General features: G+C 40.8%; 6 protein-coding genes across 7 annotated transcripts; 2 read left to right on the forward strand and 4 right to left on the reverse strand.

The window, feature by feature from the left end:
• Positions 1-424: 424 nt before the first annotated feature.
• Positions 425-8,892, reverse strand: ggnbp2 (gametogenetin binding protein 2). Its single transcript, XM_041951864.1, has 14 exons — positions 8,801-8,892; positions 7,856-7,981; positions 6,965-7,045; positions 6,556-6,809; positions 6,008-6,106; positions 5,003-5,116; positions 4,709-4,918; positions 4,390-4,564; positions 2,901-3,089; positions 2,669-2,798; positions 2,058-2,183; positions 1,793-1,941; positions 1,499-1,708; positions 425-1,158 (listed from the first exon to the last, which is right to left on the reverse strand). The coding sequence occupies exons 2-14, from the start codon at positions 7,946-7,948 to the stop codon at positions 946-948; spliced, it is 2,043 nt and encodes a 680-aa protein (XP_041807798.1). The 5' UTR covers positions 7,949-7,981; positions 8,801-8,892; the 3' UTR covers positions 425-945.
• A 108-nt stretch (positions 8,893-9,000) lies between these two features.
• pigw (phosphatidylinositol glycan anchor biosynthesis, class W) lies at positions 9,001-11,822 on the reverse strand. Of its 2 annotated transcripts, none has more exons than XM_041952663.1 (2): positions 11,688-11,822; positions 9,001-11,273 (listed from the first exon to the last, which is right to left on the reverse strand). In XM_041952663.1, exons 1-2 carry the CDS (start codon positions 11,688-11,690, stop codon positions 9,792-9,794), a joined length of 1,485 nt encoding a protein of 494 aa, XP_041808597.1. In that variant the 5' UTR covers positions 11,691-11,822; the 3' UTR covers positions 9,001-9,791. The 2 variants fall into 2 exon arrangements, with proteins under 2 accessions (XP_041808597.1, XP_041808598.1); XM_041952664.1 differs by lacking the exon at positions 11,688-11,822 and adding an exon at positions 11,602-11,678.
• A 442-nt stretch (positions 11,823-12,264) lies between these two features.
• LOC121617440 (unconventional myosin-XIX) lies at positions 12,265-25,490 on the forward strand. The gene is made up of 24 exons (XM_041952623.1): positions 12,265-12,482; positions 14,134-14,281; positions 14,981-15,129; positions 15,919-16,032; positions 17,077-17,209; positions 17,297-17,366; positions 17,464-17,566; positions 17,679-17,775; positions 17,880-17,956; positions 18,173-18,260; positions 18,552-18,717; positions 18,948-19,021; positions 19,121-19,242; positions 19,362-19,475; positions 19,911-20,087; positions 20,172-20,309; positions 20,409-20,516; positions 20,631-20,701; positions 20,821-20,900; positions 22,195-22,358; positions 22,573-22,702; positions 23,033-23,118; positions 23,636-23,959; positions 24,044-25,490. The coding sequence occupies exons 1-24, from the start codon at positions 12,423-12,425 to the stop codon at positions 24,155-24,157; spliced, it is 2,907 nt and encodes a 968-aa protein (XP_041808557.1). The 5' UTR covers positions 12,265-12,422; the 3' UTR covers positions 24,158-25,490.
• On the reverse strand, positions 24,557-27,598 carry znhit3 (zinc finger, HIT-type containing 3). Its single transcript, XM_041952624.1, has 5 exons — positions 27,458-27,598; positions 26,789-26,820; positions 26,599-26,664; positions 26,047-26,124; positions 24,557-25,875 (listed from the first exon to the last, which is right to left on the reverse strand). Exons 1-5 carry the CDS (start codon positions 27,523-27,525, stop codon positions 25,673-25,675), a joined length of 447 nt encoding a protein of 148 aa, XP_041808558.1. The 5' UTR covers positions 27,526-27,598; the 3' UTR covers positions 24,557-25,672.
• A 2,628-nt stretch (positions 27,599-30,226) lies between these two features.
• vkorc1l1 (vitamin K epoxide reductase complex, subunit 1-like 1) lies at positions 30,227-37,434 on the forward strand. The gene is made up of 3 exons (XM_041952250.1): positions 30,227-30,450; positions 33,698-33,807; positions 36,091-37,434. Exons 1-3 carry the CDS (start codon positions 30,227-30,229, stop codon positions 36,315-36,317), a joined length of 561 nt encoding a protein of 186 aa, XP_041808184.1. The 3' UTR covers positions 36,318-37,434.
• Positions 37,435-42,188: 4,754 nt separating this feature from the next.
• On the reverse strand, positions 42,189-50,690 carry gusb (glucuronidase, beta). Its single transcript, XM_041952270.1, has 12 exons — positions 50,446-50,690; positions 49,754-49,939; positions 49,409-49,590; positions 48,653-48,795; positions 48,354-48,541; positions 47,682-47,834; positions 47,287-47,465; positions 45,945-46,091; positions 45,373-45,457; positions 44,248-44,424; positions 43,976-44,111; positions 42,189-42,908 (listed from the first exon to the last, which is right to left on the reverse strand). The coding sequence occupies exons 1-12, from the start codon at positions 50,668-50,670 to the stop codon at positions 42,757-42,759; spliced, it is 1,953 nt and encodes a 650-aa protein (XP_041808204.1). The 5' UTR covers positions 50,671-50,690; the 3' UTR covers positions 42,189-42,756.
• Positions 50,691-57,627: the final 6,937 nt, after the last annotated feature.

Below are 57,627 nucleotides of genomic sequence, written 5' to 3' on the forward strand. Positions count from 1 at the left end.
CAGAAACATACACCAATGACATTTATACATATTATAAAGTCAGAACATTTCAGTCAGTATATCATTGATTTCACTATATCAGAGAGTTTTAGAAATAGCTTATCAAGATTTAACACCAACCCAGTTGTTTAATTAATTTAACTGAGAATTGTGATATTTCCAATAGAACTTTAAGGTAGCAATCCTGAAACTGTAGCCTCTTCTATTGCATCAATGTAAGGCTGCACTTAGTTTCAGGCACTGTGGAGCAAATTTTTTCTACATTATATACGGATATACACAATACCTGATTAGTAGTCAGTTCAGTTCAATATCTTTCAAGGTCTAAAACTCCAGACTATTTACTCCCTCTAATGTTTATCTACTATACAAGAGCTCTCATAAGGTCAAGAAAAAACCCAACAAATGTATAATGCATATTAATAAATATTCTTTATTTAGTAAATTTTGCACATTGCGCTCTTAACATCACACCCAAACCCTTATTACAAATGGATGTTTATTCTCTGTAAAATCTTTATATTTAGAATTTCTGTACACATTTGATGGTACAACCATTACCACTACATTGAAGTGTCACCAAAGAGAAACAAAATAGAAAAAAAAGAATACATAAAATAAGACTCCTAAAATGTATCCCTAATGTCACAGCTTTCAAAGCTTGATTACTGATTCCACTGTGCTCTTACCCAATGACCCTACAGAAGACCAACAACAAATAGCTAGACTTGGTCAAAGAGAACAATTACAGGTGAGAAAGTGGCCAAGAAATGAGGTGGAAAAGTGTTGGTGTACGAGTGCAAAAGAGAGACAGAGCAACAGAAAGTAAGAATCACATTTACTTTAAAGGAGAAATGGCTGAACAGGACACCAAATGTACTTCAGAATGATCTTTTCTAAAGATGTTGCAGCAGTGGTCACGAGTGTTTCTCCCAGAAGATGTTACTAGTGCAGCGAGTTGACACTTGTGGTGGCAAACCGCTTTCCACAGACTGGCTTACTCTGCTCAGTGGCACGGCAGTAGTTGGTGAATTTCTCTTTCAGGAGCTGTCGGTACTGGTCGCGGTTGTTGTAGAAAGACTGGTTTCTTTCTAAAAATGCCTGGATTTCATCTTGTGTCAGACAATTCTCTTCATCTGAAGTCACTTCTGAATCATCCTGTATTGAGAACACGACCAGGAGGTTACATTGCAGTCAGTCCAGTGCAGTCATTCGTTCTTATTTTTAAAAAGTGAAATGTAGATAAATACAAAGATTGCAAGATACTTATTTACTTTTAAAGCAGAAACTATAAATATTTCATACAGCAGACATCTTTACTTAGGTGTGCCAGTTCTACATAATGGCTCACTAGCATGGCTTATTGGCAAAGCTGAATACAAGACGGTGAACATCAATGTTATTAGTTATGACAGCGCTTGTCCTACTATAACAAGTAAAAGTGTCTCCTGTGAAAAAGGTCTATTTTTGAGCATTTTATTCTACATTTGTCACTAACCAGAAGTTCCACCAGACTGATGTTTGCCTCTGGAGGACGCACATGAAGGCTGAGGTTCGTTTGATGTACTGTCCATGGTAACCGTAGTGCAATGCTGGCAAATGTATCGCCACATAAGGAGAACATTTCTTTGGTTCGGCAAGTGTGTGATGATGATGGACCGCGGCCCGTTGTGTTCCCATCTGGCATACATCCTTCACCTTTTTGTCCCTGTGGGAATGTGCATACTTTATTAGATACACAGCCTCAAGTATTCTGCATACAGCGTGTGGATTCTACAGTCTGTCCTCTCACCTGACTGTTGCATAAGCCCTTGCCCTTCCTTTTCTTCTTTTTACTCTTGCATTGAGTGTTTTCCTCAGGGCGTGGCCAACAGTCCACACAACTGTCTGTCCCATCCTCCTCCTTGTCTTCAGCACAGTGATGGGGATTTGAGTGATCTCCTGCAGAAGGTAAAGAAACACATGGTCAGAAAAAAGACTGAAGACACTGTAGTGTATGTTTACAAGACCCTGAAATGGTTCCAGTCATCAGCATCTTAGAGCTGCTCAAACCAGACCTGCTTCATCATGGTTGCATATGCCCTCAGAGCAGGCGACATCAGAACCTTCTCGGGATCCTGTCTCACTGCCCTCCATGCTTGAGGAGTAGCCGAGGTCACTACCATTGCCGAGGGGGGACAAATCTGGAGAAACACATGGAAAATACATTTTTTCATTATTTGTCCTTACAATAGTTTGTCTTGCTAAAGCAGTAAACTCTAAAGACATAAAGGTCAGTGTGTGATGATGTCTGTGTTACGGCTGTCACTTTTCATTTGAAATTTGAACTTTTATTATCAAATGTGGGAAAAAATTAAATATTTGAACTGTAACGACCTGTTTGGATTCAAAGTAAACAGTGTTTGAGCACAACAGATCATTTGAAGTAGCTTCCCTTGTGGTCCAGCAGAGGACAATCTTAAAATTCACCATCAGCTTGACCTATTCCAGGCCCTATTAACCTTTGAGTAAGCTAAGCTAATAAATAAAAAGGGAGGAGGACACTTGCAGAGCTGTGTTGATCTGATTATCACAGACAACGAAGCATCTAAGAAGCAGTGTGTGGAAGTGCTTTGTAACTTGTAACTTGGCTGTTTGAAAAAGAGATAACTTTAGTCTGTATTTTTACCCTGTTTGGTGTTTGGGCAGCTACAGGAAGTGCTATTGGCAGCAACGCTCTCATCACATCCAGCCTCCTCCTCCTCCTCGTCATGGCTACCACAGACCTTGCAAGAGCCGTCAACAGACTCAAGACAGCCCTGCAACATACAAAATGGGCCAGACGTAAATAAAGACAAACACGTGCAGCTGCAGATGGACACAAACGTCTTAAAAAATGTGAACTGTTGGCGGAGGATTACCTCATCTAGAGTTTTCTCCTTGTCCTCTGCCTCCTGCTCAGACATGTCAAAGCCACACTTGTTTTTGCGTCGATTTTTCCGTTTTTGCCTCTTCTTCTCCTGCTTCAGCTCTTTGGCCCTCTCCTCCTCAGACAGCTCCTCGACAAACTGCTCTAAGCGACTGATCCCTTGCATCTTCTCCACCGCCATCTAGGGGCATGGTAAAAGATGCATTATCACACAGCCATAATGCATTTATCATCTGATAAATCTGTTTGAAATTATTACACAGACCAGTAGTGGATTATAATGGAGTACATTAATCGAGTACTGTACCTAAAGGATAACTTTCGTTTTTTACAACCTGGACCTTATTTCTAGCATTAAATACGACCATTTTTACTCACCCAGACAACTTTGGTGACATTTGGAGTCGTTTTGAAGAAATTAGCCCCAGAGGAGCGGCGCGTATATCCGTATAATGCGAGTACATGTAATCATGTTAGCATGTTATCAACATCCGGCATCTCTAGGCAACTACCTCTGAGGTGGATGATGTCATTACCGAACGCCGGGTGCTGCGAGCAGCCAGCCACAACACGGCTGACTCTGCAGCGGTCGGCTACGAATACGCAATAACGAACCATAGCTGTGCCAAACTACAGCTAAACTAGCCGACTGCCGGCTCAGAGGGGAATAGCACCAGCATATCATAACAAAATATTGGAATATGAACGAGTTTCACTGCAGATTATGCGTTATATAGAGGCTGTGCTTGGATGCCCCGAGTACTCGCATTATACGGATATACGCGCCGCTCCTCTGGGGCTAATTTCTTCAAAACGACTCCAAATGCCACCAAAGTTGTCTGGGTGAGTAAATGGTCGTATTTAATGCTACAAATAAGGTCCAGGTTGTAAAAAACGAAAGTTATCCTTTAAGTACAAATCTGAGATCCTTATTCTTTACTTCAGTATTTCTATTTTATGCTACTTTGTTCTTCTACTCCGCTACAACTCAGAGGCAAAAAATTGCACTTTTTACTCCTTTTTACTCAATTTTTCATGCCTTTCCTGTCCAGTGAAAACCATGTAGCGTATCTCCTCATTTGGTGATTCTAAATGTGTACGTTTGTGATAAACTGAAGGATGAAGTGTTCCTTTATGGGTTGAGAAAATTCACCTACTTCTTAATCTACATAAACCATTTAAAAACCCTGTTGGATTATCTGAAACATGTATCATCACAAAGGTGAAGACAGTGCTGTTTTTCTGAGCTCATGAAAAGTAAACTGTTTAGAGATACGTGGTTCTCACAGAACAGTGATGCTGCAAACATATGATGATCTTATATGATTCATTGCTCTAGAAATACTTACATACTTTTACTTCAGGTTTTGAATGAAGGACTTTTACTTGAAGTGGAGTGTTATCAGTTCTTTTACTTTGCTAAAGGATCTAAATTCCTCTTCCACCACTACCATACAGACACTAGCTTAGAAGTTGTGTACCTCAAAACCTTTGCGTAGTGCATCAATTCCCAAATGGAACAATATCTGCCAGGTCTGCTCCTCTGCTCGTAGTTTCTGCCAGATCCTGTGCAGGCGCTCGTAGAGGTGAATACCCAGACAGGTCAGGACTTCTTCTTGTGCAATGTCAATGGTCTTGGCATGTCTCTCTCTGCGTCTTAAAAACACAACAAAAAACACCATCATCATCTAAATGTATAAATACATGAAGGGAACATGGCATGATGGTAAATCACTCTGAAACAGACTTCATAGTGGTTAAAGTGGGCTCTTTGTATTCACTGTTTAAATTGTTACTCACTCATAACCTCCTGCAAACTCAGGCTCCGCTCGGCCAAGGAGGTGAGCGATGAAGTCAGTCTCACAACACACATGGATGTGGCGTTCGTGGGGGCAGCAGCATAGTCCCTCATACAAGGTGGCGCAATACCCCTTCTCTTTGCTGCAGTCCAGCTCCCCCACCAGGATGTTGTATGCCCTCAGCACTTTATTCTTACAGTCAGTGCAAAACCTGTGGACAAAAAAGTAATCCATAGTTAATCTGGTGATAAATAAAATCACTTTGGAAATAAAGGCTACGATAGCCACACATTACCTGTGTTTACGCAAGTATGTCTCCAGAGTCTCTAAAAGACAAGCACTATCAATGAGGACTACCTCATCCCTGCACTCCTGAGACATCAGCTCCCACACATCCATCCAGCTTCCCCTGTAAGCAAACATACAACTATTACAGCTGTACCATCACAATGCACAGTTGTCATCTCTTAAACCTGCAAGAATGGATTTTTTTTAGTCACTGTGGGGTTGCTAATATGGTGAAACTCATAGCAGACACTTGCCTATTTATACAGCCAGCAAATATAAATATACATCAGCATTCATTAGTGTTTCTGGGTACCTAAACAATCTAAATCCAATATTCACTCTCCTTTCAGCTCTGATGATGGTCTCCACCTACTCCTGAGGAAAATATCTTGTTCATGAGCTGTTAAATGCTTCACTGCGTTCACTACACTTGATCTATGCTAGCATGTATGACTGAAGTTGTTTGATAACAACTTGGATCCACTGCCAATGTCCTCACTCTGGCTTAAAAGCTAACAGAAAAAAGTATCCAGATATTACAGCAGAAGTCGCAAGAGAGGGATATGTGTGTGTATAATGCCTTAGTTTAAATGGGTGTGTAATTATCAGTTTTAGAAGGATTAACATGACTTGGTCTGTTTTGGTTCCCAAACAGACATGAACACAAACAAAACCATCATCCACTGAGAGGTCATCAATATCAATAAAAAAAACACAAGCTAAGTGACTGGGATCTTTGCCTGTTTTAATACAGAGCGCGCAAAGTAGTACATCTAAGTAGCAATACATTCTATTCAGGTACACATATGCTAAAATATATGATAAACATGTCGTCCAGTTTAAGCTCCCTTCACTATGGCTTGATAAAAAACAATTTAAAAACACACCTGTCCTAGCTGCTGTCACTATTCCACTTCTCAAACACAGCATCTTAACATTAACACGTTGTTGAATGTTGTTTAGGGGAAAAGATTTGATTTGATGAGGAAAACAGATGAAAGGCGTTACTTACCCCAAAGGTTTAGGCTTGTGTGTGTCCAAGGAGTGTAACTGACAGCGCTTGTTCTTTTTACTTTTTGGAATGGCATCAATCATGTCATTCAACCTTGAGCTGTAAAAAAACAGAAAAAAAAACAAAAAACATTTTTTAAATCCCAGTACTGTTTTTAATCATTAATAAAGTTATCAATTTACTTCATCTGACACTAAAGACGACACTGTGTGCCAGTATTACACTCTGAGTACATGCACAGTTTGCAGTTCTTTCATTTAAACCACACTGTCACATCCATGTCCATAAAGATGAGAGTGGTGGGTCTATTACTGAATAGAAGAGAGCAGCTATAAAAGCTTGTTATAGGACTATTATTATATAGTATTCCAACATACCCAGAGAGCATTTCTTGTTGAGGCCACATATTGAGGTTCTCTATGTTTTACTAGCTGACTAAAAGTAGTAAGTAGTAGTAGTTCATATTAAATTAAAACTGTTTGTTTGGGCTGCTCTCTTTTGATACATGGAATTAGGAAATAAAAGAAAGACATTTCTCTTTATCTTACCCATGGACGTAGAAGAGGGTGTAAAGCTTCTTTACGTCTGCTAAACAGGCTTTGGTGACAGAAAGCATGCCTGTGGGTTTCACTGTGAGGGGCTCCAGGGCCGGGTTCCCTGATTCCACTAAATGTGAGAAGAGGCGCTCCACACTTCGTCTGCAGCCAACGCATGGCACCAGCTGAGATAATGCGCTGTAGACCTCTCTGGATGTCACCATCAGGGCGATATTCAAGTCCTGTTGCTTCAACTTGGAGTAATACTAAAGGCCAACAAATCATACATCTGTTATCACTTTGCTGACATGTCACACAAAGAAAAATCACACACTTGTGTATGTACACAGACGTAGGCAAAGAGGAAAAAATCACATGTACATTTTAACAAGGACCACTATGCAAAACCAAAACTACTTACCTCAGAAAACTGTTTCCAATGAGACATGTTTATTTCGTTGCTGTCAACATCCATGACACTATCAGAAAATTCCATCACCATCTGACAACATAATATATAATACACAACAGTTAATGTACAGTATAGACATTTTCAGAGACTCATTTCAGCCATGCTGATAATTGTCACAAGGCATATCCATTTCTCAGAGAATGTCTTTTTTCACTGTTTACATTATTAATGTATGACTTTTAAGGCATATGGTGTCACACCCCCATAAAGATAAAGGTCGTCTTCTCAGTTGCTAAAGTTTATACTATTTCCAAAAAAATTCTTGACAGCGATTGGTTGGCAGGTGTCAATTATTTAACATATAATATAAGCTAGCACCTTTAACTCATGCTTTTACTATTCTAAATGAATCTGTCAGTTTTACTGTGACTGTATAATGCTATAACAACAGTACTAAGGCCTCAGTGCCAATCGGTGGGACATTAACCTTCGAGATGTGCATTGAGGTGTACAACTGTAATATGTCATGAAAAAAGGAATTTTAATATTGCATCTACATCCCCACAATAAAGTCAAACTGGATGAATATTTTTTTAACAACAGTGTATAAAGTGTGTCATCTCTAGCCCCCTACAAGGCCACAAAAATGCACTTATTTGTCTAAGCCTTATGGTTTCTTAATTGGGTGTCAAATAGATTGTACAACAAGGTTAGCAAACTGAATGTTTGACCCTCAAACAGGGACTTGGCAACAACCAAGCCTTTACCTCTGGACACTAAATCATGATGTGGAGTACTAACGCATGACCCAAAGAGGCTTATGATTGAGTTAGCCACATAGCACCTGCGATCCTCACAGACACTCTCCTTGTGGTCCTATATATGGGGAAGTATACTTGCCGTGAGTGTATCGTCGATATACAGGGGAATCTGTCTGGCGAGAAATGGGTAGTCCTCTTCCCCTTCCCTGCAAATTGCTACGAGACGTGCCATGATTTCTTCCAGTTTGGCTGTGGTGCAGATCGCCTGCAGGTGACACACAAAAGACCAACAGACCACATTTGACATCAGCAAAGGCTACACCAAGCTAATGCTAATCTATTGCAGGTCATAGCGGGCTAACTACATCACCTTGTCAGTACAACAAAAGCAATATTACAGACTACCTGACACTAAAACACTGCAACAAAAGGCTAATTATCGCCTTACGTTGAAATCGTCTGAAGTAACGTTACTAACACTGTTGCAGTACAAACAGATGTCTTGACCCAGATTTAACCGGCTAAGTTAGCAAACCAACCTAGGAAACGACAGCTTGGAGGGGGAAATGGTATGACGTTTTAGTTTGTAAAATATGTTTAAAGCGGTTTACGCAAAAAAATGACATTGTGAAAACAAGTAACGTCTCTGAGCTGGGCAGGATAAAGCAATAACCCGGCGGCTAACCGCCGTTAGCCTGCTAGCTACTTTCAATTGCCAGTATGACTATAGAATTTAAGGAAGCCGGTCAGTGTGCACTGTGCGAAATATTCTCAAAATACACATATACAAGGAAGTTTATAATAGCTTTACAATGAATAAATATGCTGCAGTGCTGTTGATGCAGTTTTTCTACGCCCTGTCAATGCCAGCAAACTTAGCTAACTTACTAGTTAGCATCGCCGCCCCATAAGGCTAAAGTTAGCAAGCTTGAACACGGCTCTTGAACACGGCTAATATAAAGTTCAACTGGGTGACTGGCTACTTAGCGACTGTCACTTTCATCCGCTCCTTTAACGATTGACCATACTCTCTCACCTTGACAAATAAAGGGACATCTGAATAAAACCAAATAGTTTTACTAACCCGCTTGTGAAATTTCCCCTGACAAATAACCAAGTGCGACAGTGAGCGAGGCTGCTACGGTGGCGGAATCTTCGTTACTGCCGTGACCTTTGCCCTCCGCACGTAGTAGCTTACGTTGCACGCGTATGGCCTCCAGGGGGGGCGCGCTCTAGATTTTGAGAGGAGAAAATGCCCATTCATACAAGTAAAGGTGTTATAAATCCAGTTTATTTGAAACGCATAACTGAGCCCTAAGGTTTTCCACTTCTTAATTTTTATTTGCTTAGTTTGACATGCATATGTTGCTGTATTAGATATTAATCTAAGTTTGAGGGTTTGGTGCACAGACTGCAACGGTAGTGAATAAAAAATTAAAGTGATGAAAGTATAGATGTTGAAGTCACTGAGATTTGAACAGGATGTTGTTGGGATGGGAAACTAAAACCTTTCAAAATCAAGAAATAGTAAATAAGAGATTAAGAAGAGACAGCGGGTGTGTACATGGATATACAGAAAAACAACAGCTCTATAGCTGATGTTACAAACTATGCTTGATTGCTGAACTGTTTTAAATACTGTTTTCCCTTTTTTAAAAAAAGCTCAGATTCAAGTCTGAGGTCTTAAAATCCTAGTAAACCAAAGACATTTCTAAAGTAAACCAATACAGTTTAAACAGAATGCATTATTTAGCAGTAATGACTACACTTTCTTTCTTTTTAAAAAACAAAAACATTAACAAATGCAAATAATTGAAGCACACTTAACATGTCCGGTTTGACAGTATATTGTAGTCCAAGTCCTTACCTATTCTGACAAACCATTTTATCAATACATGTATTTGCATATATATAAACATCATGTACAATCTTAACTTCAGTATTACAGTATATATCATATCTTCTTATGACATTAACTCCTCCCAGTGTTTATATTGTCCTGAATTGTCACGCCAACCTCACAAAAACCTTCAAAATACACAAATGAACCTTATAGTACAGTTACAAATGTAGTTTTACCAGAATTTTACTGTGATTCCACAAATATGTAAAACATATATTACAAAGCAATTCGTGAACATGTATGATAGCAAAACACACACTGAAAATATACTGCTGGAGGTAAGTGTGTCCACTATGGAGTTGGTCAATCCTGTCATGACATTTGCAAGCAAGAAAAATAATAACTGATTCCTGCTGACAGCTTGAACAAGGCAGTGTCGTTCTATTTCACCTGTCTTTCTGTCAGAGTCTGATTGTTTTTTACACAAATTCCATGATGAGGGTACAAAGTGGAAGCCTGATATTCTTTTGGAAAACAGTAAAACCATGTCAGCTACACCAAGACAGGACATAAAAAACAAGGACTGAGCAACACTCCAAATGCAGAAAGGTAAATTAGCTAAGCGGCGAGACACTGGCTCCATCAGTGTCTGACAGATGTACAAAGCAGCATACAGGGCAAAACCTCCCAACAAGATGTTAAAAAGGGCTTTGAGCCACTGTCTAACCTGGGATCTTGGTTGCATCACATAGAGTCCCACCTGAACTCCTGCCATGTAGATGGCTACATAACCCACGACAGAGAATATGCCCTCCTTGTTAGCATGCAGAAAATCCTTTTCTCTGTCATTGTTGTGGATGATGAAGGTTTTCAGCCCAGATGTCTCCAGAGTGAACTGATAAAATCCACTAATCAGAAGGGCAAAAACCCACGACTGATTGGCTGGTAAAACTGCCAAAACCATAGAAGCCACAACTCTGACGACAGCTAGTGTGAAGAAGAAATTCCAGTGGACGCCATATTCTGTCACATGCTCCTGGTAGCCGGTCATTTTGACGCTCACCAGTCTTCCCATACCAAGAACAACCAGGGGCCAGACGGACTGGAGCTGCTTTTTGATATGATTCATCCTGGATCCTGAGATGTTCTTCCTCCGTGCCTCTGGACAGACGAGGGCATTTGCAAAGACGTACGCACCGACCCCAAAGTCCATAACCCCTGTCCCATAGGTTTCTGTTTTAGCATAACGCCTTGGGAAGACACTGAAGTCAACGGCAAGAATGCTGATGGCAGTTTTCACATTTACAAACACTCTGAAGATTGTCACAAAGGGAACCTGGTTGAATTGAATGTGACTCTGAAGGAAGGTGCTGACAGTGTTCTCTGGGTGCTGACTGCTGCTGGTATAATAGATATAGCAAAACACACAAGCTGAAATCAAAGCTAGACTTGTGATGACCAGGTGAAGAGTGCTACTCAGAAGTGTGCAGGACAGGATGAGGGGGAGAACAAGCACAGCGAAGTCTAGAAGCAGGTGAGAAATCAGGGGAAGTGGTAGCGGTAGAATCCCTTTGGCCTGATGGTACAGGATCAGAATCAGTCCTCTGTTGATGAGGCATAGTGGGGTGAGAAATGAGCCCAGTGTCACCTCCCACAGACTGGTCCCATTGAGATTACTGACAAATGCTTCCTTCAGTTCCCTCTGAGACATCGCCTGCAAACATTAGAATTCATTTTTTACTGCATGACAGAATCATGGTTGTACTTAGGGACATAGAAATATGAATATGCTCAATAGACACTGGCAAATGGAACAACATTAAGGCACTATGGCAAAAGCCACAGTGAATTTCCAGGGATGTGGGAACTCACTGGTGCATAAGTATAAAAGTGTCACCTAAATGCAACTCTTTACGTAACGAACTGATTTTCAGCTGAAACAGCCGTCGTTTGCTTGCGTTGGTTTTAATGTACAAAAGAGCAGTGTAAACTGCTCTTCACGATACATTTTCACGTTCCCAGAGTATTTCACGATCACTCACCATAAGCGGAGTCTTCTTAGTTCTCTAGTCAACACGACAACGTTAAATTACAGTACGTCATGTGTGTCTTAGTTATCTATACTTACCATGGCTTTGTCTTTGCGTCGAAAGCAGATTCATAAAATACCTGTTTTACAGCATACCTATTTACAGTTGCCTCAGGTTTACACCCTCATGCTGCACCAATTTGAAAGATTCTACTCTTACTTCCGTAATCCGCACCGTGCCGCATTCAGAGCAGCTCGGATTTCTGACACTTACAACATAATCGCAAATTCATTTTATCTAGCATTAGCATCTAGTATTAGTGATAACCTTAGCATCAATACATCATGCATATGACTGTCAAAAAGCTCTGGTTTCAGTTTCTATTGCAGGCAATTGATTAATGCAGGATTACAATTGATGCTAGAGCCTCTACTTTTGGATATTCAAGAGGAAAACTAGGAATAAATTGATAAATATAAAGTCCCAGTTTTACGTCTAGTTCAATTTAATTTAAAAGAGGGCTAGAGCTAGAAGGTTCTAACGTAAGGGTAATTTTATGGTAAACCTTACTGATCAACTAGTGGTAGTCAGATGTCCCATGAATCATCGGGAAGAGGGCGGGAATAAGTGTGTGATTGGGAGTGCACGAGGCAGTCGGACAAGCAGCAGGCAGGAGCCACGGGAAGTTGTCCTTGAGGAATGTCTGACAGTAATGGAAACTGCTGAGGTGCAGGACTGCAGAGTGGACTAACCTTAAGAAGAATTTAGGCGAAGTTCCTCTGACATTGTTTTGTCTGAGTTGTAAGGCAGACGCGAAATTAACGGTAAAATAAATGAGTTCTGCGGACAAGCAAAGTAAAGTTGGAGCAGGATACAGAAATGGAGGGGCGACGGTAAGTTAGGAGACGGGGAACACCCGTCCACAATCCTCGACCGGCGGTTTAGATGGCTTCCTTTTTGGTTTATGGAATGTAAAACTTAAAGCTAACTTGAGCTTGACCTGGATTAACTTTATTGATCTGTAGTCACCGGTTCTCAGGTTTGATTGGTTGGTTCGTATTCAAACGCTTTGTGAATGATTCTGTGAACGCAAACCTGACCGAATGACAATACCGTAAACTAGAGTTTCATGTGCCGCATGAAAATCGTTCCTACAATACGTGTAGTAAATTACGTCTAAACGGTAACGTATTCCTCCCCCGCTCTTAGCAAAGGGTACACATAAACAATGTCTGAGGAACTTTGACTGAAGACTGTCAGACGTTTTCTGTCTACCAGTGCCTCCAAATATTGAGATAGCGCCTTAGCTTAGAGCAGTTGCCAGTTTGCAACATTCACTAAATTGCCAGATTTTTGACTAGAGTTTGGAATAAGAAGAGCACACAAGGACCAGGGCTACTCAAACACAGAACTTAAGAAATCACTTTGTTAATGTGCTGGTCGTTATCTACATATGTATTATTTTTGTACTTACAGTATTTTATTCTCCAGTCACCTACTGCTTTCTAAAATCACATCATAACATACTACAATAACATGAGACTTTATGTGTGTTAAATGTGGTAGCTATATGTCAGTTGAATATATTGTGGACTTTATTCTTGGAGCATCAGGTATGAAATTCATGACATTAAGTCTGTTTACATGGTTTAAAATGGCCTCACAGTATGATTGGATGTAGGCTACCTGTCATTGGATTAATTCTGTCTGCACAAATTTGGTCCCTCAGACTGTTGACAGATGTCAGGCAGGCTGCAGGTCCAAACCATGTGATCTTGGCAGGATAAAGCAGACCTCTATTTGTCAGCCTGGGATGATTGTGAGTGAATGAATTACACATGGTACCAAGGTGGTTCTGCACAAACACATGTAGGAACTGCCCATGCAAGACTACTTTTAGGCTTGTGAAATAAATCATGGTGTCAGTGAGGTAAGAATTAGTACTTGATTTACATACAGTGTTAATTGGTGTAATGTTTGACCGCTCTCTCAGAGCTGAGAAGAAACATGTGAACATTTGATCGCATAGAGACAAAATGTTTTAAGACACTTCATAAGTAAGGAAAATTAACCAGGTCATATTGACCTACCAAAGGTTTAACAATTTTATCCATACTGAACTGTTATGAGTATGAAGTTTGGAAATCTGCCCTCTTTTTTTAAAATACTACCTTGACCTTGAATGAAACCTGCTTAATCAAGCTGCTGGAAATTGCCATGTTCAGACTTAAAAACCATGATGACATCAGAGCTTTGGGCACAGCTGTCTAGTGTCTGACTTCTGGAGAACAGTGTTTGTGTTTTAAATGTGTGCTCTACATTGTTGGAATAACAAATACAATGTGCCTAAAAGCTTAATCATCCTCTCACACTTTTCTATCCTGCATGTTCAAAAATGCTTCTTTTTTCCAAAGTTTCTTCTTTTTTGCTATTGTTTCTACCCAAAGGTATTTACTTGGCATGAAATAAAATATGACAATTCATATTTTAAACATAGCATCCCTTCTATGTTTTTGTTCACCTCACATTTTGCTTTTCACATAGGTGAGAGGATTCATCCAGAAAGTGCATTCTCCTCACCCATCCCTAAATGATTCACTGGAGGGAGAAATTCAGGCCTTCCTCACTGATGAAGACCAACTCCACACTTACGACGACCTCACCAAAGTCAACCCTGTGACCCCAACAACAGGTAACACACAGGGCTAGCATGTCGGGGGAGAGGGCTTCTGGAGTCTCTAAATCACTTGATGATGTAAATATGATGCATGGGGCTTGGTGTTGGTAGTACCTGTTGTTTCAGCCAAGTTGTATTTTAGTCATTTCATCTAGTACCCCCTCCACTTAATATGGATGCATAAAAATCTCTACTGTGTTTGTGTGTTGTACAAACTTTGTCTTTATTTCCAAATGTACAGCCAGTGTGACACAGTGTTTTCCAGCTCATGTCACCTTGGATTGCAGCATTTGCTGTGTATTATTTAAGCACGTCAAGATAAAATCTGCAGGGGTGATAAATGAATGATTGCTGTGCTACACGTGCCTTCCGAGAAACAACGATTCTTGTATTCCTTCTGCATTTCTAATATGGTAGTTCTGGTAAACGTGAAGCATCATATTTTATTTTAAGTGTTTATGTGCAGCAGTTTTTATCATTGTCAAACCAATGTTTGTCTTGGGATAACAATGCATTGATGATTTTTGAAGATTTTAGTTTATATAGTCAAAGAATTTTATTCTAAAGAAAGATATTTTGGCCATTTTCATGCTGCTGTCTTCTCTTGTGTTCTCTTGTTCCTGCCTCTGGTGGTTATCATCAGTAAAATACTGGCTTGCCTGTTTTTTTTCCTGTTAATGCCTAGAGATGATGTTAAATGTTTTTCTCTGCTAGTGCTGAAATGTCTTCAGGCCAGGTACAGTGTGAAGGTGTTTTACACCCACGCTGGCTGCACCCTAGTGGCTCTCAACCCCTTCCAGCCAATCCCAGACCTTTACTCTCTGGATGTGATGAAGGAATATCACTGCGCTCCTCAGCCCCAGGTATTTCAAAGCAGAGTTGCCGGTCTACGTGTCCTTGAAGATTTTAGTGTCCCAGACAAACGGAAGAAGTTCTGTACGAATATTATCTGTGTTTATGGACCCACTGATATTTTAGTGTGGAAGTGACTAATGGGGACAACAAGTTTTTGCAGTATTTAGTGACACACTGCAGCTGGCATGGCCCTTGTACAACCACTAAAAGTGTTTGTTTTTGCCGCTGACAGGCTCAGATTGCTATAATCAGTGTCTGACAACATTTTGGAAAGGATCCATACAAGATACCTTTCTGTTAAAGTGTAAGCTCCATTTTGTTTAACCAGAAACAGCTGTTATATTGCTCCCGCCAAAGCCGCCAGACTCCTTTTACAGAAACAGTAATTTTATGAGAGAGAGGGCAGTCATCATAGAGGCAGTGGGGGAAAACAGCGTGTAGAGATGTGTGTTGGGCAAAGATGGATGGTGAGGGCGAATTGGGAGCATGCGGTGGGTGCATTGTAAGAGTTTGTCGTTTTCAGAGGGCCAGGACTTTCAGGATTAAATCATGCACTAAAGCAGACCTTCAAAAATAACTGGTAACTGTAGTGTGTCAACAGCAATCAATATTTCATCAGCATGTTTTCCAACTCCAACATCAGCCATGCAGTTTTGTGGTCACTTCAAACATAAACTCTCTGGTTTCTCGTCTGCCTCTTTATGTCAAGAACAGCTTCAAAGTCAAACTCATGAAACTCTGGAACCCCTTGAAGGCACGAGAAGCATCTTAACGAGTCTGTGTATCTTTGTCAACAGGAGTTCAAACCACATATCTTTATTGTGGCAGAAGAAGCCTACAGGAATATTCAGGGCCAGCTGGAGCCAGTGAACCAATCCTTGGTGGTCAGTGGTGAGAGCGGTGCAGGAAAGGTAAACCAGCACATAGTGTGTTCATCTTAAAAAAAATAACATAACCCTCTACATCGACCAGGGGTTTAAACTATCAGTTGCTTGTATTACTTCCAGTGCCATACATTCAACTGTGCAGGCTGGCGATTGGCCAATTTATTGTTTATGGACTAAGCTGATTAGGCATTTGTAAGCTGGTTTGTTTTAAGCTGTGTGATTCATTCGCTGAATATTATTAATGCATATTTGTCAGTATTCAATAATCCCATTTGCTGTTCAGCACAAGATTAGAAAGGCAGTTTGGATGTGTTTATCTTTTGGCACTTCAATGTCAAACCAGTTAATTTGCTGCTCTAAATGCACAAAAAACTCCTCTGGCCAAGAAGAAGTTATGTGTATTTTTCCATGTTCAGCAGCACCAGAGGTTTGTTTTGAATAAACAAAACTTTACTGGTTTCAGTTTCTGAAAGCTGACAGTGTTTTTCTTTTCTCTTATATCCCAGTTTTTTATTAACTAACTGTGTAGGGTTTTTGTTGCTTATACCAAATAAGAAATTTGAAGAAGTAATTTAACACCTGATGGCAATCTCATTATTTTTTTCCCATTTCATAGACTTATAATGAAGAGCGTTGGCTTGAACAGTGATCATCAAAATGGTGACTGGCCACACAATTTCAAAATCCGAAGAAAAGATGTGCTCTCGTCACGGTGTTGATAGAAAGCTGGTCTCTGGAAAAAAAGCCCTCTGAAATGAGGGAAAAAAAAGAATAATGCTAGAGCTGAAATTATAGTATTAAGAAGTATATCACTCGATTAGAAGATTGACAGTTATTTACCTGCTTCTCAAAATGTGAGGATTTGCTGCATTGAATGTGGAATAATAAGATTATCTTCATTTTTCTGACATTTTTATACTTAACATCCAATCATAAAAATAGTCTTGAGATTGATCAGTAAGGAGAATAATTATAAGTTACAGCCTTAAAGACGGGTGATCTCAGTAAACTGGAGCACAGGATTAGCAGAAACAATGTTTAGTGGAACAATAATTTGTTTCCTCACAGACATGGACATCACGTTGCCTGATGAAATACTACGCCACAGTGGCGGCCTCCTCCTCAGTGCTGAAGAGTCAGGACACAGTGGAGAGGATAGAGAGGAGGGTGCTGGACTCCAACCCCATCATGGAAGCTTTCGGTGAGTGAACTGATTGCAGGTGTGGTGGTATTGTGAAAATCGCCGGTGTAGACTATCACTCAGTTAAAGCATTCCTCCTCCATGTAGGCAATGCCTGCACGCTACGGAACAACAACAGCAGTCGCTTTGGAAAGTACATTCAGCTCCAGCTAGACAGGTACTTACAACTAACTGAGCTGCAGCACTTTATGTATGTACTCTAATACAGCTCGTAGGTCAGCTTAATCTGTTTAACATGTTATTTTTACATGAAGGTGTCAGCTGTTGGTGGGGGCGTCTGTGCAGACATATTTGCTAGAGAAGACCAGGGTGGCCTACCAACCAGCTAATGAGAGGAACTTCCACATCTTTTATCAGGTGAGTTAACAGGGCTGCACTAAACCCCACATGCTAATTGGGTACTTTGGTTTAATATGAACACATTCACATGTCATTCAGATGTAAATACTGAGAGCATGTTGTTTTTCAGATGATGAAAGGGGCCACAGGTGAGCAGAGAAAGGAGTGGAAGATGCAGGATGGCCAACGTTTTGTGTGGCTGCCAAATTCTGAAAAAACAGTTGAGGGTTGGTCTTTATTTTTTATTTGTATTTATGCACATTTTTTGTATTTTATTCTTTACATTTGTGGGATTCTCACTTGTAACTTTTGCTCATTTAACGTTTTAAAGAATATTCTATTGATGAGACTGTCGAGGCAATGGTTCATCTGGGCATTAATGCAGAGAGGCAGAGACAGATATTCAGGGTAAGGTATTCATCATTGGTAGAAGCTGTTAACAAATACTTATATCTGCTTACAACTACATCTATACTATATCGTGTTGTAAACTGTTCATTACATGTTTAAATATTGCTTACAAATGTTGTATAAAGGGGGGTTGAAGTGTTACCTAAACATCAACTTTCAGTCTAGTTTTGTGTTAATATTTTATCTTTTTTTCTCTGTTGTAATGCATTACAGATATTAGCAGGGATTCTGCAGTTGGGGAATGTGCATTTCTCTTCTTCAGATGAATCACAACCTTGCAACCTAGATGAGCAGTCCAAAGGTATTGGATATGATTTTGTTTAATATATTTAATCAGCTCTTAGCAGTCACTTCCAGTTACTGATTGCTCGAAAGCTCCATTGTTTAACAGTGTAAGACTAATCGAAAAACAAACGGTATAGCGCTCAAGGGATTTATTTTGAAGGATCTCAGACAGGTTATACTTTCATATAGTCCAGCCATGCTGCTGGACTGAAGAACTAGTTCCATGACACCACCCGACTTCCTGACAATGACTATCAACAAACCTGAAATATGTAGTTAACAGCCTCCGCTCTTGCCTGTGTTTTAGACTTCTTGCAGAGGGCTGCTGAGCTGCTGTGCGTCCCTGCTGAGGAGCTTCAGACGTGTTTAAGAGTGAGGACGCTGAAAGCGGGAAAGCAGAGTGTGCTCAAGCCCTGTTCCAAGGCAGAGTGCAGCATGCGGAGAGACTGCATGGCCAAGGTCACCTACGCCCAGTAAGAATGATGATCTGATCATCAAACAACACTGCAATTTGTCACAATGTGTTAACGTTATGTGGAAAGCGTTGGTCATGCAAGAGCTTGTTTTTCTCTTGTGACCCAGACTCAGCCGACATCAAACACGTAAAAGTGAAACCATCATGCCTTTTTGTTTACAATAAACAGCAAGGATGATATGTCTGTTAACTCTCTTTTGGAGTAACAGTGTCACTTTTTCCCAACAGATTGTTTGAGTGGCTGGTTACATTCATTAACAACAGCATATGTGCGGACAAATCCACATGGTGCAACTTCATAGGTACAAGCATTGTTGTCTTTCACATCATTGGATGTTTTCATTTTTGCCCCAGTTTCTCTTCATAAACTGACACAGTCCTGTCCTGTCTGTGACCTCCAGGAGTTCTAGATGTGTACGGGTTTGAATGTTTCCACATGAATAACCTGGAGCAGCTGTGCATCAACTACGCCAATGAGAAACTGCAGCAGCACTTTGTGGCACATTATCTCCGAGCTCAACAGGTATCAGTTTTACCTTCCATGCAGAGATCTCCTGGGACATGGGAACTACTACATACCTCGTTTTAATTGAGATATGGATTATGTACCAAAATATTTATGTTTATCTCTGCTTCTCCCAGGAGGAATATGTGTCAGAGGGGTTGGAGTGGTCCTTTGTCAAATACCAAGACAACCAGAGCTGTCTGGATCTAATAGAGGGGAGCCCTGTCAGTGTGTTTTCTCTTCTTAATGAGGTATGCTGCTCATTTGCTTGTGCTTTTTTATTATTATCATAGTTTTTCTAAATGATAACAAAGACAATATGGAACTTTTATTACTTACATAAACTGCACACAGAAAAGCAAGCAAGCAAGCAAGCATACACACACACACAGTGAAAAATGTTCAACAGTATTTGCTTGCATGTATATGTGTGTGTATATGTATATATACATACACATACACACATATATGTGTACATATATATATGTACAGTACGAGTGCAGATTTATCTTTTTTTTTTGTTGAGGCCTGTTGTAATTGTGTGTAGGACGGCATACAAGCAATTATTCTGTGCTTCTTTTAACCCCTTCCATGCACAGAAGGTTAATACATACACTGAGTTATTATGAAATACATGTATCTAGAGTAAGGGGATGCTTCTAACTTTTTACATACCTGTCCTATAGGAGAGTCGTCTTAATCGAGCCTCTGATGCAAAGACGTTCAGGCTTCGTTTGGAGAAAGAGCTCTGTGACAACGCCAACATCAGCTGGGACAAGTTCAGCAAGGAGCCACACTTCACTGTGGCCCATTACGCTGGCAGAGTCAACTACCAGATACAGGGGATGGTGGAGAAGAACAAGGTGTGTTGGGAAAGATTTAGAATTGTGTTCAGAAAGTTGACCACAGATCCCTCCACTCATCTCCTGCTGGATCTTGTGTTTTAGGACCCGGTGCCACCAGAGCTCATCAACTTGCTTCAGAAGTCTGACAACCCCCTGCTTCACCAGATCTTCACTGACAAGGAAACTGAGAACCCAGCCCCTAAGGGGCTCAGTAAAGTCACTGTGGTCTCCAAGTTCAAGGTGGGAGCCAACTAAAGCCTATATTAGCTTGTCCAGGCCTGTAGAGTTCCTCCTGGGAGGGTTGAGTCGTAGCACTGAGATATCGATGTTTGGTTGTAGAACTCTCTGGAGAGCCTGATGAGGATCCTCCACACCACAACACCTCACTACACTCGCTGCATCAAACCAAACCCAGACTGCAAGCCACTGACCTTCAAAAAGGAGGAGGTAGATGTTCTACATACATGTTTAGTAACACTGTACCACAATGACAGCAATGAGAGGCGACAGTCTCTGTTTACGATGTGAAAGTTTTAATGGATATTTCCTGTGTGCGCTCAGGTTATCATGCAGTTGGAGGCCTGTGGGATTGTGGAGACTATTCATATTAGTGCTGCTGGCTTTCCAATCAGGTGAAATATTACATTGAATCTTAACAAAAACACAATACATTACAAAACAGTCTGTTAAATCCTAATGTATTGTTTTCTTTCTCTTGGGTTTTGGTTGATTTGTCATTTCTGTTTTCCAGAATTCCTTTCAAAGGCTTCATGCAACGTTATGGACTGATTTCAAAATATTCACAATTCAAATCAGGAAGTCACTGTGTTGGTAAGTACAGTTTTTTGTGGGATCCATTTAAAGTCAATTTTGGCATGTTTACTGTGGACAAAGAATGATTTTATTTCCTCTCTTTAGGTTTGCTGGTTTACTCTCCTTTTCCTACATAAGCCTTAGTAAATGTGGTCCTCAGTTCTCTACTCTACTTGGGACAATTCCATTTGGTGTAGAAAAACAGAACTTTCTAACAAAATTTCCAACTTCTTATGAACTTTCCAGGTAAAAGCATGCACCTCTGACTATCAGACCCTGCTTTGCATGTTGCCTCATTTTTCTCTTCACATTCCTTATCATTTCATGCTTGAACGTATGTCTTATAACCTACTGTTCAGCTGCTTTTTAGCTATTCTAGCAGCTCTGTGGATGACAGTGTCTGTGTTTCTATCCGTCACTTTGGTCCAGACTGGAATATGTCAACAATTATTGGGTGGATTGCAGTGAAATTTTGTATAGACATTCGTGGTTCACAGAGGATGAAACCTACTTACTTTGGTGATCCCATTACTTATCCTGCAGCACCACCATGATGGTGACATTTTAGGGGTTTGTGAAATCGAAGGATTGCCATGACATTTGGTGCACACATTCATGGGCCCCGAGGATAAATATTTATCACTTTGGTGATGAAGGCTGCCATGCATAAGCCTCTGTTTGCTGAATTTTCAGATCAGAATTTGAAAATTGTAGAAACTGAAGCAAAATCATTAACATCCACATTTCCTGTCGCACCACTCTGAGGTTAAAATTGTAACATGTCACACTTTGATTTATAACCAAATACCTGCCAAACTAATGACATTTCCATCAGCTCCATCTATACTGTGTGTTGGTGCTAATTAAAATGGCAGCGTTCTAACATGCTTGACTAAGATGGTGAACATTGTTAGTGTGAGGATGTTAGCATGCCGGCATTGGCATTTGGCCCAAAGCTTCACTGTGTGCAACTACAGCCTCACTGACCTGCTAGCATAGCTGTACACTCAGTCTTGTTGTGTGAATGTTTAAGGATTCTGCTCACTAATCCTGAATGCTGCCTGTCTTACCGGGTTTGAAAGCTGCATTGAATTCACAGTAATCATGTCAATGTCTGTCTGCTGTGCTGTTGATTCTGATGGATTTCTCTGTGCTTTCATGCTTACCCACTGAACAGGTTTTCCCTCACTGACTGACGTACTGTCAAACAAATACTTTATGGTGAAACTTAATCTCTACACAGTTTGAGTGCTGATCTGCCAGTACTTGAATTATGTCTCTAGTGTCTCACATTAATTCCTCTCCTCCTTAGACGCGGAGGCTGACGGCAACGACATTCTGCGGCAAGAGGTGGAGAAGCTCCTCCGTGTCGTGTTGCGACATGAGGCTTTAGACCCCTTGCACAACATTGACAGTGAAAAATACAATTCATGGGTGCACTGTGGAAGGACGAAAGTTTTTCTCACCCAGTTGATGGTCAGTTATTTATATTCACAGGCATCCTCACGCATAGTTTAAACTGTGGCTATAACTAGGTAGTAGTTACTGATTTACTACATAAAGCCAAGAATTTCCTTTTCAGTCTGGTCATATTTACTAACTTGGTGTTTAAGTTACTTTTCTGGCATATAAAGTAAATAAAGGCTCCAGTCATTGTGGAGTACTGACCTGCTTGGCTGTTGTCTCGCAGCTGGATTTGCTGGAGGATCAGAGGAAGAAGATCCGGTCTCGATGTGCCTTCTCCATTCAATGCTGCTGGCTGCGGTACCGGCGTCGCAGACGCCGCGCCCGCCAGCAGTCTGCTGCTCTGATCCAAGCAGGTAACTCTTAATACCCTGGCCAGGTATCACTGAGTGAAGTCAGTAGAGCTCTGTGCCCTCGCTCCCACTGTGAGTGTGCTGGCTTTGACCTTACTGTCTGGCCAACAGGAATCAACTGGCAGAGTCTGTACAAAATGTTTGCAGGCTGACTTTGTTAATCCCTTCAGAAGCTGCCTAACACTGAAGCTCATCTGATTAACGTTGATGACAGAAGTTGTTTTGATGCTTCCTTCTGAATGGGAGTACATAAACATGTCTCAGCACACTGCTCAGATTAACCTTGCAGAAGGAATGGCTTGGTTAGATGTTGAAGTCTTTTGTGTCCTGCAGCGGTGCGGTCCTGGCTGGTCAGGAGGCGGCTCCAGAGATGGAACAGAGCAGCTGCAGTCATCCAGAGCACCTGGAAGAAGTGGAGGGTGAGATTTGGAAAGAACACATATCATATCTTATGCTCATGCTTCTTCATGTGTCTGTTAAAGCTGCACAACAATAGAACTCTATAACACCATATTAGAGAGCTGGAAACAAACTGTTTATTTAAAGATAATTAGCAGACATCTTTGTCAGCACTAAAAATCAATTTCTCCTCACTGTCTGCTGTCATCTGTCACCTATCTTGCTATAGCGAGTTAGTCATGATGTAGATAAGATATGATACTTTATTAATCCCCAGCTGGAGAAATTTGGTTGTTTCAAGCAGCAGGTAATGGCAGTTGCAAAAAAATAGCAATAGAAATAGAGAAATACAAGATACAAAATCAAAAGACCATAAATATGTACAATTATACAAAGGGCTGATGTCCACCTGCCTGAAGCTGTGACGCAGCTGTTGCCTGTTGAGTTTTATTGTGGGTAATGTAGGACAGGTTAAATAAGCAAATAAACGTGGAGTTATGGATGATATGTAAATTAAATGTGTTGTTTTTGTGGCAGGCACTATTGAAATCATTAGCTGAGGCCGAACTGGACGATGCGAAGGACCTTGTGGAGAATGATGTGCCAGCATTGAACCCTGTTATCAGGGAGCGAGGTTCAGTGCAGCTCTCCAACATCCAGGAGCCTGTCACGGTGCGAGGGTGGCCCATGGGCCTGGCTCTGGCCTCGGCCCCGTCCATCACCGTCTCTCTGACAGCCACGGGCTTCCAGAAGATGATGTCTGTGATGGCCTCCCTCAACCTGCCCTCCAGGAGAGGGAAGTATAAGGTGGAGACCAACCAGTACACACAGGGGCTCGCCTCCATACGGGCTCAACCCAAGGTGAGGGCACATTCACACAAGCTCTGTTGAATGTCCAAGAAAGGTTTGATCATATTTATGATTTGTCATTTGATCTCTTCTCAGGGATCTGTTAAGCTGCACTATCAGCGGTCTCCACTTCTCTATGCTGACAGGCAACCAGACATGAAGAGTGACGTGACAGGGTTCAATGAGATCCTGCTAGAGAAAACGTTGTAAGAGTTCACTAAAAGCTGGTTTCATGGACACAGATGAGGGACAATCTGGTACAGAGGTGATTTCCTCCTCCATAGTCTGAAACAGAGCAGACAAACCTGGTGTTTTAATCTGTCTTTTTGCTAAATTTATTTGTGTTTAAAGTGATCTTTTACAGCTCCAATTAGCTTTTTTTTAACAATACCAAAGTCTATCTCACTCTATATTATACAGGGGTGCAAAATCTGCACCCTTGCATAATATTTTAATCTCACAGGTCAGGTAAGATAATGCAGTGTACAATGCAACAGAATCATCTGTTGTGGCCTTTATGTCCAAGGGACTAAAAAAGTTACCTGTAATTTGAAATCTAATTCCAAAAATTGAAACTCCAAAACAGCAGCAAAAATATTTAACAGCATTTATATCAATTTTGGAAGATTATCATTGCATCTTTGGAACATCTGATCGTTGATCAAAGTATTGGGCCTTTGACAAGTGCCTCTCTTGGAATCTACATGCAAATCATAAATGGGCTGTTCGTATATGTATGTATTTAAGGGTGACTATTTTGTGATTTGATAGATTTATTGTGGGGGTAAAAACTTAGTGTTGATTCAGATACACATATGGCTGCATATGTTAGCACAATGTCCAGCATTCACTTAGAGTGTGATTTATGCAGGAGAAAAAAGTCAGCAAATTTTGCACATGTTAAGCACATATTGCACATTGAAACCACACAACTGCTCACATACAGCAACAGACTGACAAAAAGTCATGAACAAGCATTTATTAAGCATCACTTCAGTGAATCAGGGAATGGATGAACCCATGTTCAAATTCCTGCTCTTTGTTTAAGAAAGAGTCTACATATTATGCACATCTGCTAAATGTTTCACTAAATCACTTGTGGATTTTAATCTGCTGCAGTCCAAAGTATCAATACAAGTACTGTATAGCATAACCAAAGTCTTTTTACACTAATGTTTTGTGTGGGAGAACAAACATGTTATAGCCATACAGTTTTATTATGTTTGTAATTTTAATGTTCAAAACATATTTTTGCTATGAATGTTACAAAATGTCATTAATGTAACTTAACACTGATGTGTATCCTCCTAGCTTCTGAGGCAACACATTAGCTAGAGGGACAGCATACCTTCCTTTGCTTGCTAAACAGTTTCTATTCTTAAAATCTTATCCAGCGATAGATTCACTGAAATGTGTCTGTATGACATGAGTTTATAATTTGAAATCTGCATACTTGTTTTTGTCAGTGATACCAAGGGATCAATGTACAACTTGAATTATGTTACTATTTAAATGACTGTTTTGTTGAAATAAATATCAGTGTTAAAAAATTTGGAATATAGATGTTTTCCTTTCAAGTAAGTTTAGTTAACAGCTCAAGGCACAGGACAGGAAGTTAGATCACGAAAAATGACAATAGCGTGTGGCACGCATTTTATTTGTTTAAAAAAAGGGACCCCCCCCAAAAAAAAAAAAAATCAGAAAGTGACTGGATGTAAAAATGATTTACAAATCATCAGCTTCATTTGATGTTAATGATTTTGCTTCATTTTCTACAATTTTCAAACACTGATCTGAAAATTCAACAAACAGAGGCTCCTGCATGGCAGCCTTCATCGCATCGTATTTGCTGTCTGCACCATCAACGGAGTATAATAACTGTCTCAGATGGGGGTTGCAAAGAAGATCTCGCAGCTCTTTTGACTGACCTGTAGAGGAAATAAGTAAACTATTAACTATTATTCACATCTGACTTTGATGAAAACTTAAATTGTGTGGCCACTGGTAAATACACATGACATGTGATTCTACTGCCAACAGTGTTAAAAAAATAAAAATAAATAACCTGAAGCAGACAAAAGGTAATGGTGGATTTATACCTAACAGCTGGAGCCTCTGCAGAGGCACTTTGTCAGTGATGTCCTCTTCATGCAGGAGATCCTCAACAGTCCACGGCTCTGCAAAGACAGTAATGTTTAAAGAACAAAAAAAAGCTTTTCAAACAGAGCATCAGAAAACTGAACTGACAATTAAAAGGCAAAACTGACAACTTTAAGTCACAAATATTTCCAGCCACGTCTCAAGTTCAGTTTGTCCTGCTCATTCTCAATCTTAGTTAGATTGAATAGTGAAATGTACAGTTTGGTGACTTTAAGCATTATAATTATCACAGAAGTATATTGTTTATTATCTTTTAATATACAGTGATTGTTCACAATTCTAATGAGAAAAATGAAAAAGAAATCTTAAACAGCATGAGATGACAAGCACTCTTTTATTTGTATGTTTTTGTTTTTTTTTTGTTGCACTAACTTCTTCCATGTCGCCCACCCCCACCTATTATAATGAAATAGGTTTTTGCTCTTGCTGGCTCATTTGGACACACTACACAAAGAACCAGAATCACAGGGCTGACGAGAGAAATAACATACCAGTATTGAAGGCATTATTAGCTGCAGGATCAATGGGTGCAGGCTGCTCAAAAGGAACACAAGTATCTATGGATAAAAACGAAAATTAGGGGGTGCATCAGCAGATGATGAGAAGCGGGAATATATGATCACAGCTTGTCTAAATATCACATAACTACATCACTAAAATACTGAGAACGAGCTCATTTACCTTTATGCCTCTTGTAACAGCCAAGTGAACAACTGTCGGAAAAAAAAAACAGTAATTTAACTGGCAGATCAAAAATGACATCTGTGCAATTCTGAATAAATATAATACGCGGTGACATCAGTACAGTTCTTTTCCAGACCCCACCTATTGAATGAACGATTAAACCATCAATCAAAACAATGTATAGTGTGTAGTGAGAACAGTCAAATCGCGAGTTTTGACCCCCGTGGCTTGCCGTCCCATGTGGTGTTTATGTCCAAAACTGTTTTTATGTGTGACTACTTGGATTTTACTTTAAGTTAATAACATGTTCTGTCGATTTGCTTATGTTTATCTCTATTTTGAAATTTTGTAACATGCGTTCTCTTGCGTTCTGGGAACTAAGGTCATGTTATTCATACAATGCTATGTTTACAGCACTGTTACGTTAACGTAATTTAGCTTTCGCTCTTGGTGGAAAGGGTGAATATATATTTGGTATTCTTTTTAAGTTAGGTCCAACAAACAAACAAGAGAAAACAATCTTTCACAAGAATGGCTAGTTGTCTCTGTTCTCAAATAACTGTGAAGTCTGACTAACGTTACCAGCTAACGAACCTAGCCAAACAAATCGTAAGCTAACTAGAGGTTAGCAAGCTACCTTGCAGACAGTCCTTTAAAGTGACTTACTATCTTATTTTGCAGGCTGGACATCTGTATTTAGGTGTCTGCTCGCTGCATACACTGCATATCTGCATCTTGCCGGGTATAAAAATAAAGAACGAACACGCTGGTCACTTTGCTAAGAGCTCACATATGTCGTGAAGACCAGGAAGGAAACGAAATCAATTCCGGTTGAGTAATCCTTCAAAATAAAAGCCAGCAGTTTGGACAAAGTCAGTTTGTCAGATTGGGAAAAGTCCAAACGCAGGTAAGCATTTCTGAGACTCTAGTTCAACTAATATACACATTACTTTTATATTCATCATTTATCCATGTCATGTAACCACTGCAGTGCACTTTATATTACCTGCAAATGTCAGTACTTTGAATTGTCACTGCTTAGTCCTCATCATCCAGTTCCATCCAGCTGTGCCACTGTGATTTGCATTTAGTTTATATGATTAAGTCAAGTGAAACCCCAAATAGTCTGTCTGTAGACGTCAGTGCCTCATTCGCCCTGAGAAAACACTGGACACAGACAAGGGGGAGACTCAGAGAGCAGGAAGATGGTCAGGTCCAGTGATCAAGTGAGGCAGATGGAAGGATAATTTCTGCTTATATATACAAACTATAAAAACACAGAACAGTGACAAATCTGTAATGCAGCCCGCTTAACAGAACTAAACCAGCTGTGTCACATCAACTGGAAACTGCTTTTGGAATCAGTTATGAGAAATAGAAATAAAACAATCCAAGGTGGTTTACAATATTTAACATAAATTTTTATTGAATAAAAATACAGTTTAATATCTTATGCACCCACAGAATGAGTATATATGTTTATCAAGCACACACGACTGACCTATATAGCTCAACACAAACTATTCTTGCACAGCTGTAACTTGAGTCACAGATCTTGTTACAGGGTAGAGTATGGAATGGAGAGCTGTTTCATGACTGATTAAAGGACATATTCCCGGTGTCAGTGCACTCCAGTCACTGGGTCAGGGAAGGCAGAGACACTTGGCCACGGTCAAAATCAGAAATCCAACTTGTGTCCAGATCTGTGTGGAAATCAGAATGAATTTGTCATCACAAATCATATCTTGCAGCCTAACCTTTAGGTTATTTTATTATCTATCATCACCTGCAAATTATTTTCCCAATCAATCATTTGGTCTATAAAATGTCATAAAATAATGAAATGTGTCCATCACTATTTTCCAAAGCACATATTGACATATTCCTCTAGATATTCAAATGACAATGACACACATCAGCAAAAACAGAAAATCATCACATTTGAGAACAACCAGTGAACACATAGCCTTAAAATGACTTAAATTATGAATAAATAGTCATTCATGTTCTGTCAGCTGACTTGTTTACACCTTTTTTTTCTCTGTGCTGGCCTGAGTTATGCTGACAGCTGCTGCAATTTAATGGGATCCAAATATCCTAGCAGTCATTCTGCCTGTGCATGGAGCACGGTTCCATGTTATTGTGCTACAAACAGAATAGGTGGCACAAAAACATCACAAAAGGAAACACTTGATCCATGTGGCTCCACCTATCAGAGCGACCTAATAGGCCCAGAAAATCAAACTTGAATTTTCATGCATAGACTTCGATGATCCTGACTGTGATCACAAAAGCAGGGGTTGTTCACCTCATATTTATGTTGGTTTACTGCTTGACTAATCTCCAGGATCACGTTGGTTATGTAAATATGAGCCGGAGGTAGTGTTTGCGACCACAAAAGGTCGATTATTGAAGAAGTACGTTTTTCCAGCCATGTACAATCACTATCTTTGGACTACAAAGGCTCATTGTTACCTGTAAACGTCGAGAAAAGCCATCAAGACGACGAGCTCTTGGTTCTCCTGCGTTTCATTTGGCTGTTGTGAAATTTTTCTGCAATCTTCCTCTCGTGTCCTGCGGGGCAATGGCGGTTTGTGTTCAGCTCGATTTCTCTCTTGGTTCTCCCTTTGCCACAAGCATGGCACGAGTATTCAAGCAGATTGTAATAGTCATATTGATCGTAGTATGCTTCCTCAAAGGAAACAAATCTTTCCATATCTGTCGCCATTAGGACACGGAGTGCAGTTCTTCACAGCAGACTAGCCTCAGCGCGAGTAAACACATGATGTCACCCTGTGTTTATATACAGCGCCGAGTCACGTGATCATGGTGTGTCACTTGCTAGCTGTTACTGAGGAAATGTTGAATATGCTTTACTGAGTATGAGGTGCTGGAAAAAATGTTATGCATGCTTTATTATATGCTACTTCACTCTGTATGTATTTTTGTCGTCGCATGTTTATGTCCCATTTTGTTTTTTAGTTGAAAAATTAAATAGCTCATATCAAATCAATGTTGGAACATACGATAGCTGTAATAATAGGTAAAGTAATAACGTTGCTAACATATTTTTGGAAAGCAAAAAAAAAAGTGCTTGTGATATAAATATCCAATGAAGTTAGGGTAATCATGGTGGCTGTGGCTCACACCGCTCACACCCTGAGGTTACTCTCACTGGCTTGTTGTGCGTATTCGTTGATGCGCAAACCACAGTGGAAATTACATTCAACCGCTGCTGCACACATGTGCAGTGTTATAAAGCAGGTTGTTTATTTGCTGACAGACTCGATGGCTGAAGCGTGTCCACACACACAGCCATGTTCCGTGTTGTTGTAGGGTTTTTGTTCCTCGGCGCAGCGGCCCGCCCCTCACAGTGTGGCACGTCCTGACGCTTTTCCACGTCGCAGCTCTGTCTCACAGGCGAGCTCGCTGCGTATGTATGCGTGTCTCCAGCTAGGCCAGAGAGTGATGGCGGCGCCCGTCCTGAGAGTGTCCACCCCTCGGTGGGAAAGAATAGCTAGGCTTCTTGTTTGCCTGTTGGGCATCCTGTTGTCTCTATATGCCTTTCACGTCGAGAGGGAAAAGGCTCGGGATCCGAGTTATAAGGCTATGTGCGACGTCAGCAGCTCCATCAGCTGTTCAAAAGTGTTCAGCTCAAGGTAATTTGAATTCAGCAAAGAGCGCTCAATGAAGCTGGCTGCTATTGTGGCAATCTGGGAAGGGCTGCGCGGTTTAAACTGTCAGATGCACTCGGCTAACATTTGCCGGCTGCCCTCTACCGCTTAGGCTAACTACAAACTGGGACTGCTGGCATGCTGCGAGCCGGCTGATAGTCCAATAACCTGCCTGAAATAAGTTAACTTTTATCTTATCATTCAATAAGCACATCAATAGCTATCTAGCTGGATGAAGCTAACTTCGCTAACAGCTAGCTAACGCAACCTATTTGTTAACGTTACACTTATTAGCCAGTTAGCTATCAGAGAGCCGCCAGCGTTGTCAGATTCTCAACTGATAAGTTGCTGAATACTGATGGTACCTGATCACACAGGGTGTTCCATGTATGTAAGGGTAACACCAACTTTAGCACAAAAGTTGACGATAGCCTGCTCAGTCTAACGTTATCGTTGTATGTGTGTTGTCGCTGCATGAAGTCATTCATTCCGCCGACCAGAATCAGGATTTGGGGTGGTTAGCTGGCTCAGTGTTGATAATATTGGGTAACTTTTAAATCTAGTAGCTAGCGCTCACGTTAGCTGTCACGCTGCTGTCATTAGCTGTCGTGCTAATGTCACCGGGCAGCTATCGGTCAGTCCAAGGGGTTAAACCCTACACCCTACCTGCCTAAAGGGACAGTATACAGAACCGCCTCAGAGGTCAGTGGAGAGGACTGGAACAATGTTAGCTACCTGAAAGTTTCAGTGCTGCCACAGTCTCACAGATAAAGTGCCAAAGCTCCACAGATGAAGCTGCTGCCAGACTCGTACTTTAGCATTTCGTCCTTCAGAAATATACCAGAGTTGGTTTGCTTGAGTTTGCAAGCGATCGGTCACTTAACAGAACACGCCTTTTATAGTCTTACGATCACATTTCTTGCATAAAACCAATTCTGTAAAGTGGCCATTCCAGCATTACTGTGAGCATGCAACTATTAATGAAAGTTAACCCCTGCTATTGAATCTCACTGAATTAAAGTTTTTGCAGAGCCTGAGCTCAGTGTACCTGGAATGCAACCTGTTTAGGAGTTATCACATATTTCTAAGATGAGTCAGTGACTTGTCTGTCTGAGTACTATGGACAGTGTCGCCTTCTTCCAGTTGTGACTGAATGTCTTTACAAGCAGTTAACGAATGTAGAGCTGCAACAATTAGTCAGTTAACTGAATAGTTAGTGCAAAGGAAATTCATCTGCAACTATTTTGATGACTGAGTAACCGTTTCAGTCATTTTCAAACACAAATGGCAAACAATTGTTGGTTCCAGCTGCTTAAATGTAAGGATTTGCTGCTTTTTTCTCATTTATGATAGTAAATGAGGAGTCTTTGGGCTTTGGACAGTTGGTTGGACATAAGAAGCAATTTCATGTCACATTTGGGAAATTGTGATGAGCAATCAAATCGATTATTTCTGAAGAAAATCGTCAGATAATCAATTCGTTACCGCCCTAAAGTAATGACTGAATGTAAGACTAAACAGTGCCATCAAGGGCTGAAGATAAAGTGAATATCCTGTCTTTGGTGATGCAACTTACTGTATGCACGTATGTTGAATTGGCTGTTTTGTGCATGCCTTCCCAAATGCTTAGCAATTTAAAGATAAAGTCTTGAAGCAGTAGCCAGGATATCTGCTGCTGTGAAAGTAATGGAAAGCATGAGTGTCTGCAATGTGGGAAGCCATCATTTATTATAGACCCGGAGAACAAGCTCCCACAAAAATGTAGCTGAAATGAGATTGCTAAACATATTGCACAAATAGAGATGACTGTCACATGCTTTTTTTAAACATTTAAAATGGTAGCACACTTGCACAGGGGCTTTTAAACTTATATAATTTCCAACTCCTTCATCATTCTTCCCAAATATTTAGTAGCATGGTGTTCAGAAGTCAACTGTGGTTGAGTTAGTCTGAGGCACCACCGGGCATGTGGTTGTGGTAAATGAGAAGAAATAAAACAAAGGTCTGGTGTCCATGCTGCTGCTGTATAGTCTCAAATCAGCAGTGAAAAACATTCACACTGAATAAATTCTGATGTTTGCTAAAACAGAATAAGATGATAAGAAATAATAAGAAACTTTGCTCATGTTATGATGTGTTACGCAAGAAATTAACTGCACACCCAAAATGCTTGCAGCACTAGTAGAGAGGGTGTTTCAGGCTACATGGAGAAGAGTAATATGTTAACTGAACATGTTGAACAAGTTGTGCATTCCCACTGAGTGAAACTCATACTGTTTTTTAATGAAGCAACATGAATGCACGTCTATCTTGTCTTTTATTGTGCTGGATGTTGTCGTTTTCTTTGAAAGGAATCTATTAGCACATAAAAATGATGTTGACATTTGCCAACGGTAGAATCTCAACAAACTTAAGACGAACAGCTTCACAGCAGGGTAAAAGCTGCAGTTTTCTAGGGCACTTACTGGAATGAGACCTCGTGTAGCAAAGGTTTAAAGATAGTGCTGAACAGCAGGCTGGTATTAACACGCAGGCAGCACCACTGGTTGTGCCACAGAAGTTCAGGCAAATTAAGTGTCGTCCTCTTGAGACAGACCTTAAAGAGTTCTTTAAATCAGACGAACTCAATACAGGGGCTGTCTTTTACGTGCACTCATCTGTCACGTGCACTCAGGTCATGTCAGTTTGGTTGTCCATTGCAGTAAAGTCATTCTTTCTGTTTTACAGCGTTTGTTTTCTCCTAAAAAGTCCAGATGGTTTAGTCAATGAATTTATTAGTTGATCAACAGAAAAATGATTTGTCAACTATCATTTTGGACTGTTGGTTGGACATTAGAGATATCACCCCAGACGTTTTTTTTTACTCTTTGTGACATTTTGTGGGGAAGACAATTTAATTGAGAGAATAATCTGCAGATGAGTTGAGAATAAAAGAATCATTTGATGCAGCTGTAGTCCACTGTACACCAAAATACCTCTCTGTGAAGTATAATTAGTCTTGCCTGTAACACAGTTTATCTGAAAACAAAACCTCACCCAGCTGGTTCTTGAAAAACACATCGAGAAGACCTGGGTCTGAGTGTTGTATACATTTTTTCATCTTCAGTGGGACCCACTGGGTTTTGATGGTCCTCAGCTGTGATCCAGTCTGTTTGGTTTGCCGCAGTTTTCTTCTGTGCTCCTGAAATGAAGTTGCACCTGCCTTCTTTGCTGATGTCTTTGTGTGGTCTAGGTGGGGTCGAGGATTTGGACTCTTGGGCTCAATTTTTGGAAATGACAGCGCACTGAACCAACCCAACAGTGTCTATGGGATTGTCTTTTATGCCTTTCAGCTTTTACTAGGTAAGATGTCATTTTTTTTCTGAGTAATCTGCTCATATTTCTAATTCATGTGACAATTTTTTCTAGCTATTGTACTAGCAACCAGTGCTAACTCAACATCTACATCATGTTTAATGGCCAAATATAAATATTGTTTATGTTCTAATAATATAATCATACTGTTTGAAACTCATCTATATTTTGTGTTTTTTGAACGTAATACTAATTAATTTCTACTACGTCAGCAGTGATAACATATCGGTGTCGTAAGAGTAAGACTAAGCAAGGTGGTCAGAATGCTTTGATTGCTGCTCTACAGATAGTGGCTCCATTCTTTTAACTTTGACTCTTATTAGTGCTGTGTTTGTCCCGGTCAGATTTTGCCAGTGACAGATCAGAGAGATCATAAAGTGACTTGTTTTTAAGTGCCCCCCGCCCCCTTTGGTTACATCTGATTGCAGTCACATTCTCCTCCCCTCAGTACATTGATGGTGTTGCTGACTCAGTCATGCTGGTTTGACATGTTTGCCTGCCGAGTGGGCTGCAGGCTTCCCTGGCCACCTGGCACTGGCACAGAACAAGAGGTCCTTTTAGACACAGCAGTTACCACTCATTTGACTAACACAATAGAAGCCCAGTTACGGCAAACCGTCACAGCGGCTCAAGATTTCCATATTAAAAGCTAGACCGCTCAGTTTCAGAACTTTCATTATTCTCGTGGCCTTGGACTGTCCAATATTTGTCTGTCAGCAGGCATGAGTCCAGAATCTGCATAACCAAGGATTTAACCTCTGACTAATGCCAGTGTACAGCATGGGACTGCTGTCAAAAAGGACTTTGCTGTAGAAATTAATGCAATATTTTGGCTTTTCCTCATTATATTTGATCTTTATTGTAAATTAGTGTTAAGATGAGGATAGGGGTGGCAATATAGATAAAATGATAAGATAAAATCATGCTATGTGTCATTTTGTATCACAGTATGGAAAACTATCACGCTATAGTAAATCAATTTAGGGTGGGTGCTTCATGTGGATAAGTACTTCATCACATGAATGCAAAAATCATGGAAATAAAAATACAATATGTCCATTAAGCAGTCCTGTTTATTGATTTGCGACATTATCCATAAATGGCCTCATACACCCAGTGATATTAATAGTCACAGGGCATAAACGTCACAGCAAAATCTTTGGCTACTGACAAATGCATGTCACCTCATGGTGTATATCATCATATCATCCACCCCTAGAAGAGGATGTATTGTCAGAACGTGTTCCGGTTATCTCGCCTTCTAAAAGAGCTCTCCTGTACTACGACACCTTTATATATATATATATATATATGTCTGGTAGTGATTGATGACACCACCCATATGGCCCCCCAGTGGTGGAATACAGGTGGTAACATCAACAATACCACAGTGCAGACACACTGTTCCAAGTAAAAGTCCTGCTGTCAAAGTTTTGCTTTATTAAAATTAAAAAAGGTATTGGCATCAAAATATGCTTAAAGTACCATCACGTAAAGCATTAATGTGTATGTTGCTTTAATGTTGCAGCTGATAAAGGTGGGATTACCTACTTTATATACAGTCGGGTAGTCAATGTGATGTCGCCTCAGATTTATCCAGAACAATACTCGAGTAAATGCACTTATTACTTTCCACCACAGGGCCCCACTGCATCACATGCATGCCAGAACGTCATTTTGATCATCATTGAAACTGATGATGTGTAAAACATTAATTCAGACTGAAACATATTAAATCAAGCACCCCCACTGACACCTCCGAGGTTCACAGTGAGCCGTCGCAGCCCTCAGATATGCACTTTATTCATGCCTTACAGTTAAACAGCATTAGAGCTGTCAGTCTGTGGGACTCGACGCACCAGAAACTGTACGGCTGGGTGTTCAGTAAGAGAAACCAGGACTGGAACAAGACAGTGTTTAAGGAAAAATGGCTAAATCCAAGGTTCATATCAAATACACTGTAGGTCACATTGAGAGGGGAAAACTGCCTAACGATGAGGTACATGAAATAATTTGATCATCTCTTGTTTAGCTGTAATTGTTACAGACCTTGTGAAATATTACCAGCACAGTGGAGAAACTTAGCACTATGACTACACCTCATGTGACAACAGAGTAATATGACCAGTCTATTCAGCGTGTGTCATCACGAGGATGCTGCTAACATAAACAGAGAAGTGTCTGAGGCTGAAAGCTCAGCAGACTCATCAGGTTACTGTGTCTTTTTGTATGGCTATTTGTCTAAGCTTTAGTTTGTGTTTCTTGCCGTAGGAATGACTGTCAGTGCAATGGCCGCCCTTATTCTCATGACGACATCCATCTTGTCGGTGGTGGGTTCACTCTACCTGGGCTACATCCTCTACTTTGTCCTAAAGGACTTCTGTATCATCTGCATCACCACATACGCGCTGAACTTCATTCTCTTTATTCTCAACTACAAGCGACTGGTTTACTTGAATGAGGCCTGGAAGCAGCAGCTTCAGGCCAAGCAGGACTAAGCTGTCGAGAACGGCAAGAAAAATATGATAAACAAACAACGACAAAAAAAAAAAGAAATGTGACCTCTGAACATTTGACTTGCCACCAGGAGACCTTGCTTCCAAACAATGTTTATTCTGCTGTGTGTTAAAAAAAAAATGAAGAAATTTAACTTAAATGTTGGGCCTGACATCTCAATGTTGCAAACACGGAAGGATCTGTAAGTGAAAGATGATTTTTTTTCTTTTAATTTCTTTTTCCTTGTTTAACATTGTACTCACTTAAGGAAGGGGCTGGCTGTGTGTGCGTGTGCGTGTGCGCGCGTGGGCAAACACATCAACCCGAGCAAGCAGAGGCAGAACGCCACAATACAGAACGATGGAGGACAGCTCTCCTTTGAACAAAAAGGAACGCAGAATGGAAGAAAAAACAGGACATTAAAGGGGTTTACTTGAAATTGTTAGAAAGGTCCTATTACTGCACAGCGGATCTGCACTAAAACCCGGAGCCGAATAAAGGGCCCCAAAATTAGAAAGAAAACACTCATTGGGTTATCGTTCAGTTTGCAGATAAGGTTCCACGGCAGGGTGGGGATGGGGGCAGAACGATTAACATTTATACAGAATAGTTTTTTTTGTCATGTTTACACTTTGTAGTATGTTCCTTTTTGAAGAGGACCACTAAAAACAAACACAGGACAATGTGAGATGTTGTGTGTAGATCAGTCAGATTGTTTGTTTTTGCAATTCTGTAAATAGCTGCTGAGCAATATTCCAGGCTAGATTGTGATTTAGTGTTGACACAAACCTTTAAGGAAAACAAAACAAAAAAACATCAGTAAATCTGGAACAAAACGTGATCAAGGTCACAGCTAGGTGGGGGAGTCTGAAGATGTGCCCGGGACATCTTCCGTCCTGTAATCCTGGTCAGGCATGCAGTTCAGAGTTGTGTGGATTTCTTTGTATGTGGTGATTGTTTCATCAGAAGCCACAGACACAAGTCTTTGAAACAGTATAGAACTATAGGTTCTTTTCACCAAGTTCCCATAGAGGCACCCTCACTCTTTTTCTTTGGTTATTCTGTGAAAAGCATTCCTGACCACCACTCAAGTGGGATCCATAAAGACTTATGTGCCTAAAGGAGTGTTAAGGTGAATTACCTTTTCTTTTCCTTTTTTTTTTTTTTTTTTTGAACTGTTTTGGGTCGGTGGGTGGGTGGGTGTAATGTCATGTTAACACCAGTTTTGCTCGTTGTTTTATTGTCACAAGTCCAAGGCTTTATTTTTATGATCACAGTTTTGTAAATGAAGATACCAGTGAAGTGTTTCTCCCTCCCTAATAGAGTCTCATGAGGTAGCAAAGGCTGCTACACTGTGATTGTCTGCTCATGGGTAGAGTGGCCTGGTGGCAGAAGCATCTCTTATCTCGCTGTTTCACTCGTGTTAATGTTCATCGAGCTTTTGTTCACTGTCCAGCCTGCATACATTTGATGTCAATCGAACGGTAACGGTGATCTTGCCAAGCTGAGTTACAGTTCATCAGCAGGATGTGAACAAAGCTCGGAGGATGTCGTGCTTTGTTGACATGAGGTGGGAGATTCTGAGAGGAAACAGTATGTTAAGCCATATGTGGAGTTTGTGGGATGTTTGCGCCAGTAGAAAAGACATCCAGGTTGCTGATGGTTTTCTGTCTGAAGCTTGTCATTAAGTGGCTGGTCTAACATAGCAAGGTTTGTACAGAGACAGATCCCAGTATGGGGGAAGCAGCCACAGCTTGTAGTGGCTTTCCTAGAAATCCACAGTATTGTCAGTTCAGTTCAGTTCAGTGTGACAGAGAAGGACTGTTGTCTGTTTTCCATCCAGAATCCACCGATGAAAGCATCCCACTTGTCAGACGCATGGTACACTATCTCCTGGCTTTAAGCATATTTTGGCAGACAATCGTACACACACGGTCAAAGACGTAAACCAGTGGTAGAATAACTAACAATGTGATTCATCTGTGATGTTAAACCAGCTTGTTAATAGTTTCCATCACAGCTAGTCTCCATGCCCCATCCCATTTAGAATTTCTCCTTGAAATTTTTTTTTTTTTTTTCCTGGGGTGAGGGTTGTCAACTGTCAGGAAAGTCATTTCAGTGACACACTTCCTGTGATGACATATGAAGTCAACGGTTGTGTATGAAAATGGAAATTGAAGTGGTAGTTGTTTTTTTTTCCCCAGGATATTGTCAAAGTGAAACTGTTCATGCATGTTGAAACCATTTACTTACCATATATAGTGTTACATCACTGTTACCCATTTTCCAAAGCATGTGTCGTATATTGGAAATCGTTTTCCCTACATTCATTTCACTATGAGATGATATAAATTTTAAGAGATGCTTCCATCACTTAATCCGTCACTGTGAAGATCATATATCCTGTTCACGATGTCCATACTGATCCTTTGGGTTGGAGTAATAACAGTAGTTTGGCGACCTGTTAGCCAAATTTGGACTTCAGCTACACTCCGATGGATAACCTTAAAAGAATATTCCAGATTTAGCATCAGACTCCCATAACATCAAAATCAATGCAGCAGAACCAGAGATAGTGTCGTATTTTATTTCATGCATTCTTCTCTCTTGTCAAAACCTGTCGCCTGCATTGCTCACTATGCAACTCGACCACTGACAGTTCGGAGATTCGGGTGTGTCACGCTAGTAGTGGCTAATGTAGCCCTGAGCAGCTAGCCTCAAGCAGAGATGTGGAGGGGGCTACAGAGGTCTGGTAAGCTCGCTTCTTTCTAACGCCACACCCCCAGACTTTTTTATTTTCAAACTTATAGTCTTCAACCCCAACCAATGCTGACTCAAGTGACATCACTCGAGGACATTTAGACACAGGCTTTATACAACTTCTGTCACATATGGAGTTGTTCTCCACAAGACTGAAAAGACTTTGATGTGTAAAGTTGGTGAAGTTTCCCTTTAAGCATTTTTCAAATCTTTGCAAGCTGATTTTCATGCCATACACAAGAATGGCAACCAATGGCTGCTTGGAAGACAAAGTCATTAAATACTATGGTTTGCTTTGGAAAATGGTCGGCAGTTATGTTACAGTGACATGACTGGTGGTAAACTGGCAAAGACATGCGAGCACCAGTCCAGTCCTTTTAACAAAGTGTATGGTCCTCCATAGAATGTTCTAAATGTTTGCATCCTTTCTGAGCAAGTCCTCTTAAAGATCTTCCTCACGTAGTGTTGCCGTGTCACGCTCACATCAGGTACTTGTTCTCAACTCAGAATAAGATTAGCAACCACACTGTGTTGTCTTTGTCTTTTTACTGGGAAAGCCTGTGCATTCACATATAAGACAAGTCTCCAATGGATTCACTCGCACAAGTTTTTATTTAAAGAAGTCCGACTGGCATAACTTGCTAGTTTTTGTGGAAACAACTAAGGGTCCTGTGAGCGTCAACCTCAGAACTGACAAGTGTACAGTAGGCAGCCGATTACTATGTTCATGATCAAGGTCATATGCAAGCCTATTACACTAGATGTGTGCAGTTACTTTAAAGAAATGGGTCAGGAATTTGGATTTTGGGTCAAAAGTGTGATGATTTTAGTGTCAAAAAGGTCAAAATGATTGATACTGCATTCTCATTAATATTCATTTAGGCCCTGATGTATAACTGCCATGTTAGTTGCATCACCAATGCCAACAAAAGTGCCTTCTGTTTGATCACTAGGCCTTGAGCCAAAGACGAGCAACAGTAATAGCCTTGTAAAATGAAGAATGGTAACTGTAACAGGCACTTCTGCTTGCCTTCCTTAAAATGTAATCTGATAAATTGGTAATTCCCAAAGATTTGATATCCAGTCTCGGTGCAAATATCCATTCAGAAATGACCAGACAAAATGCCCTGTCAAATCAATGGCTGTTCCTTTTTTCCTTCATGAACTCCACTATATAATTGTCATCTTTACTTTGTCTAGCTAGGACATGTTTGTTAGCTAAGAATACACTCTGTTCAAACTACATGATTGTAATGTTCTTTTTCATCATTACTTACGCCCTTTAGCTGTATAGACTGTTAACATTCTGGGTTATTTTAGTTTAAAACAAAAAGTTGAGGGGTTGGAGGGCTAGGAATCCATGTGTCAGCATAAAATGTTTCTTACATTTCATTGTGGAGGAAAACTTACTGGGTTTGCTTCTGTATTGCCAAATATGTTTTAAAATGCTGTATTTTCTTACATGGAAAAGTGTTACATGAATGGTAGGAGGGTGCAGAAAAAATAATCTGTTTGAATCCAGCTTACTTTAAGGGAAAACTGTGGAAAAAGGTTGACATGAGAACATTTTTAATTGTGTCATTGTCATGTGGAAATGATCTACCATTAAAACATTCCCTCTAAAACTACCTGTCACGTTTAAGTTATTCAAATGAGAGGAACTGCTGTTAGAGACACAGTAAGAGTGTGACTCCAGGAAAACTAACTGCTAAACATAATCACTGTGTTTGTCCCTTCCTGATTGCTTCCACTGAGGGGGAACTAAATCCACAGTCCTCTCTCTGTGTTAAATATGTTCTAAGGTTAGCGTTTTAATTACTCAATTTTGCTCTTTGTGCTACTGTTTAATGAGCATACACTGCTGAGGCCTCAGATTAACTTCAGGTAAGCTTTGGAATATATTTTGTTAGTAAGGGATCTTTTAATGGCAAGTATGGAAAAGAGGAATGATAACAGCACACAAAAATCATTTCAGAGTTCATAAGGACACATGAGTATTATTTTACGACAGACTTGGGAAAAACTGTGAACCCGATCTTTAAGACTGATGTTCAATAGCGGTTATTGGTCTGATTCCAAGTTGTTCATATAACCATTTGTTAAAGGGGTACACAAGGTTTTAATCGTTGCACTTCCATAAAGTTGGGTACTACTCCAACCCCCCATGACATCATCAAGGTTATGTTTTAAACTTTGCAAAGCTCCTTCAAAGCAACAGAAATGACCACACCGCCGTTTTCACAGGCTTCGGAGCACACTCGTGGCGAGTAGAGTGAAAAAACAGAGTGCCCCTTTGAGCTCATTCTATTTCATCTGATACCAAATCTTTTATCTTCTCCTTTTTATTAGCAAAGAATAATGCCAATTAATGCACTTGTGTAGTAATTTAGCTCATTTCCCTAAATGTGGCAATGGTTGGGGTTAAATAGTTTGAATATCATTAAGTTATCCCTACCTTAGGGATTAAAGGAATTTGAAGAATCAGATTCCATGGCTGAAGTAATTCTGGATGCAGATGCAATAAAATGCTATCAAACTGCAACCTTATGTGACGGGACATTAAACGCCAGATGTGAACATATAGAGGATCTCTCCTGTTGCTGAGTGAACCTTGTTGTAACCGTGACTAAAAGGAGTGACTGTGGCTCAGTCCTCTCTGGCAAACACTCAGTCTGTTTAATAAGGTCAATTACAGCAGGACCAAATCCAAAAAGGGCTGTTTTTATTGCTTTTCACTCATGTTTGTTATGATAAGTGTTCATAAAATGTCTTGTAACAGTTACTGACATCTATTAAGTAAATGTACTGCTCCTGTAGCTCCTGTATGTTTGAAATTAGTCTAAAGTTGATCTAATATTCGTCATTTGTCCAGCTGTAACACAAAGGTCATTCGTGTGATGAGTGTATGAGCAGAGTCACTGAAAACAGTTTGAAGTCACGCCACCATCAACGAACAACACATCACTTCAGCCTTTAGGGTTTTTGGAAACGTTCAGCCACAGTGACTCGTGGAAACAGCACAAAGACTGCAGAGTGCATCTCAATGTGCTTTACATAACTGCAAAAGTAATGTTGAAAATACCGACAATGGTTTGAAAAAACTTGTGTCTTCATTACGTGTTTCACCTTTTCTTTTTATTGATTTTCACATAGAAAAATAAAGACCCTTTGTGGTTCGATTCAGCATTGTAATTCTCATTCAACACAGTCAGGCTGGTTGCACTAATCACTAATGAACGATTCTGATCTGTTCAACAGTTTCATGAAAGCAAAGAAAACCTGTATCCGTGCAGAATATCCTGTAACAGCTAAATACACGGCAACACACTCACTCGCGTGTGTCCAAAGGAAAATATATCACATTCCTAGTTATTATTAGAAAATGTTTATTGCACCATTGATCAGGCACCTGAATCAAAATATCAAAAACTGCTTTTATGTTCAGAGACTTATAACACAAACTGATTAGTGTTAGATGTTTATATTACGGATCACAGGAATAGCATTGCTAAATTGTGTTTCATGGTGGTTAGACCTCATGTATACAAATGGACATTATTTCAAAGGACATGTTGTATTTGTGCTTCAGCAAACTGCCTCAAGAAACGGACTGATCTTTACCAGCCATTTCCATACGACGGTGTTCACGGGCTCGAGCCTGCGTGTCCCAGCTGGCGGGTGTCACAGTGGGCATGGGTACTTGGTCCAAGGAGGCAGTCTGCCTGTTTGATTTGCCAGTCTCCAGTACCTCTCCTTCAGGATGAATGCTGCTGCTTTGGGCTGCCTTTGCCTGCTGAAAATGCCCTTCTTGTTCCCCACCACACGGGTGATCCCTGCAGACACGAGAAGGACCAACAAGAACCTTGTTAACACGCTTCCTGGAGAGTCGAACAATGCAAAAATGATCCAGCACCGACTGAATCTTCCCAAGTTGATTGACCATTTCTACAGCCGGGACATGTCCACTGGCTCCTCTGGGGGACTGATCTTTTCATTATGATAAATAATATTTGAACATTTTATTATTTCAAATGTAACTTCATTCAACTTCTGGTCAGTCCCTGTTACAACGTATCCTGGTGTATGAGACTTTGACTTAGAACTGAATATTTACTGTAATCTTCTATTTTTGTCTAATTTACAGCGCACACTGTAAAAGCAAGCATTCACATTCATGAAGCAAATTAAATATTTTGCAGTTGAACAGCTCTGCATTGAGAAAATAAAACCTGCTGGTGTCCTGTTATGTTTCGTATGGTGTCTGATAGTGTTTTCTTCAATAGCCACAGAGATGTCAGTGTGATCTGTTGCAGAAGGTCTGGACAGGATCGAGTCAGACTCTCTTCACCCCCAGCACTCACAAAACAGCAGAGTGGTCCTTTTGCATCTAATTCAGGGGTATTTTGCAGCAGAAACACATCTCTAAACTTCAGTATTTTGTTAATGCTGAGACAGAAAGGAGTGTTTCACTCCTGTCAAGACTGCAAACTTCTCCTTTGTTAAACCTCCAGATTTACTGCTTACAACATGACTCGACTTGATGCATACCTGTGCACATAATCTATTGTGAATCTTCCTGGTGGAGGCGTGGAATTATTCTGAAATGAAATAACAGGCTACATGATTCCGACACAGCGGTGTGAGGAAACGAGTGTCCCTCTACAGGGTCTGCCTGTGACAGACTTTTATAAGAAGATTAACCGTGTGAAGTTCAGTACAAACCATGTGGTGCCTCTCCAGCTGGTGGCGCCCTGGTTGACCATCTAGCTGGCCTATGCCTAAAAACGGGTTGTCTATCGCAAATAACAGAACCCTGAATAAACTGTATTCATGGAGGGAAATTAGCTGGAATGACAGCAGTGGTGATGGTACGGGTAGTTTGGGTCTGCAGCTGTGGTACCTTGTGCAGTCATAAAGTCGGCAAAGTTCCAGATGAGTTCGCCAATGACATACTGCTTCCTCTTCTGGTCGAACACTTTGTGGTAGCTCTGCAGGACGACATTCTGGTACTCCTCAGTAAACATTATGGGTGGGTCCTGGAGAGTGAAAAACAGCTTCTTACCCTCTGTATTAACATGTCTTAACTGGGGCGACTGAAATTTAACAAAATGTGAAACAACTGCTTGTGCACTGCAGTCGGGTCACTGCATGTGTATGTGCATGAATCCTCACACTGTGGAGCCCTGACACTGCATCTGCTCCATATTCAGTCTGGATGATGGGTTTCTGGTACTTTCCATACCAGTTCTCAAACTGAGTGTTGAGCTGGATGGGAATGACCTCCAGGTGGCCTGAATCATGGTACCAGGATAAGTAACTGTTTACACAGATTACATCCACAAAGGGAGCCTACGGACAAGATAAAAGACAAAACATGACTTCTAGAGGTGCAATTCAGACTTTTCAATATCAAGAACGATGGGGTGGCAGTTTGAAAACTGAATTAAGAGGTACTGTATTTACTGTATGTATGTAGCCAGAGACCTTCACAAATTAGTGACTGCAAACTAATCAGTACCTTCAAGCTACTAACTACACCCTGAAAGATGTTCCTCACAGCACAGGAATGTGAACAATTCTGAGACATGTCAACAACTTAGTTTGACATTGGGTCAAGAAGAGCTTTGGAATTTGAACAGATGAAGCTCTGAAGCTCAGCAGGACTCCTTGACAGTTTGACTTGTACTCCCATATTTCCCATCAGGCACTTTATCTGATTCACTTATGGTTGCTTTAATCTTGGTAATATCAATCAATCAATATCAGTACACCTAAATAGTCTGTAGAACTTGTACAATATGTATGATTTCTGAATGATGAGGTCCTACATGAACAGACTGTGTTCTGCTAAAGTTGTAACAGCTGTGGTTATTTCATATGTTGTTTTCTCTGTGTTCTTCTCACAGGTGACATCACTAACTTCTGCACCAATCAGGATTTAGCAACATTTGAATGACAGTCTGACAGTGTGTTTTCCTGCCAACACAGTGCAGATTATTGAAGTCAGAGTGTTCAACACCTAATTAAGAACAACAAATAATGTTTCATTTTGAATGTTGCTTATTCAGTCACATGTTTTTGTGTGTGTGTGTGCATATATACACATACATACCTACATATATACATATTTATATATTTATACATCTACATATACTTACACATACATACACAATACTTGTATTACTTAACAAAATAAATACCACCAATGAGTCAATCAATAAACTTGCCAAATAATCAATGTGCTGTGCAGGTTTTCACAAAGGAACACTGATATTGAAGTGAAGTGTAGAAACTCACCCCTTTGTCCCTGGCATAGTTACTGTCTGTGATATAAGTGACGGGCCGTGTAGGGTCCAGGTCTTTGGTATGTTTTATCAAGGTCCTGTGGGGAAAAACAAAAAGCACCTTCAGATGATGACATTGCACGTTTTTAATGATTACAATATTATATATTCACAACAATGTCACTGTTATATTTTTGTTGTGTGTTAGAGCTGAGACAAAGCACGAGTCTGTGCCCAAGAATCATGTGTCCACTTTGTTCAGGACAGCTTTGCACTTACAGTATGGATACAGAGTAAATGGATAGATGGACTAGTATTTCTGTTAGAGAAACATTTACAGTTTAAAGCTGTCAGGAACATCCTGGAAGCCCAGTTCTCGTCTCTCTCAAATAAAGCTAAAAATGCCCCCCCATTCAACTTTAGAACTTGAAGGCATGGATAAGTGGCACACTGGGGGTAGAAGAAAGTGGACAATCTCGCATCCAGAAGGGGCAGATGAGTCAACAGTCAGTTTGTGTATGAACAAATATTCGAAGCATGAGTCCATTTAGTTCTTCACATCCAAACAAAATGACCGGTACTCACTTGAAGTAGAATTCAGCAGGAGGCATCTCTGAGGCCGGCTCATTGGCTACCGACCACATGACCACAGAGGGATGGTTCTTGTCCCGACGTACAAGCTCGTCCATGACATCCAGATGATGGGCGAGGGAGGCGTTTCCAAAACTGAGACTACATCGGCAAGGCACATAAAACCCAACACGCCACACCCACCACGTTATTTCAGGTTATCTCTTCTCAAACCAGGCAAGAGCAGTGAGAACTGTTCTGCTAATCAGTCGCAGATTTAGAACAAGTCGTCTTCTGCTTCTGTGTCTTGCATTAAACTATTTCACAACGACAATGTTTTAGTGTATTCACGTCTCTTTCGGTTCTCAATGCTGAGCCTAACAGGATAGGTGCCCGCCTTAAAACTATACCCACTTCTCAAAATGTACATTGAAAGGAGATCTCTTCCTAACACACATCTAATGGAAGAGATGGGGACTAAATTCATAGTCCTCGTTTGTGCAATAATGCATGATGAAGATCAGTTGACGCTAATATGAGACTTCAGCAGCCTGAGTTTCTCATATTAAGTGAGTATCATCTTTTCAGGGACTAAATTGAGTATTTATTGTGCAGTATGGTGTAGTGTTGACGTAGACTTGAAAACTATCCAAAATTGTCTCTAAAATGTCTGTTTTTCTATGTATCTATGGTACAGGTATTTTGACACAAGTTAATGACAAAGCTTAAAGTCTACAGCCATGCAGGCAGCTCTGTGAGGCTGGCTTTGAGCTGAATGCTAACATGTCCTACAAACAGTGAGAGTTACAGGGATGCTGCGAAGTGGGGAAGCTTTCTGTATGTTTCCTCCTGCAATGCCGAACTGTCATTGATAAAATCTTACTGAAGTGAACTGCATGTGAGCGTTCACAATTCATTGAAACTAGCTTTTTAACTCAATCTAACTCTCAGTTATTAGGACATTCTTTCAATATGCTGTTGAGGATATGCATCTTTTATTCTGATGTATTTTCTGAATGAAAGTTCAGTTTCGGCACTTTGTTTGCAGACTGTGTGCATACATTCATATTCAGTGAGATAATGAAGGATTGTTATTATAATCTTATCTAAGTGCATGTGTCCGTCTGCCACTTTGATCTTTCAATGTGACTTGTGTTAGGCAGGCGTAACTTAAACAGCGTGATGCATCTCACACATTTATTTTGTCCCTCTAATTTAATAACAGCCAGGAGGTTTGTAAGAGCACCACATGTAAGCCTGTCCTCTATCTTCATACAGTATGATGTTCACTGTGTTGACCACTCTGAACCCTCACCCAGCACCCAAAGGTCGCAGACATGCGAGCTGTGACACTTACATGTCTTTGATGCCCACCCCCGGGCACTCATCAATCACCACGATGCCATAGCGGTCACACATCTGCAGGATCTCCTCAGCATAGGGGTAGTGGCTAGTGCGGAACGAGTTAGCCCCCAACCACTTCAATAAGTTAAAGTCCTTGACAATCAGAGGCAAGTCGAAGCCTTTACCTCGAATCTATAACACAAGGAAGGGAAGGAAGGGAAGGGGGGGTTGGATTATTGGACTGGATCCACTTTTTCTACTGAATCCCTGTTTGTTATTAGAAAACAAAATGTCACTGAGCCACAGGAAAGAGAATCTGTAGATGTTAGCTCTGTTGTAACAGAGTTGTCGCTTCAAACCTAAATGAGTCTTTTGGTCACGGTTTTGCTTCCCTCTGGTGGTACTCACATCAGAGTCCTCGTGTTTGTTCACTCCATGAAAATAGAAAGGCTTGTTGTTGATGAGGAACTGGGTGCTGGTAACGTTGACTGTGCGGATGCCAACAGGTAGAGTATACACATCCTCGTATGGCGAGCTCTTATCAGATGCTATTAAGCGAACCTATATGATAAAGTAAAATATCAGAAACATTTTTTTCCATACATCTGTTTCAGCAGACATTGCAAAGAGAAGAGTGCAGGAGTCCAGTGAACACAGTGTTACAACAGGTATGAGAAAGAGAAAGACCAGTTTGATGTTTAAGAGTGAATAAAAACAATGAGTTTATTTGTCTGCTCACTGTTAAAGTAATCCCTGGTAATTTGATTTGAGTGAATTTACAGAATAACTATGATGGCAGGATTGTGTACTTTTACCCTATTGTATTATTATATACATCAGCTTCTCCTAACCTAAGCTTGAACACAAGCTGAAGGATGTAGTCTTGTGATTTTCCTCAAGGTAAATATGTTGTCAAGTGCATTAAACATTGCTCAGTGTTATAATGACCGACTATTATTAATAAAACATTAATACAACAGTCTTATTCCTCTCACACATGCAGTGGCAAAACTCCTGTCGACTGCACCTGAAATGTGCGCAGAAAGTCACTTTGACATGTGTGCAAACATGCGGCCTTACCTCCATGGAGTAAAGGTAACCTGGATTCTCATGCATCAGGTACGGCCACCACAGCTTGACATCTACCACTTTGAGCACTCCAGATGGCTCGCTGGAGGAGGCCACGCTGCGGCCATCTTTGTCTATCAAAGACACCTTCAGTGTGGCCGTGGCAGCACCTTGGACTGATACCTTGTATTTGACTACACCTGAAACACAGATCAAACCCTCACTCTGCACAATGTCACAAAAAAGCACAGGAACAACAGAAACCCAGCTCTTGTGATTTTTGTTAACTTTATTCAGGTGGATTCATTTACCGGTGTTATCCGAGAAGTCGGTCACCACAGTGATGTCATCCACGTAAGCCTTAGGAGTCGTATACAGCACCACAGGCCGATGTAGGCCAGCATAGTTGAAGAAATCAAAGTAGATGTTTTGCACAAAGAAGCCATCAGGATACCTGTTGAGTGATGACATTTTCCTTACTGTTGTTGCCAAAATACAACATCAAACTAGAAAAGGCTGGAATCACCAGAAAACTGGAAAAACATCTGTCCCTCAATACACTGGAAATGAAGATTGTTGTTTTAAATGTATTTGTATGGCAGAAAGAGTTGACGTTCAAGCACCTAAAAGGAGTTGAAGTGTCAGTTGAGGTGGTAGTAAAGACAGGGGGTGAGTTTAGCTAAAATTAGATGAAATATACAGCATGTAAGTGGTGAGAGGAGCTGAAATGTCATTTGAATAAAAACAGGTGAAGTGTCAGCATCAATACAACGGGTTGTATTTTCTTACAATTCATCAGTAAAACTGATGAAAGCAGTTGAAGGGTCAGTTTCGGAATAACGGGGTCCATTTCTCACAATTAGATGACAAAAACTGAAAAGATGTTTTAAAAAGTGTTTTGATCGGTTTCAAGAAAAAAAAGAATATTTCAAAAACTATAAATGATTTTAAACAAGCGAATCGAAGCAAATCAAAGTTAGTTTGCTTCAGTGAAGCAGGCACATAAACGAATTTAAGCTTCCCTGTCAAGTCAGTGTGTTAATGAAAGCTAAAAACAACGAGGTTACTTGGTACGGTCGTCCATGTGCTGGATGCTTCCTGGAGGAAGCGTATGCGGAGTCAGAGTGTTGTTCACAGCGATGGTGATCCTGCACGGCGCAGTTGGGTCCTTGCGGATTAAACTGCCTATCTCAGCCTCAAAAGGAAGATGGCCTCCTTCATGTTCTGCCACTTTCACCCCGTTCACCCACTGCAAAAGGTAAAGACAGTGAATCCCAGTTAGCTTCATCATTACATATCTGGTGAGTACAAAGGGATGAGTGTCATGTTTCAAAATTGCAATAATTGCTGCAGATTACTTTTATTTCTCCACCCTGTCTGGAGAGGTTTGGAAAGGTACACATGGTACTCACCACGATGGAAAAATAGTGAGCACTTGCCACTCTGAGAACCACTCTTATGTCTTCATCAGCGGCCCAGCGGGCAGGCACCACCACCTCTCGCTCATACCACACCCAGCCTATGAAGTTTCTCAACGCAGGGTCCTGTGTGATGTCATTGTAGCTGGCAGGAACTGGCATGTCAATCACTGGGCCCGTCTACGGAGAATAAAACTCACTGAAAGGACAACATTTCATTTCTAACAGTGGATCTGCTGTACTCTAGTGAGTCTGTAGTTGGTGATAATAGCCAACACCAACAACAACAATTAATAATGGAGTTAATAAGGACTTGGTCTTTATTTTGCTCCTGTGACAATGGGTGGATGCCAAACTGGGGGTCAAGACCCCACAGGATAAATCTGAGGGATCACAAGATGACTGAAGGAATAATGATAAAAATATCTTTCTGTTACACACAGTTTTCTGTGTCTGTATTTCTTCTGGATCACCCTACAGCTCACATCTACTGTCCACACTCAGGCTGCAGCCTGTGATGAGGGGTCATCAAATAACACCTACACCTCCCTCTGAACTGTTGTGTAACAATGAAGGAAATGGAAATAAGTCCAACAGTTTCTCAAAACTATACAGGACTATTGTAGTCAGGAACTTTCCACCCTGCAAACACAAGCTTTGTTTACTCAGAGCCGCTGTCTTCTCACCTCTGCCAGGCGGCTTTTGTACCATGCCCTCTCGAAGCCCTGGTTCCTGTTGGGGGACCTGTCAGCCCTGAAGTCCCACAGGCCGTTCAGCTCCTTCACCTCCCTGGAGGGGGACTCCCGGGGGAAGAGCATGCCGCTGTCCAGCAGACACACCGCGTCAAACGCGGCGAACAGGCACAGGACGCGGAACATAGCGCGTCTCTCAGGTCCGCCACACCGGGACATGCTCTGCACTTCCTCCTGAACCAGACCACCGCGCCAACTCTGTCACATGACGCATTCTGTAGTCACGTGACCATAAAGCCGCCTTCCTCTCGCCACTAGATGGCGCCAGATACTTTAACACCAAAGTCAGCACAGAGACTTCAGTCAAATGAAGTCTCTGTGCTGACAGGGGGGCTTTCCAGTCTGTACAGCATCAGACACCCTCTATCCTGAAAGACTCAACACAAAAAACTTCTCTGGAAGCAGAATTAGTTAATTGATTTGGTGTTCTTTAGTGCCTCCACGTCCCCAGAGATGATCTGCACATGGACGGATTCACCTGTGAAGGGGGCCCAGGGTAAAAAAATCAGCTCTGGGCTTTCTTGGAGCCTCTGTTCATAGACGTTTGACTCAACGCAGATTTATTCAGGAATATACATAAAAGTATGTGCATTTTGACAAGCAAGCAAGAAAAGACAAGAAATAATCTAGTGCCCACTTTAAAGCGTGCATCAGCTGATGATGTGCTTTAGTTTTGTATATTCTCAAAGAAATTTGCACTAATTACTACAAACCACCTGTCACATGATGAAGCTGCCTGCTTCACCTGACTGATTAGTCCTGGCTGTGGATGCTGATCGAGTCTTAAGTGAGCAGGGGGGATATTTTCATTTAGGAAGTGGATAAGATACGGCTCAATTCCATTTAAAACTATACACCAATTCATTAAGTAATACAAATGTGTTTATTTCTCTCTGTTTATGAAGCAGTGGTTGATGTTTTGTGTCGGTCTCAGTTATGCTACGGTTGCAGGTTGTGCTGTAAAATCTCAAAGGATCAGGACTGCACTGGTGGTCTGGGAGTTTGAAGCACTGACCATGAACTGCAGCGTCCCTGGTTCGGGTCTGCTCCCTCGCTCGAGGACGTTTGTTGCTTGTCATTCCACATCTGTCTCTCCCCTCATTTCCTGTCATCTCTCTTCTCTCTAATTGCTCTCTAATTACTTATACAATACAGGCAATTTAATAAAACACTGTGAAAACATAGATCCTGTCTCATTTAGGACAAAATGATTGTTGTCAGTCACTCAGTGGTGTTTAATCATGAGGGAATGGCTCGCACTACACTGTACGACATACATTGCAAGTGTATATGAACGGAGTAGTGTGTCTTTATCTTAAAGTGGCATTTGTGGAGTGTTAGGTTCACACACTTGCAAGACAGGTTCAGAACTCTGTAGCCTAATTTCTCAATATATAGTTCTGAAACTGCTGTACAGCCTTTGACATGAGGAAAAAGCTGTTAAGTGTTTGTTAAAACCTTTCCATTTAGAATATTTTCTGTCATGTCTTCCTTAGCACATGTGAAGTTCAGTTAAAGTGAATTAACAGGATAATTTGGAGCAACATGGATGTTTCCAAAGTGTTACATAAAGTCAGTCTTCAGTCATCTTTTTTCCAGTTTTTGGCAGTCTTTGACGATGATCTAGATGTGTCAAGTTGAGGTTTAACACTTTAGTGTCACTACATGGATCCATACATTCTTTAATTCACTTTTGGTTTGTAATGATATTGTCTTATTCCCTATCCAGGTATGTTTCCCATCCGTGATGGCCACAAAGTGATGAATGCTTTCTTTTCCCACATCACTTCCTGATGCCAGAGGGAATGACTCCTCAGACCCTTGCAGACTGAAAGGAACAGCGCTTTCTCTGTCTTTTTTCTTTTTACTTCTGATTTATGTCCACCATTTTCTTTAACCCTGTGACCCCCTGGTTCCCCTCCAAAAAGTTTTGTTCTGATCCATTCTAGGGGAACATGCTTTCTCATTAAATCAAAATATTTCACATTTACAAAGTGACATACCAGAGTTGGAACTTTCTATTCCCAAGACACAGAGAAAATCAAATCAACTGAATTTCATGTTTTTTTGGTTAAAGTTATGCTTCCTGGCACAGAAAAAAAAAGAAATTTACTGGGTATCTAATGCACAAACAAGGCAGGTTTGTAATAAAGTGCTTCACAATGACAAACTCATCCAAACAATCCATTGCACTGCCATCTGCCTGAAATTAATGCAAGGTTAATGGTGAGTTCAGTGTTAATATCCTGTCTGAAGTCATTTTCCCACCAATTCATTTGGGATGTTTCTTTTTTCCCACCGCATGTCAGCGATGCCTTGTTCAACATACCTATCCTGTGATTAAAAGGATAGATCAAATATACATTTAAAAAGCATTCAAGCTTATTACCACAGTCTGGTATGATTGTTGATCTTCGCTGTAAAAACGAAGAGAAAAACTTTTAATGACGCAGTTTGCAGTTTTCATGTAGCAAATCCAACTTTGATCCCGGTTAGACGAGACCAGCGAGTGTGTTTTGAGGCATCCAGAAACACTTTTGCAAAGCTCTAATGACACAGGTTTGTTCCACCATGATGCTTCACAGGGCAACAAATGACCTGACTCTCAGTGGCCATCCACAACCTGTTCAGGTCTCTCTTGTGGTTCCACAAAGCTTCACAGGAAGCTCTCCTGCCTGCAGGCTCATGCTCTCACTTTGCACATTTGGTATTTTTCCACATCACTTTGACTCCTTCCCAAAAGTTGACAGATCTCCACCAGCTCAGTCACGACTCAGAATTCTCTTGCAGGAGTGAAAACACACCTCTACGTGTCTACCTCCAACCAAACCTCATTGACTTATAGATGTTTCTGAAAATGAAAAATCAATTATCCCCTAATGTTTGTTTTTTCATGTAATTACCATCTTTGCAGCCTTTCTGCGACAGAGCCGTGGAGCAACAACAGCGCTCACAATGCTCAGAGGACCTGTGGGTTTCAAAAGAAGTCATGACCTTCATCGAGAACAAAAGCTGGCAGAGGTCACAGCCGAATCAGGCCGCAGTGAGGCAAGGAGGGCTTAGCTTTTGGCAAACATGTCAATCCATCACATGCTTTGTTGTCTAAAAACACTCTCTGTTCCTTCCAGTCTGGAGAATTTTTCTTATTGTGACTTGCATTTGCATCTCATGATTGTGGGATTGGCATGAACTAGTACTGACTTATTATATTATATTATATTATTGGTTGGTTTTGTTGCTGTAAACTGCAGACATTAAACAGGAAGTACCATAGGATCATAACAAAGTGGAACCCAGGTGTTCATAGCATATTTAGAGTGTGCTATCTTGTTGATAATCAAATATCCAGAAATCCTGATGGCAAAGAGAAAATATTAGATGACAGAGAAGCTCTTCAGAATGTAATTTTCGGTTCTGCTGCAGCTAAATAAAACACAACATTGTTTCCTTCATCCCATCCACGCTGTCATGTTTTAAGCACTGGTTATTTTCATAGTCGACTTGATGTTAAACTTCTTATGTTTTTGTTCATGAATAAATTTGTTTGTCGGCAAAAAATAAAAAGCAGCCGGCAGTAAAAAACAGTTTTACAGGGTGTTCAGTCATGCATTATTGAGAAGTAAGCAAGGGGGAGCGAGAAATATAGGGGGCGAGAAAGAGAGAATAAAGGGGGACACGAGCTCCCAAAGCCAGAATTTTTTGCCGATATGCTTTTCACAGCCCGTCTCACCACATCAGTGGAGAGAGAAAACATGGTATAGTTGTGAGGAGTAGCAACAGCCAAGTCAGTCAAATAAGATGGCCTCCACTAAAAGCACATGTGACACCGCAACAAACAGATATGCAGAAAAAAGGTGCAAAATCAGAACTGTACACTCTGTGTCAACAACCTGATGATGCTTTAAAACCCTTATCTCAGTCTGGATTTCGTGTAGATGTAGTAAATAATCGGATCTTGTTGTTATTTCTTGTTATGTCCTCTGATAACATCCACATGTAGATGTCAGTTCTTTTTCTTCACTGACGGCAATTCAGTTTTGTGAATGAACTGTAGCAGAATGTGATCACACAGCCGACCGAAACAGTCGTTTTTCTGGTGGAATTTCTTTATAGGCACTTTAACTGTCATGACAACCGTCTTCCAAACAGAAAGTAAACTAACAGATACAGCCGTCCTCTGAGAAAAGCCTAACACACTATTAATAGTAATCCACAGTTATTAACAGAAACAGACTTCTGCTAATTAACTGGTTCCAGTGCAGTGCGGATGTACTTGTGCGTTTCCTATAGTGCTCTCTGCATCCTGTCTCTTTTCATTGTCGAGACGAGAGTGTCCACACTGCCTGGATAAACATTTACTGATGGTGGCACATCTGATAAGGACCTTGAATTGTGTGGCTTTGCTCCTGAGTTCTCCAGGCCATAATCCCAGCCATTGTCAGTGAATTACTCTAAATACTCTCTCTATATACAGGATATATATATATATATATATATATATATATATATATATATATTTGCATTCCACATATGAGTCTGTATGGATTTTAAGTGCAATTTTGGGATATTAAAAGCAAATGCAATGCACTGTGCCTTTATGTCTTACTCACCAATAACACGACAGTCAGAGGAGAGCTTCCTTTGGCTCTCTGCTATTACTACAAATGGTGCCCAGTGAACATGTGTTGCAAGGTGAAACCGGTCACTGAGACAGCTTGACGCGCACTTTCTTCCTTTCTTCATCTCCTCTGTGCGGGCAGTGAACTCCTTACTTCAACACAGACGTCCTGTGTTGAAACACCTGAAATATCTTGAGCACTTTATTACTGTAACAAGAGAATCTACTGCGGTAAAAAAAAAAAAAAAAAAGCCTAATAAAAACCTGAAAAGAGAATGAAGTTCTCATCATTTAGTAAAATACTGAGAACTTATTAATGCCCTAACTCTTTGGCATGCAATCTACTGAGCCACTGCATCTAATATTAGCCATTAATAGATCATGAAGTGAGTTGAACATTACAAACATGCATGGGTTTGTAAATGTGTTGCAAAAGGGGTCAAGATGCAGGAAGCAGTTGGAATGCAGTCAGGTGTGATAAGTGTGACAGTCTTTTGTGTGACCTTCTAGCAGCTAGCACAGTAAGATTTTACTGGCAGAGTCCATAGAAGAGATGGATTTAACATCTTTATATTTACTTTACAAGATTGAAGATTTGCACATTATATATTCATCATGTCTTGGCATATTATAAGTCTTTATTGTGCATATTTTATTGATATTTAAAAATTAAGTTATGCACCATTGTTTGCCTGCAGTGATATGAGTGTGGGGCAAAGAAGCCCAAATAAGGATGTAGCCTCACTGAGGGTCCTGGGAGACTCAGTCAGATAGCAGTAGTGGCAGATTGGCTGTGTGGGCGCATGCATGACAGAGTAGGAAGTCATCCCTTAAGTCCCGCTGCGCCTCCCTTTGTGCCAAGGTTTCATACTGCCAAAGCCCCGGCTGTGATCAGGAGCCTGCAGAACCACCACCACCTCAGCAGAGATCTGCTCTCTCCAACACGTTTTATTAACAGCTACTTTCCTGCAGTAATGCTGAGTCTGGGGAGGTGGCACACTGGCCGTCTCTGTTGCAGCTGTAGAGTGATTACACTGCTCAGGCCACAAGGAAAACCAGGTTTTCAGCTCGTCGAGAGGTTCGCCATCTGCCGAGGCGTGTGTAAGATCTGGCAATTATATTGGAACCCAGGATTTATACGCTTCAGTTGCTCTGTTGTGAATGAATAAAAGTAAAAAAAAAAAAAATGCAGATGACATGAACAGCAGACTGGTGCAGGCTGCTCCCAGTGGACACAGTAACACAGATGTATGACAGCAGCTTCTGACACCGAGACGTGTGAGATGTGAGAGCCGCAGCTGTACAGGCAACAGACCCGCTCGATCGATTTTAATTCCAACCCGCAGCCGTCCTCCTGTCCAAACAGGGCAAACAAGACATATTGCGCGATGGCTGTATTGCAGCTGACCCTGAGAAACATTTTTAGAGAGAATAGTTATGGATTACGACGTCTTCAATATCGCAAATTGTAGGCAGATGGCATCAATATCCTTTTGTTCACAGTCTTGTTTTCGCTGCTACCTGTACAGCTAAAGATTAACTGTTTCCCTGCAACCTGTTAATGGCACATCACAGGTCATGTGGCCGAGGCTGTGGAGGGAAACGTAATAGCTGTCATGGGAGCAGGGCCGAGCAGAGGTCAGCGACCTTATATGTGGATATGAATGCCTCATCACTTTTAGTGACGGGAAGCAGGTGGACTGTTATGCGCTGCTCATATTTTTGTGCCGTACATGTTGATTGATACGCAGTCACATAACTACATGAGGGATTATTTCTATTAGAAACAAAGCACTGCAGATATTTCAAAGACCCATATCACATGCTGTTATTCTGTTGATTACACGAGCAAAACTGCTCTCAAATGTGATACACGGCTTGAAGTTCATTCATTTTTTTCTTCTCTTTCGAACAGCGACTGGGAACGTGTTTGTTATGAGCCAATGATGACGGATTTTCCGCAGAACAACATGAATCCAGCCTCAGTTTTTACATTCAGACACCTCGAGGGTAGAACACGCACTCTGATTGGAGACGGGTGATCTCTCCCCATCTTTGTCCTCCTCGTGCCAGAGCGACAATGGTGCACGAGGGAGAGGAGGAGGAGGAGTGAGGGGAAGAGTAAAGACAGGGAACAGGCGTTTCTCGTGTCTTCTCTCACTGTTCTCATGTGGGAATCTGAGGGTTGAATAATTCATAGCCTGTGGGAGGTGAATAATGAATATGTGCAAGTGATTAAAGGATGCATGCTGATGAGCTAGAGAGAGAGAGATGAGGGCTTCCCCCGCTGAGTGATCTCTCACCTGCTTCAACAACAGAAAGAAGGAAATAATCAAAATACCCCAGTAGAGGAGCTAAAATAGCATGCATGCATTTCATTGGATACAAAGTGCTCAGCCTGCACTGTGAGCTGGATTTTTCTGCTTGCGATCACAACATCACGTCCTATATCCACATGCTCTGCTCGATGCATTTGTTTGCTCCAGAGCTCTCTGAAT

This window comes from Chelmon rostratus, chromosome 14 (genome assembly GCF_017976325.1).
Source record: "Chelmon rostratus isolate fCheRos1 chromosome 14, fCheRos1.pri, whole genome shotgun sequence".
Lineage (NCBI taxonomy): Eukaryota > Metazoa > Chordata > Actinopteri > Chaetodontiformes > Chaetodontidae > Chelmon > Chelmon rostratus.

Bases quoted from the DNA above. Each gene is read 5' to 3' on its own strand.
- ggnbp2 (XM_041951864.1), bottom strand. From the start codon at position 7,948: ATGGCACGTCTCGTAGCAATTTGCAGGGAAGGGGAAGAGGACTACCCA. The intron at 4,919-5,002 runs GTAATGTGTGGC...TTTTGTCCACAG, and splicing joins ACATACTTGCGTAAACACAG to GTTTTGCACTGACTGTAAGA. The intron at 1,159-1,498 runs GTTAGTGACAAA...TTCTCAATACAG, and splicing joins TCAGTCTGGTGGAACTTCTG to GATGATTCAGAAGTGACTTC.
- LOC121617440 (XM_041952623.1), top strand. From the start codon at position 12,423: ATGAGTTCTGCGGACAAGCAAAGTAAAGTTGGAGCAGGATACAGAAAT. The intron at 17,957-18,172 runs GTAAGGTATTCA...AATGCATTACAG, and splicing joins GGCAGAGACAGATATTCAGG to ATATTAGCAGGGATTCTGCA. The intron at 18,718-18,947 runs GTAAGAATGATG...TTTTCCCAACAG, and splicing joins GCCAAGGTCACCTACGCCCA to ATTGTTTGAGTGGCTGGTTA.
- znhit3 (XM_041952624.1), bottom strand. From the start codon at position 27,525: ATGCAGATATGCAGTGTATGCAGCGAGCAGACACCTAAATACAGATGT. The intron at 26,821-27,457 runs GTAAGTCACTTT...TTTTTCCGACAG, and splicing joins CCAGCCTGCAAAATAAGATA to TTGTTCACTTGGCTGTTACA. The intron at 26,125-26,598 runs GTATGTTATTTC...CTGTCTTTGCAG, and splicing joins TAATAATGCCTTCAATACTG to AGCCGTGGACTGTTGAGGAT.
- vkorc1l1 (XM_041952250.1), top strand. From the start codon at position 30,227: ATGTATGCGTGTCTCCAGCTAGGCCAGAGAGTGATGGCGGCGCCCGTC. The intron at 30,451-33,697 runs GTAATTTGAATT...TGTGTGGTCTAG, and splicing joins TCAAAAGTGTTCAGCTCAAG to GTGGGGTCGAGGATTTGGAC. The intron at 33,808-36,090 runs GTAAGATGTCAT...TTCTTGCCGTAG, and splicing joins TGCCTTTCAGCTTTTACTAG to GAATGACTGTCAGTGCAATG.
- gusb (XM_041952270.1), bottom strand. From the start codon at position 50,670: ATGTCCCGGTGTGGCGGACCTGAGAGACGCGCTATGTTCCGCGTCCTG. The intron at 46,092-47,286 runs GTAAGTGTCACA...TTGCCGATGTAG, and splicing joins GGGGTGGGCATCAAAGACAT to TCTCAGTTTTGGAAACGCCT. The intron at 42,909-43,975 runs GTACCACAGCTG...TCGTGTCTGCAG, and splicing joins CGACTTTATGACTGCACAAG to GGATCACCCGTGTGGTGGGG.